General features: G+C 44.1%; 3 protein-coding genes across 9 annotated transcripts in view; 2 read left to right on the forward strand and 1 right to left on the reverse strand.

Annotated features, from left to right (window-relative positions):
* The first annotated feature begins 12,199 nt into the window (after nucleotides 1–12,199).
* On the forward strand, nucleotides 12,200–13,975 carry LOC113405329 (calicin-like). Its single transcript, XM_026646458.1, has one exon. It carries the CDS (start codon nucleotides 12,200–12,202, stop codon nucleotides 13,973–13,975), a length of 1,776 nt encoding a protein of 591 aa, XP_026502243.1.
* Nucleotides 13,976–20,129: 6,154 nt separating this feature from the next.
* On the forward strand, nucleotides 20,130–42,090 carry LOC113405361 (clathrin light chain A-like). 3 transcript variants are annotated; one of them, XM_026646513.2, is made up of 7 exons: nucleotides 20,130–20,439; nucleotides 31,149–31,186; nucleotides 33,432–33,549; nucleotides 35,610–35,721; nucleotides 39,026–39,079; nucleotides 40,531–40,566; nucleotides 41,616–42,090. In XM_026646513.2, the coding sequence occupies exons 1-7, from the start codon at nucleotides 20,214–20,216 to the stop codon at nucleotides 41,785–41,787; spliced, it is 756 nt and encodes a 251-aa protein (XP_026502298.1). In that variant the 5' UTR covers nucleotides 20,130–20,213; the 3' UTR covers nucleotides 41,788–42,090. The 3 variants fall into 3 exon arrangements, with proteins under 3 accessions (XP_026502298.1, XP_026502299.1, XP_026502300.1); XM_026646514.2 differs by lacking the exon at nucleotides 39,026–39,079; XM_026646515.2 differs by lacking the exons at nucleotides 39,026–39,079; nucleotides 40,531–40,566 and having other exon boundaries at nucleotides 20,132–20,439.
* Nucleotides 42,091–45,955: 3,865 nt separating this feature from the next.
* LOC112111179 (bifunctional UDP-N-acetylglucosamine 2-epimerase/N-acetylmannosamine kinase) overlaps nucleotides 45,956–71,372 on the reverse strand; it is a 74,359-nt gene continuing 48,942 nt past the window's right edge. For all 5 annotated transcript variants that reach the window (XM_029914346.1, XM_024206490.3, XM_026646462.2 and 2 more), the window contains exons 3-12: nucleotides 69,139–69,590; nucleotides 67,297–67,449; nucleotides 66,390–66,602; nucleotides 65,465–65,552; nucleotides 64,675–64,885; nucleotides 61,596–61,725; nucleotides 52,857–53,078; nucleotides 51,613–51,795; nucleotides 51,257–51,373; nucleotides 45,956–48,721 (exon numbers count right to left, since the gene is read on the reverse strand). In XM_029914346.1, the coding sequence (XP_029770206.1) occupies nucleotides 48,486–48,721; nucleotides 51,257–51,373; nucleotides 51,613–51,795; nucleotides 52,857–53,078; nucleotides 61,596–61,725; nucleotides 64,675–64,885; nucleotides 65,465–65,552; nucleotides 66,390–66,602; nucleotides 67,297–67,449; nucleotides 69,139–69,590 (2,005 nt within the window). In that variant the 3' untranslated portion in view covers nucleotides 45,956–48,485. The remainder of the gene's footprint in view (nucleotides 48,722–51,256; nucleotides 51,374–51,612; nucleotides 51,796–52,856; nucleotides 53,079–61,595; nucleotides 61,726–64,674; nucleotides 64,886–65,464; nucleotides 65,553–66,389; nucleotides 66,603–67,296; nucleotides 67,450–69,138; nucleotides 69,591–71,372) is intronic.

Genomic DNA, 71,372 nt, shown 5'->3' on the forward strand with positions numbered 1-71,372 from the left:
GAGAACATCTGGATGCTGAGCCACAGACAAGACACAAACTGCTAGTGAAGTGTAGCAGGGGGGTGATGAACCAGTGCAGGCAAGTGCAGTGAAATCTTGACTAACAAAAATTAAAAAGCTGACTAGAACGAAGTGAAAAATCCAATGATGTTCTGGGTGTGGCTGACAGGTGTGTGGGCGGAGGGAGTTGCTCCAGCAGAGACAGTAGCGGAGCTGGCTGGTGTACACTATTAAAACTATTAGTTACACTTGTCCACTTAAGCAATTAGCATCATTAAAGGTTGGCAAAGTACTAAGAGGTCCAGATGAATTAGGTCCCTACGTTCTAAAGCAGGGGTTTCAAACTCAATTTGCCTTAGAGCCAGTGCCAGTCCTCAAATCCTCCCAGCGGGCCAATAAATGTCACTGAAGATGGTGTTCAGAAAAGAAAATGTTTATATTGTATTTTTTATTTTGAATTTCTTAGAATTTAATAAAACGGTCATACAACTTTATACAATTCTTTGCCTGCCAGAGAGTTTTTAGTGTTTGCCAGACACCTGGCAACGCTTCAGTTCTGTCAGTTTGTTGATGTTTGGCCCATAGGTGTGCGCAGCACATTTCATTAGGGTGTGCACCCAGGGAGCCCCGCCCTAGCCCCCCCCCACACCCTACCCTAGCCCCGTCCCCGCGCTGCCCCCATCCACTCCCTCCTACTTCCCACCCCCTGACTGCCCCCCTCAGAACTCCCAACCCCCCCTGCTCCTTGTCCCCTGACTACCCCCTCCTGGGACCCCTGCCCCTAACTGCCCCCCAGGACCCCACCCCCTATCTAAGCCTCCCTGCTCCTTGTCCCCCGACTGCCCCCCTAGGACCCTACCCCTTACCTGTCCCCTGACTGCCACAATGCTTATCCACACCCCTGCCCCCAGACAGACCCCTGGGACTCCCACGCCTATCCAACCACACCCTGCCCCCTGACAGGACCCCCAGAACTCCCGACCCATACAACCCCCCCGTTCCCTGCCTGCCCCAACCTCTCTCCACACCCCTGCCTCCTGACAGGACCCCCCCAGAACTCCCGACTCATCCACCCCCCCCCAGCTCCTTGTCCCCTGACCACCCCCTCCAGAGACCCCCACACACCCTAACTGCCCCCCCAGGACCCTCCTTTCTCCCTGTCCCCTGACTCCCCAGACCCCTATCCACCCCCCGCCCCCTGACAAACCCCGGGACTCCCATGCCCCATCCAACCCCCCCTGCTCCCTGACTGCCCTCTCTAGAGACACGCCCCCCGGGGATCCCACCCCCATCCAACCCACCCTGCTCCCTGTCCCCTGACTGCCCCCACCCCTTATCCAACCTCCCCGGCCCCGGACCCCTTACCATGAGGCTCCTAGCAGCATGTTTGGCTCCGCGCAGAGTCAGACACGCTGCCCCGCGGGAGCGGGCAGCCCAGCCCCTCAGAATGCTGCGCGCGCGGCGGCATGGCTCCGGATGAGCGGGGAGCGTGTCTGCCTTCCAGCGGAGCCAAACACTGCCCCGCGGGAGTGCGCAGCCCTGGCCCCCAGAGCGCTGTGCGCGTGGCGGCATGGCTCCAGGGGAGGGGGGAAGGCAGGGGAGGAGATGGCGGCTTGCTGTGCTCGGCTGGGCGCTCCGTCCCAGGAGCGTGGACCCCGCGGCTTGCCGCGCTGGGAGAGTGGGGCCATTTGCCCACCCCTGCATTAGGGTGTGCCTGGGCACACCCCGTGCGCATGCCTATGGTTTGGCCTCCGTGACTGAGCAGTTGAAACCTTCAGCATTTTCTGCCCTGGGCAACAAAGCACCTAGGGCCCTGCATGGAGTAGGGATATAGGGAGACTGGGCCAAAGAACCGAGGTGGGGTAAGGGGAGACTGAACTTGGGACATGGAGTCAAGTGTAGGACGGGGGGAGGCTGGGACTGGAATAAGGACAAGCTAGAGGGGATAGGGCTGAAAGGGTCAGGCTTGTGGGGTGCAGTGGCAGAAGGGTCTGGAACCACTAGAGCCCACTCCACACACAACACGTGATGGAATTTCTGGTTTTTTTTTCAGATTGCTTTTTTTAAAACCTAGGGGAAAATATTGCCCCACTATTAAAAATGTACACCTTATTTCCTGGTTTTGAATGTTTTCCTCCTTGTTCCATTAGGTGGCGATATGCTAATTTTAAAAGGAAATAGATTTCCTGGACGAACTGAATTTGACACTCCATGAGTTGAGTCAGCTTGGTTTTCATGTTTAGCTTTTCCATGATAATGCTATAAAACGATATAGTTTTGCATTTTTGTCATGCTAATACGAAAATACACATTAAATCACATTAGATTGTTCAGCCCAGAAAGCTCCCGGGGCTGCAGGAAGCCTGTGGGCTTGAAGCTGGGGGAAAAGGAACATTATTTCACTGTAAAAATATCTTCATGGATCAGAGGCAAAGTGTTCATAGAGGTCTACAGTATGTTATTTGTGAGGACCAGAGTGTCTGTATTATCTGTATCCCATTCTGCGTTCCAATACACTTCACTGAAAGTCAACATACATGGGGACGTAAAATTAGCATCCTGTTCTGGTTAGCTCCTGGTATCAAGTCCCAAACAGGCCCATGCATGTGCCGCGAAAGCAGTATTGATGTGTGCCTTGTTCTGACCAACTCCCAAATAGAGCTTCTTTGTCAAACCTATTTCTACTAGGAGTAGGAATCAGCTGTGCACAGAGGGGCAAGGATTGCAGGCACATAAATATTGGTATCACATTCCAAAAGACTCCTTCACAACTTTTGTCAGTGTGGGCCAGTCTGTGAAGTTTTGAAGGGGTCAAAATAGGAGCAGTCAGCACCTCTTGTTAGTTGTGGCACATACCTCTGCAGAGTCTGGGCTTGGTTCACCAAGTTATTGTCTATACTCAAGTCTTTGTCACAAAAGCCCTTGTCTATACAGACACACCCTACTATGGACACACTTGTATTAGGGTACGTCTATACTTACCTCCGGGTCCGGCGGTAAGCAATCGATCTTCTGGGATCGATCCCGGAAGTGCTCGCCGTCGACGCCGGTACTCCTGCTCCGCGAGAGGAGTACGCGGAGTCGACGGGGGAGCCTGCCTGCCGCGTCTGGACCCGCGGTAAGTTTGAACTAAGGTACTTCGACTTCAGCTACGTTATTAACGTAGCTGAAGTTGCGTATCTTAGTTCGAAGTGGGGGGTTAGTGTGGACCAGGCCTTAGTCTAATGGTGCCTTATGCCAGTATAGCAGTACCCAGAGGGAAGGGGAATAACCTGTATTATCATATGGCACCTTTTTACCAGTATGACTGTAGTCACACTAGAAGATGTACTGGTATAATTATATCATTAGAGAAATCACATCCCTAACCAAAATAGTTCTACTGGTACAAAAGACTGTGTGTAGACAAGGCCTAAGAAATACTTTCGGTATGTTTTATAAACTGTGAATACCCTTGCCATAATGGAACACTGTGCTTCCGTTCCCCATCTGAAGATAATAATGGCTTCCTAATTTTGTAATGCACCAAGATCTATGGATGATGGAAAACAAGGTACAGATGCTAAGTATTATTATTATTTGATTTGTTTGTATAAGCCATGCAGAACAGATGGTTATTTCCATAAGCCTTCTATATTAGCTGTACCAGAGTATTGTCTTAAGGGTCGTGTTATTAGGCTAAAAGCCTCCAGGTTATAATCTCTTGAAACTGTGAATAATCAGTCACAAGACAAGGGGAAATTAAAAGATAAGTTTAGTGTTGTCTCTAGTACTTAACAATACATACTAAGTAAAGAAGCCTGCAAATGTATAAAAATAGGAATACTCAGGGCCGGCTCCAGCTTTTTTGCCACCCCAAGCGGCGAAAAAAAGAAAAAGAAAAACCTGATTGAGCTGCTGCCGAAGGGGATAACAGGGAGTGAAGGACCCGCCGTCGAAGTGCCGCTGAAGACTGAAGCGGACCGATTGAGCTGCTGCCGAAGTGCCGCCGCCGCCGACCAGGACGTGCCACCCCAACAACGGATGGACTGCCCCCCTTTCTAGTGGCCGCCCCAGGCACCTGCTTCCTTCGCTAGTGCCTGGAGCCAGCCCTGGGAATACTTCTGTACATACACCCATTATAGAAGAGACACTTTCTGGATCTAATTTGTTAGTGATTTGGGCATGCTGTTTTGTGCCCATGACAATTCCTGGGTAATTAGCCACATACTACTTGTTTTTGCTGATAAGTCAAGTAGTTAGACATCAAAGCTACCATTAGTTGTGCCTGCAAAAGAGTGTGAGAACAAAAGAAGACATCATTATTTGTGGGTGCAGAACTGCCACTTCAGAAAGAGAGGCTGAGTTAACATCTGCTTGAGAATCTGGCCCTTTTGTATATAGGAGGAATGGTTACACTGTATATTAAGGTTACATTTATAAATAGTTCACAGAGGGTTAGTAAAATATGTTCTAAGCATGTTACAGATGTGAGTAATATGTATTATAAATGGTTATAAGCCCATCATTTGAAAGGATGATAGACAGTTATAAGCAACCTATTGATGTGTTCGACTCTATAACAATTGATTAACCATTTATTAAAACATCTTTTAATCATTTAATTCTAGATAAATCATTTACAAATGTAAACTTAATACAAAGTATGCTTGGAACTATGTAAATAATTACAGTGAGGGGCTCAACACAGTTTAATTGATTAACAGAGCAACTAATTAAAGCACCTTTATTAAACACCATTTAATAAAGATGGAGCAGAACTGTGCTCCAAACATTGTGATATTTGGAGCGGTTTCTTAAGGAAGTTGTCTGATACGGTTAGTCTCTTGTTCAGGTTCCGTCATATAAAAACTACCCACTGGTCCTCACTGCAGCTAATCTACATGTATTGACCTTCATAGTTTTAATACACCATGAAGTCCTTCTCCACTGTGTCTTGACAGATGCACAGCTATCAGCCTTCAAGGACGTTGACTTGACTGCGTGTGCTACTGCATTACAGGCTGGCGATGCCGTGCCTCCTTTCCTAGAGGATCATTAGACACGCCAAGTTCTTCCCACCTCCACAGAACTAGCGCACACCCTGTGCTTGAGGCAAGTTTCCTGCCCAACCCTGTCAGTTAAGTAAGTAGGTAAAAGATGCCTCGAGAACATGAATTCCCGATTTCTATGAATTACAGAGCTCCAGAACCAGTAGTTTTCAACTCTTCCAAGTTGTAGAATTCCTAATAAGTACTTTGCAATAGCAATTCTGCAATTGCTTTTTAATGAACACTATATGCAATGGGTGAAATCCTGACCTCGTTGAAGTCAATGGAAATTTTGCCTTTGACTTCAGGTGGGCTGGGTTTTCACTCAATATGTATTGCCAATATATATATATATATGTTTTTGTGTACAATCAGAACACACATATACCTTTAAGCCTTTACCTTTAGTGATAACAGTGCAAGAATCGCAGGCAATATTGTCCCTTCATGTTACAGCTGGAAATTGTCCCTGTCATTAGATCCCACCCAAATTCTGCCAATGTGTGACCTGAGGCTATGAGAAAGTCGTGTCCATGTTTCACTCTGTGCACTTTTATCAGTACAGTTTGACTGCAAGTCAAATACTGGAGTTCTTTTAAAGCTTTAATACTTTCTAGCAATTCAAAGATTCCTAAAGCCTTTGATGGATGCACATGGTTAGGTGCAGGCTTTTGCAGTCTCATGGGAGTTGTGAAATCTTTTCTAACTGCTTAGAGGAGAAAGTGTGAGGCTGAGTTTGATTTTTTCCCCCCATTGCAAAAGCCTGTTTGAACATTGCCTCTGAAGATCATTGCCTAGGATCAAGGCGGCTGTCTCGGATGTAGCCCCCTACCTGATAGCACTAGCAGAGCAGCAGTAGCTGGGACTCATTTCCCCCATCTTCTTTTTCCCCTTATATTCGGTTCAGGTCTGACATCCGTAGGTGTTTCCCTTAAGTCCATCAGACTGCAGCCTTGCAAGCTCGTACCTCAGAGAAGAGGACTTCCTCGATTGTGGCAGTCAGGCCAAGAATCCGGAGTTTTGATTAGGTTCCATACATCCTTTCTTCCCTCTTGTTAGAGGCTGGAGGTGGTTTCACTCACCAGGATAGTCTGTATGAAATTCTTTAAGCAACAGCCTAAGACTTAATGGAAAACAAGACATTCTAAGGTACTTATATAGCCTCCATTGCCATAGAATCTGAGTGCCTCACATGCTATCATGTATTTATCTTTACAAAGCCCTGTGCCTAGGCAGGTGCTATGTTACAGATGGGTAACTGAGGCAGACACACAAAGTGATTTGACCAAGGTCACATAAAGGAGCCTGTGGACTTGACCCCATTTCTCCTGAATCCTAGGACCCCTGGACCTTCCCTTCTCCCATTAGAAATTATAGGTGCTATTAAGCTTCTCTGCCACTTCCCATTCAAAGACTCTGTTTTTAGGTGCTTATAACTTTACCAAACTTCAACCATTTGGGCAAAATTTTCCATGCTGGGTGTCTGCCTCAGGCTGAATTTTTGTGGAAAATTTTAGCCAAAATAGTTCAGCTGTTTCTGAGACTGAGGCTAGGGGAAAATATAATGTTTAGCTCATGTTAAAAGGTTTTGGGGACTTTTCCTTTGAAATGATCTAGTGCCACCATGTTTTGGAGCAGGAACTTGAAATTTGACAGGGAGGTGGCCTTTGTGTCTGGAATGTAACTTTTGCTTCCCCTGTGAAAATCTGCTCAAATGTGGCCTTTGAAAAATCACAGTTTGCACATGCTCTTTACAGACTTAGATTTTAGAAGCTAAATTCTCTGAAAATTCCATCCACACTCAGCATGCTCCAGCCGGTGGTTGAGCTGGACTTTCCCTGCAATTGCTGCTCTGGACTGTGCCAGGCCATGCTGGGTCTGGAACTGTAATAGAAAACAGGGAGCCTTTCTCTCCTGTGCTCTCAGTGACCTACCAGAAAGCATGAAGGAGGAAGCTGCCTGATTCAAATGCAGAAGGGACAAGCGAGGAGATTGAGCCTGGATGCTGGTTGGGGAGGGAGAGGGAAACTGGGAGTAGGGGTGGGGGAGACTGGGACTGTCTGGGCAAGGAGACTGGGACTGAGAGCGAGGCAGGATATGGGAATGGACTGGGAGCCAGTGGGCAGCAGAGAGACAGATTAGGCAAGAAGCCAGGGGTGGGAGACTGGGACTGGCTAAGCAGTATGCACATATGCATTATGATAAAGTCTTCAATTACGTGATCACATGCTATTTTTTCCATTGGATCCATTCCTCAATCTGTGGTTAAACAGGTTTGCATCCTGTTTGTCTGTTCCACCTTTACATCTAATCACCCCAATAAGCTTCTTCACCGCCACAGCTGTCTGCCTCTTGTGCTGGTCTGAATGACTGTGCTTTGGTCTGTTGATTGTCCTGACTAGTGGTGTCACCCGGCACAGTCTGATTTCAGAGATGTGGGACTTCTATAATTCGGTAATTCATTCTGAGCATTAATGCTACCCCATATCAAAAAGGAATCATGGGCAGATTAACAATCTGTGAATACACCTTGAGGATGATCTGTCATGCAATCTTTTTCCATGTTCCATTATAACATAGTTATAACAATGTTCTTAATCTGAATCATCACCTGAAGGAGAAAATGTTTTTATCTGCAATTTCCACTGGTCGCACAAACTGGCATGCCCTGTTTATTGTGTGTTCCGTTATGGATCTGTTTTGTATATTTCTCTCTGCAGCAAACTATGTCTCCTCTGATCTGATTTGGACAAGTAGAAGGTAAATCAATTTGTATATTTATGCAGAGATACGTGGGCATCAAAAAGGGTGGAGCAAAGATTTGGGACCCAATCCTGCAATGGGGTGTGTATATCCCAGGCTGGCATGGCAACCAAGAGGTTAATGCAGGTACTGTTTGTGACGGGTTGCCTACGGGGTGCCATCTGGAACGGGGGTACCACTGAGTCCTCTGACCCACCAGTCTGGGCTCCCTCTGATACAGTGTTGCTGTGACAAGCTGCAAAACCCTCCAAGCTTACACTTTCACCAGCATTCACACAGATAGGGACACACCCAGCTGCAGTTACATGCAGGCTCTCTAACCACCAGCCTAGGACCCCAGAGCAGTACCGTCCTGCCCTGGTCAAATCTGGATAGTAGATGAGTTTAATACCCGGTCCGCCTCTCCCTCAATGTGAAGAGGACCATGCACACTTGTGATAACCAAGCTGAGATTTTCCCCAGACACCTTAGTCAAACGCACACTGGTTTGGATTAAAACATAAAATAAGTTTATTAACTACAAAAGGATAGATTTTAAGTGATTATAAGTGATAGCAAACAGATAAAAGCAGATTACCTATTAAATAAACAAAACCATAAACTGAGCTTAATATACTAGATCGTGATGTCATTTCCCCCTTTGATATCTTCTCCCCACTTGCTGGAAAGCTCTTTTGCTGTGACCTGGGGGTTGGACTAGATGACCTCCTGAGGTCCCTTCCAACCCTGATATTCTATGATTCTATGACCTGGATCAAACAGTTCCCATTGTGTAGTGCTATCTCTGAGAGGTTTCTATTGTACACAGCTCCTGGGGTAATCCTTTTGCTTGTGTGCATTTTCTCAATGAGCCATTAACATTGTTTGGCCTTTTTGCTGGTGTACCTGAAAGGCTTGTGGGTGTTTTCAACCTCACATGTTTCAGTAACACATACATAGCCAAACCTCATAACTTCACATATGATGATAGCACGTACAATCCAATGAGATATTAATGTCTAGCAGAGCAAGACTTTTAGAATGATACCTCACAAGGCATACTTTGTACAAAACATATCCTAATTACATGACAGTGGTGAATAAGGGGGTGCCAGGGTGTCAAACTGCTGGCCAGTGCTGATGGGCAGCCTCCCAGAAACTCGGAGAACAAAAGAGCTGGGAAGCAGAAAGGCGGCTACCAGAGGAACAAACAGGCCAGAGAAAGACACTGGTAACCAGCTGCCGTACAGTGACAAAGACCCAGAGAAGAGCCGACCAGAGCCACAGGCTGCAGAAGCCTACAGAACCAACAGAGGGAGGAAGGAGCTCAGGGGAAAGCAGGAGAATTGTGGAGGACTGATTCTGCCTGCCTGGATTAGGGGCCCTGAGCTGAAACCCAGTGGAGTGTGTGTGTGGGGGGGGAGGGAGGGCTGGGTTCCCCTACTTACTCCTTAACAGAGAGTTAAGAGCAAAAGGGGTTCCAGGCCCTTCGAGGGTCAGGGCAAGATAAACCCCAGATAAACAGAAGGGAAGTCTGCCCCCCCCTCCCCCCACCCAGTGGGACAGGAATTAACATCCTTGCCTTCAGAACAGGCCTGCAGAGACTCAGACAAGAATGGTGAACTGACCTCCTACTCTGTTCTGAGCAGACTCTGCACAACGCCCTGTCTGTCCAAAGGGGGGCCCTGACACACTGGGGGGCGCCAGCCCACAGACCCTTACTCAGGTGATTATTCCTTACTGCTCTGAGGCCAAGGAGACGGCTCTTGTGAACAAGGGTTGCAGGGCAAGGCCTTTGTTTTGTAAAGAAAGGTTAAATGTGAGACAGTTGGATTGAAGTGTGCAAAGGACCAGAAGACACTATGAATAGGAGGAGAAGAGAAGGAATAGAGATCCGGGTGATGATTGGATGTCTTGCCTCAATATTACAACATTGTTATCTGACTTGTTTCTGATGTCAGAATCCCACAGGGGAGGCAGCAATTTGGGAAGAGAGAAGAAGAAGGGGAATGTGATGATTGGCTGATTTATTTCTGATGTTGCAATCTCCAAAAATGCTGAGGTTTTCATAGTGTGGCAGGAGGGGGAAGAGACATGAAGTTGGGAGACTAGGTGAAGGGTCAAGAGAGAACAATACTGCTGATTTGTCTATCCTGAGAAGGGCTAGCACACAAGCTAATGTACATATTGAACAAATCATATTAAAAGAGATCACCATAAATCTTCAGTTACTTGAAGAACTGAGATTTCAAAACTGTAGACATTTTATCATGGAAGAAGAGCCTTAATATTTGGGGCAAAAACAGAGAAAGAAGAGAGAGTGATCACGTGTGAAAGAGACCAGATCCTGGAAAAAGAAAAAGAAAGCAGAGGGGAATTTTAAATTATCTATCTATCCATCTATTTTGTAAATCCACTAATCTATAAATCTCTTATTTTAAAAATAGCCACTATTTTGTAGAGACACAGAAATGAATCGTTTGAGCTTCTCCAGCAGGTATGAAGCCTCATGACAGAGAGTGGGCCACGTCCTGCTCACCGTACTCATGTAAGTAGACTCTTTGATTCCAAATGTGAATGGACAAAATTAGGGCCCAGTCCTGCAACTACTTACTCCGAGGCCTAGTGCTTACTATGGAGTGTAATCCTACTGAAGTTAATAGAACTATGTCGGGATAGCAAGCATTCTGGACCACGGTAACACTAGAAACTCTGAAAGACTTCCAGAAATCATATCCCTACTCATCATGGCTGGTGAAATCCAGCAAAAACTAGCTAAGTCAAAATTTTTAACAGGGAAGGCCATCTGCCCACATTCCTGTAGCATCTAATAGTCCATCCAGTTTTCCAGAAACCAGCTTTGGACAACAACAGTCTCACAGATCACCACCTGCCCTACCTAAGTAAAATCATACAAACATTATCAATGATGTAACTCCAATAGAATGTACATTTGCCAGCATCCAAGAACCTTCACAAGCAGGGTTCAGACCAGGTCACAATACAGAAATGGGTTTCATTGCACTTATGGTCTCCTTGTTGTTGTGGCCGGAGCTGAAACCTCCATGCTCATACTTCTTGACTGATTCACAGGCGTCAGCTGCAAGGTCTTACTGACCTGCTTTCATCACCTGTCTGGGTGAGCAGTATAATTCAAATCTAGATCCAGTCGCTTCTCTCCAACAGATCAGAGAGTAGTGATGGGCAACAGCTCCTTGTCTCCAAGCCATCATGCAGGGATCAGTCCTGCCCTCTCCTTTTCAACAACCTTAGGAAAAATCATTAGGCATCATAGGCTCCAGTGCTATCAATGTGCTGATGTCAACAACAGGCTTTACAGCTCATTCTCAGCAGTGCTGGTGTCACAAAGCCTATGTGAGATAAGCCCACAGATGAGACACAGACATCACAATGCCTACAGGAGACAAGCCCCTGACTGAAGCTCAATCCAGGTGAGACAGAAGTGATAGCTGGTAGGAAGAGGTAAACAATCTGAGGATCTTAAAAAAACATGACCACCAAAGGCACCTGTCAAGATTACCCAGGTAACTTGGAGCACTGCAAGACTCATCCCTGCTTCTTGGGAACCAGGTAACAACAATACCAGGAATGCCTTCTTCCACCTCTGCAGATACAGGAGACTTCACCTCTTTGATCAGACAAAGATCTCACAGTCCATGTTGTCACCTCTAGATCGTGTGACTGTAATTCCCTCCACTTGGGGTGATGGATGAGGGCCAACCCAAAACTCCAGCTTTTTCACTTGGCAGCAGCCGGTTACTGAGTTGCAAGGAACACATGACACCAGAGTTCCACATTCCCTTTCTGGGAATGGGCCCACTTCAATATCCGGTCCTAACCTCAAAGTCTTTAATGGGCTGGAGCCAGGTTACCTACTTATAAGACCACAGTGCTTCTTGGGGACACAGATGCTCCTAGAGTAAGAATATTGGCAGCTGAAGGCAAGGTGAATTGGGTACTGGACCCTACACAGTGAAATAATCTACCAGGGGAGACCAGAATGCATTCCAGATCCACCACCTTGAAAGCTCAGTGCAAAATGCATATTCCTGCAAACGCCTAACCTAGCCATAGTGATGGGGCAAAAATGATTTTATATAAATGCATATATAGCTCTTACCCCAGGTAGGTGAGAGAAGAGCCCAGTCTGGTTTGTCTTGTGCCTCTCTTATTTTACTATTTCCATGCCTTGATACTACAGCAATTCATACTCTCTCTATATCACAGCTAGCCAGATTGTTAAAAGACTCTTTTTCTACATGTCACAGGTGTTGAATTGTGACCTGGCCGCTATACTTGATGACATCACTCCTCTGTCACCAAGTGGGGCTTTCATAACACCTGACAAGTAGTCCTCCTACAGCTTGCACTCTCATCCCTGTTTCTTGCCCAACCATACTAATAACATGAAGATGCAGTTCACAGAAAAGAACCACAACAGCTTGGTCCTGCAGGCCCTCAACAAGCAGAGAAAGAATAGGGAGTTCTGCGACATGGTACTCAGTGTGGACCAGCAGGTCTTCTTTGCCCACCTCAATGTCTTGGCAGCTGTGTCTACCCACGTGAAGAATCTGATCTCAAGCAATGACATGAAGATAGGTGATGAGCTCTTTATCATCATCGATGCTAATTTCCTGAATCCTACCTTGGTGGAGCAGCTGCTAGACTATTTCTACACTGGTAAGGTGTTGGTGTCTGAGAAGAATGTGGAGGAGTTGCTGAAAGGGGCTAACTACTTCAGCTTGGAGTCTCTAAGAGCCCACTGCTCTGACTTCCTCCTTAGGTCCCTCAAGAAGAACAACTGCCTGTGCTACCTGTTCCTAGCCAACACTTATGAGCTGAAAGAGGTGGCAAACAGTGCCTACACTGGTATCCGTGACAACTTCCACTACTGGTCGGGCCCAGAGGGAATTTCAGACCTCCTGCAGTGCCCCCACCAGATCTTTGGCAAACTGCTAAAGGACGAGAACCTTCACGTGCAGAACGAGGATCAAGCACTCCTTGCCCTGCTCCAGTGGGTGAAACACAAACGGGGAGAAAGAGATAAGTATTTCAAAAAGTTCTTCCCCTACATTCATTTAACTGGTATCTCGACCAAGACGCTGCTGGCTGCCAGCCGCGAAGTGCTGCTGTTTGAGAGTCACTCTGGCCCCCTGGCCCAGATGGAGACCATTTTGAGTGACAGAAAGCAAGAAATTCCTCAAAGTCTGCTGCTTTTCCAAAGAAAGGGGGCCTTAATGGACTCAGTGGTGATTTTAGGAGGCCAGAAAGAGCATGGTAGATTCAATGATGGGGTTTTTGCTTACATTATTGAGGAGAACATGTGGCTAAAACTAACGGAGATGCCATATAAAGCAGCCGCTCTCAGTGCAGCTGCAGTAGGAAGGTACATCTACGTTTCTGGAGGAACAACAGAGCAGATATCTGGCTTAAAGACTGCCTGGAGGTATGATATAGATAACAACTCCTGGACTAAACTGCCTGATCTGCCCATAGGTTTGGTCTTCCATACCATGGTGACGTGTGGGGGAGTGGTGTACTCTGTAGGAGGCAGCACAGCCCCAAGAAAATATGTCTCTAACATCTACAAGTATGACGAGAGGAAAGAGAAGTGGACACTGGCTGGGAAGATGAGCATTCCTATGGATGCAACTGCATTGATCACAAAGGAAGACAAGTCTATTTATATTGTGACGGGAAGATGCCTGGTCAATGGGCGTTTCTCCCGAGTAGGGATGGTGGATTGTTTTGACACTCAGACAGGAGAAGTGGTACAGTACCTCACCTTTCCCATTGAATTCAATCACAAACCTCTGTTGTCTTTTCAACAGGACAACATCCTGAGCATACAGAGCCACAAACAAAGTCTGAACATAAACCTGCAGAAGATTAAAACCAACAAGTCCACGAACACTGTGCCTCTCTTGCCAAATAACTATACTTTGGATTTGTCTCATGCAGTATGCTCTATTGGTGACAACAAGGTGTTCGTGTGTGGAGGCATCATTTGTGCAGGTGACAAGCGTCCTGAAGATTATTCTGTCAATCCAAATGCCTACCTGTTAGACCAAAAGACAGGGGAATGGAAAGTTTTGTCCGATCCTCCGGAAGCTCTGGATTGCCCAGCTTGCTGTACAGTTAAACTACCTTGCAAGATTCTCCGAAAAATTGTAATAAGTTAATTTGGAAAAAACAAATACAATTCCTAGCAATAAAGAATGATTGAATCGCTGATACAAACAAATGATACATTATTAATTCACTTTGTTTCTTTATGTCATAGCAGATTCCAGTGGATGTTACTATTTAGCATGCCCATCAGTGGTCCCTCATTCCAAGGAACAGTCACTTATTTGTATCCCAAAATTACAAATTTGATGTTCCTTCACTTTGCAGATTCTTTATTTCAGCAATAGAGAATCATGGGCCTGAGATTATAGAAAGAGTTCTTAAACTGAAAGGAGTCTGACGGTGTTTTAAATTTCATGCATGAATATTTTTTGGGTGCCCCTCATTTTGGGTCTCGGTCACACGTTGCATTCCATATTTGGGTCTGGCCAGGTTCAAAAGAATGCTGTGCAACAAAGGATATCTACATCTATTTACAAATCAAAGGCCTGCTCTTGTTCCCATGGAAGTCAATAGTTACTTAAAAAAAAACCTAGATACATTCATGGAGGATAGGTCCATCAATGGCTATTAGCCAGAATGGGCAGGGATGGTGTCCCTAGCCTCTGTTTGCCAGAAGCTGGGAATGGGCGACCAGGAATGGATCACTAGATGATTACTTGTTCTGTTCATTCCCTCTGGAGCATTGGCCGCTGTTGGAAGACAGGATACTGGGCTAGATGGACTGACCCAATATGGCCATTCTTATGTTCTTATGCTTAGCCATTGACTTACATGGAAGTAGGATCAGGTCGGGGGTTAGAAGATATGTTAATATTCAAAGGAGGTATATTTAGTTGATATGGTTGGGTAGTCAGGGAAAACTCAGAGTTTAAAAAATACAGAGGTGGCCAGAGAGTGGTACAGGGATATGGAGTGTGTCATTAGCTTGACCCAGGGTCCTGAAGTGACTCAAGAGCCTCGTCTATGCTACAAAGTGATGATGGCTGCCAGCAATGGATCTTCCCAAACGAATGTTGAGAATGCTTTCATGGCTAGTGTCGATGGTACAGAACTGTTTTCCTCACAGTTACGGAAAGTGTGATTGAGACTTACCAAGAATATTTGAGGCTTTGATGGACTCAGGAATGATTTTAGAGACCTAGAAGGAGTATGGTAGGTGGATTGATGAGGATTTTTGCTTACATTATTGAGGGAGACGTAAGGCTGAAAGTAAGGGCACGTCTACCGTAGAGCTGGAAGATGTAATTTCCAGCTTGAGGAGACATACCTGCGCTAGGTGTGATCAAGCTAATGCGCTAAAAATGGAAGTGTAGCAGTCCCACGTACAATCCCATCTGAGACCCTAGGTATGCAAGGTGGCGAGTTCCTCCTGCTGCTGTGGCTACACTTCTGTTTTAGCTGGTATGTCTTCTCATGTTGGAAATTACACCTCCAGATCCCGTGAAGGCATACCCTAAAAGAGATGGAAATAAAACAGTTATTTGCAGTGGTGCTGAAATTGCTGAAATTGCTCTTATCCTACCTACACTAGAAGTAAAACCCTTTTCATCACCAGTTCAGAGGGTTCCATTGCGGACAAGTGTTGGCAGGAACGGGCCAGTTTCCCAATGTAGATGGAGTTTTATTCTTTACTCTCTGCCGGCTGGGCATTGGATTACGTGACATGAGTTGAGGTATCAGTCCTGTAGATAGGTACTTACATCAGAAACCACCAGCACTGTCCTTAGCAGCTTCAGCAGAGACCCCAAGAACTGAATGCTATGGAGAATGACTCTCCCACTCAGGTCAAGGTTGAAGCAAGTTGGCAGGCCAGCCTTTAGCTGGAGAACTTCAGTCTTCACTGTTGTTACTCAGGCCACTGATATCAATAGGACTACTCACATGTGTAAAGATAAGCATGTATGTAAGTGCTTTGCTGAATGGGGCCTCAGTGTTATCTTTTCCGGATTTAATTCACTAACTCCTCAGTAAGGAAGTATTTCCATGTCACTGTCAATATTTAGATTCACTGGTGTTGTGCATTCTTTCCTATTGTGGGGTTGGGGGTAAAGTAAGTCTATTTAGATGGGAATTTGAAGTTGCTTACATTCCCCAGTTAGTACTTTTATTCTTTATAATTCAGCCTTTCCCCTGAGGAAGAGATCATTTGCTTTACTTGAAAAAGTGCTTCAGGTATGGCTGCAAACAGGTAACTTGCTCTTGTTTCTTAGTAGATATTTATTTCAAGCTGATAGCGTTTTATATAGAGTTACTGTAACTCGCTCTGCACGCCCAAACACTCACATTGGCCTCTTCCAGTCCAGTCACAGAATAGCTGTTAAGATTGTGAAACTATCGGGCAAGGAAACAATGTCACTCCCTCTGTGACTCACCCACTAGCTTCCCTGCCTCCATTCCATTACTTCAAGCTTGTTGTCCTTGCCTTCAAAACCCTCTTTACTTATTCTTCCTGGCCTCTTTTCACATCACCCTCCTTCCCTCCCTGTTGCTGCTGGTGCCACTTGACTGCTTATCTCTGTGCTTTTCTCCACACCACCCCTCATGCATGGAATGCCCTTTCTGAGCTGGTCCACAGATCCACTTCTTTCTCCTCATTCACATACCTCCTGAAAACCCACTGTTATTGTTACCACTACCAAACCCTAACCAGTTTATAACAACAGCAAGGGTACAGAGTTATTTGGGATAGTCTACATGGCTATGCCAAAAAGAAAGACCATACCCCCACTCTGGATCACTTAGTACTATCAAAATGTTGCTTAGGACCATAAAGCTCTTTTACTTATTTGTATGTTATCCTTCTTTTTCCACCTTCCATCCATGTGAGTTCTTTTGAGTAGGAACTGTGCCTTTTATCTTTGGAAAGTGATTAGCACATTGTAGGCACTGTGAGAAACAGAGAATAGTGACTGAGAGGTTTAGACACACCCTTCTCTCCACTCCACCTTAGTCATCTACATTTAATTAACTCTCAAGATGACAAATCTATCTGAAAAGTTGAGTCATATCCAGGTCCACTGGAGCGGGAAGAGGAATTGTAGTGGAAAGAAACGGATATAAAAGAATTGGGTGGTAAGTAAAATATGGACTGTCCTTGTAAAGGAAAAGCTTTCACAACAAGTACATACGTAAGAGATGTGCCAAAAAGAGGATAGGTATTTAGAAATTGGATCACTCTTTTAAGCGTACTCAGAGAATCTAGAATCTTTAGCCAGATTCATTGAATATTAACTTGATTCTGAATAAGTAATAAGGATTATATGCTATAGTATGTTAACATGTCTCATCTTTTTCAAAGTATGTATCAAATGGCTCTAGCTAAACTAGGGAATATATGCAAATTAGTTATCAGAGGGGTAGTCGTGTTAGTCTGAATCTGTAAAAAGCAACAGAGGGTCCTGTGGCACCTTTAAGACTAACAGAAGTATTGGAGCATAAGCTTTCGTGGGTGAATACCCACTTCATCAGATGCAAGGCAGGGGGCATTCACCCACGAAAGCTTATGCTCCAATACTTCTGTTAGTCTTAAAGGTGCCACAGGACCCTCTGTTGCAAATTAGTTGTCACAGATTTTAAAAAAGATGAGGATTAGGAGTATAATCTATAGTCCATGGAAGACAGTAGGAATCTTTCCATTGACTTCAATAGGCTTTGGATCAGACCCTAGTCACCCATGCCCACTTAATGTTAACTGTCATCAGTTTTTGATTTCTGTACCCCCCCAGCTCTTGTGCATTACAGTTCTGCGAATGCTAGTCATTTTCTAGATAAATGCCAGTTGTAGGCAGGGGTGAAAGTAAGAAAAATTAGTTACCAGTACGGGGGCCCAGCTCTGGGCTCCCAGAAGGGGCGGGGCCTCAGGTGGAAGGGCTGGGACCGGGGGGATCAGCCTCCCCCTGACAGCCCTTCCACGCTGCCCGGCCTGCACCACCCGGGGCTCTGGTGGCGATTTAAAGGGCCCGGGGCTCTGGCTGCTGCCAGAAACATTAAGTAAAGACTTCATCGACACAATGTCTTTCTAGTGAGAGTGGGCACATGTTTACAAATCCCACATTCTCAGAGATGCCTGAAGAATATAGTTGCTCAATTACGATTTATATTATTGAGAGTTACTCATTTAACCTCCCTGTACAAAGCTTTACCTGCGAGTGTGAAATATCAGTAGATGTAAGAAGAAGGGGGGCCCAACTTTCAGCAATGGAGATGGAGTGCACCTCCCAAATCACTTATCTTTGGGACAGCAAAAGCAGAAGTTGGTTGTTAGAATGATGCAAAAAATATTTCAAGATGCGTCTGAATTCGAGATGTTTCCACTTGCATCCTTCAGCCCTGGGTCATGTCAAATCATTTATGGAGGGGATTCTTCATCACCCCCTCACAGAGCATCAATTTTTAAACCACAGATTAATTTAAGCCATTCTGATGTAGATGAGATAGCAATTATCCTGTGCTCTAAATGTGAAAACTATTCAAAGATTCACTGACATCTTATGCAAAACGTATTTAGAGACAGTTCTGGTTGTTATATATTTCCATCTTCCCTATTCCATCTTCCCTATTCTTTGTTGTTAGAAGCATTTGCAAGAAATCAGGACCTTCTTAAGAATTCTTCTTTTCCTGATCTTGACTCCTCACAATCATGTTGTTTGTGAGAATGCAATCATTTCCAAAGAAATACACAGTGGTGTAGAGTCAGCAGTTTCTCTCAGAGACATAGGACATCAGGAGAAAGAGAGAGAGGAAGGCTGAACACTCTAGCTCAGGGGTAGGCAACCTATGGCACGTGTGCCGAAGGCGGCACGCGAGCTGATTTTCGGCGGCACTCTCACTGCCCGGGTCCTGGCCACCGCTCTGGGCGGTTCTGCATTTTAATTTAATTTTAAATGAAGCTTCTTAAGCATTTTAAAAACCTTATTTACTTTACATACAACACTAGTTTAGTTATATATTATAGACTTATAGAAAGAGACCTTCTAAAAATGTTAAAATGTATTACTGGCACGTGAAACCTTAAATCAGAGTGAATAAATGAAGACTCGGCACATCACTTCTGAAAGGTTGCTGACCCCTGCTCTAGCTGATTAAGGGAAGGTATTAGGAATGAAAGAACGGTGGATGAGGCCTTAAAAGGGTGGAATTGTGAAGAGAGAACAAACTATATGGTAGGGTCACTTAGGACTCCAAGAGGAACATGGAATACACTCCACTGAACTTTGTTACCTCCTTTGTATCGTGCGTTGAGTTCTATAGATGAAAAGTGTTATATATAAGAAATGGGAATTATTATTTTTATTGTATTGTCTTCACAAGATTATTTTTTAAAAGAAATGCATCCTTGTTCTGACTTCACGTTGGAGTTGAATTGCAAAACCTCTAGCAAATTTAGCATCTTGCATTGTTGTCTCTAACTTTCCACAGCAGGCAGCAGAACGTGTAATACTCATTTATTACACTTTTGGGGAAAACTCTTCTGCCGTACTGGCCCGGTGTTTACTGACTTATTTCCTAGTAAAACACATCTGAAGCAGGAGGGAATGGTCGGTCTGCATTTCCTTTGGGCGGGTGATGACATTTTGATGGTATGTGATGACATCACAACATACTAGTTGTCCCATAAACAAACTCACAAGGGAGGCAGGCACCCTACTTCCACAGTTTTGTTTTTAGCTGACTGTGTGGCTGTCCCTACACGGGGAGTCTGGAACAGCATCGGAGCCGTGCACAGCTGGAGAACCGGCCCTCCCACGCCTCTGTCTCTAATGCACAATGTAACAGACACACCGCGATTCACACGCGCGTGCAAGCAGAGTGCACACGCCCACACTGTCACACCCGCCCACACGGAATACAGACAATGTAACCCCCACAGAGGACACGTGTATACACAAGACAGTTGTGCAATGCCCCTGGGGGCGCACGAACACACACAGCGCCGTACAGTGGAGCACCTCACCCGCCCCTACTCCTAGCGGGAGAGGGGAGGGGGGAATGGAATGGAGTGGGGGATGCTGATTGGTCCCAGCGCCACTCACGTCCCTGCCTCACCCGTCTCAGGGCGCTGCTGGAGTCACGTGCGGGTTTGCCGTCCCCTGCTCCTGCCTCTCGCTGATTGGCTGAGTGTTTCCTCTGTGCTCTCAGCTCATTGGTGAGTGGCGCCCTCAGTCCCCGCCGGGCCCTCCCCGGCGTTAGATTTCCGGGGGAGCGAAGGGGAAGTGTCGGTCTCGGACCGGAAGTTGTCCTCGCTCGCGCCCCAGCCGTTGCCCGTCGCGCTCCGTGTCCGTTGCTGCCATGGCCGAGTTCGATCTGTTCGGCGCGCCGCCCGCCCAGCCGCCGGCCGGGGACAGCCCCGGCGTGGGGAACGGGGCGCTGAGCGGCGGCGAGGAGGACCCGGCCGCCGCCTTCCTGGCCCAGCAGGAGAGCGAGATCGCGGGCATCGAGAACGACGAGGGCTTCAGCATCCTGGAGAGCGGCGAGGTGCCGGCGGGGCTGCAGGGCCACGGCGGGCCCGCGCCGGGTAGGGCCCCTCTTCCGGCTCCGCGGGGGGGGGGGGCTGGTCTCGGGGTCGATTCCCGCGGTGCTGGGCGGCTCGTGGGTCTCCGGCGCGCCTGGCCCGAGCCGCGTCCGGCCCTTCCCTGGCGCCCGGGCCAGGGGCGCCCTGTCTGGCAAGGCGCGGCGGCTCCGCCGCAGTAGCTGTTCCCGCTCCACAGCCCTCAGACGGGCCGCTCTCGAGCTGCTCTGTAGCGCAGCTTGAGACGTGGCACGCCGGGCCGTAGCCACCGCTGCCACCCCGGGAGCCGGGACCTGCCCAAGCCAACCCAGCCACAGCGGCGCAGGGCCATGTGGCTTTGGCTTCTCGGGGGGGCTCTGATATCTTCCGTTCTCTGGGCCTCTTCATCTCTTCCGTGGTAGCCCTTGGTTGCGTTTGGGTAGCTGAGTGCCGAAGGAGGGTAACCACTGTTAAATCTTGCTAGCTACTGCGGGAGCGTCCTAATTGCCCCTACAATTCTCTAGCTGAACGGATAAAACTTGTTTTGGCTAATAACATCACTCCCCTTATTAGAGTGGCAGTCGTTGCAACGTGTCTGGCTTCGTGTAGTGGCTGTACACGACATGAATAGGCATCTTTTATAAAAAAGCAGAATTTCACAGGGAAAAGTAGTCTGGAGGCAGATGCCCTGTCCTGAAAAAAATGTCTGTTTAGCCCTTCACTTCAGTATGTTGCACTATTTTTCATATTCTCCTTTCTCCTGCAAGTGTTGAAAATAGTACCTTTTTAAAATTACTAAATCAATAAAGTTTAGCAATTACAAATTAAACTTAATATTGTAAATTTCTGGTTTGCTAGTATTGCTTTAAAATGAATAGTGAATTCTGTTTAATATTTTAAGACTATCTTAACTTTCCTTATATCTTGCAAAACAAATTCTTCAGTGCTATACCTATAGCTTAATAACAGTACTTTCTCCATCTATTTGTGATTTAGGTTGAAAGAACCATTATTAGCCTCAGTTTATGGACTTGCAAACCAAAATATTTGCTGCTTAAAACAGCATGATGCTCCTGTATTGTATTTAACGCTTCAGTCTTAATTTTGTGAATCTTTAGCTTTACTCTGAACTGGTCAGGATTCTTGACACACAAATAGACAGACCAATGTACCATGGATCTTGGAACCCTGAGATTAGCTGAAGGATGCATAGAAGTTGCAGGCTTGATGTCACTAAATTAATACCTTCTATAAAGTTGAAAAGATTTAACGGCGGAAGCTCTGATACTATGACAAGCTCCAGTATTACCTCCAATACTGGAGTTGCACCCCCAGGTTTAGTTATACATTCTTCTTTAAATGAGAAGTGGAGGCTTTGAACCAGATGTAGAAAAGAGCAGTTCCTGTTGAGCACTTATGAAAATCTGGCCATTTCATTTAGGTGCACAAACAGAAGCTGATGAGCTTGTCTGAAAAATGTAGATGAGACTGACTGATCCAGTATATACTATATCCTTTCCACCAAGGACAAGCTAAGCTCTGAAGCATTTGTGAGCGCCTCTTTCAGTATGGGGTTTTTTAGCCACTGGGCTAATATTTAATTTATGTAGCCTTCAGTCATTGTTTCTTAGTAACCTTTGTACCTCTTTCTAACTTAGAAAAATTGCCTTTGCATAATACATGCTGCTTTTTCTTCAAGGAAAGGTGCTCTTTGTATTTCTTAGCAAGCTAAAATTTGTTGAAATATTAGTTATATTGAGTATGTTGGTCTTACACATTTCTCCATGTATGTATGCAGTGTAGCTCTGTGTCAGTCTCAGGATAGTAGAGAAACAAGGTGGGAGAGGTTATAGTGAGAGAGACAAGCTTTTGAGCCACACAGAGTTCTTCAGGTGACCACCTTCTCACCAACAGATGTTGGTCCAATAAAAGATATTACCTTGCCCACCTTGTATCTATTTTTCTCCATTACACTTTTATGGATACTCCAACTCTGCTAGACTTGCTACTTGTTTCCATATTTTAAGTTGAATAATGTAATTCTTTTTTTTAAAGTACTTGATGGATTAAAACATCTCAAATATACAGAAATAGGATTATTTTATAGCTTTGAAGTTGGAGATTTACTGAATGATCAAATTTGCTTTTTTCCTATCTCGTATAGTCCCTTAACTGAACACTTCTACTCTGAAGACACTGTAGAGTCTAGCTGACTAGGTGGACTGGAAGAGCATGAGACTTCCAAACGTAAAGCTTCTTTGGTGCTTACTAGTCCATTAAGGGCTACTTCTAAGCTAGTCACAGATGCAGCCCTTCTTTGTCAGTATTCATGGAGCATAAACTCTTCTGTGTAGAGTATTCTAACAACTTTCTACTAGGGATGTTTACATGGGAGTAACTTCCTGCGCTCTGGTGTTTGGTCCTGTTTTCTATTTCCTGCCCCAAGTCCATCCTGCTCTGATAGCAGTTAGTGCATGTATAGATGAGCGACTTCACAGAGCACTCCGACTTCAACCAGGAATAAGCAGCAGATGAATTTATAAGGAGCATGCACTTTGTTTTTATCATGAAGTCTTTGGTAACCTAATTGATGTTGACAGATTTTAATGTCTTAGAATGAGTAGATCTCTAAATGACATACAGCTGTAACTTCTTCCCAGCCTAAGTGACTTCTTTAAAAAGCAAGAAACAATTTCTTTATTTTTACAGAAAAGTACTTCCTCTATGGGAAGCTTCCTCATGTCCCCTACAATCTTTCCTGTCTCCAGCAGAGCAACTCTGAAATAAATAGATCTAAAGTCAGCCTCTGCTCCACATCCATAGTGTGGCCATCTCACTGTTATGATTCCTTCTCTAATACAGAGAACCTGCTGAACCTTCCAAAATTAATTTGGCTTGACATGGAAAAACTCTAATTTTTTAGTAAGCTTCTCTTTTTAAATGACAAATTCACATTTCTGACCTCCATATAGAAAAGACAAAATTCTGTTGCTAATAGATTCTAGAGCAAATGAGTAGACGAGAATTATAAAATAGAACTTCATATTTTAGTTGGGAATATCGGTCATTCAGTTCCACTTGAATTAAATGTAATAGGTGTTCTTTCCCCAAAATCCAGTACAGAAGGCTGACTTTCAGTTTGAGCTGCTGTAATTAGTTCTGATGATGCCAAGAATTTGAACCTTCCTACTGACCTGCTTCTCTGAGAGGTGAGGTTACTCGGAATCCTTAGTTCCACCTCTGACTATAAAATTGCATAAAGGTTGCAACAAAAGGTGTATCAGGACAGCTGTCAAATTCTTCTTGGTGAGATGTAATAGTTTTGTACAATACACAATAGAAGTAATTAACTGCAAGCAAACTGCTTTTTGCACTGTGTTAATTTTAAATGCTTAAGCGCAGCAGCAGGGGATTTGTGGATTTACTTTTTTTAACTTTAACCATTTGAACTGCCTTATTTACAGATCATACCAAATAGGATGAGTTATATGTAAGACTCTGTATTACCGGAGTAAAATCTGACTTTATATAATAGTCATGAAATGAAGTTCTAGGTACCTCCATTGGAAATAACAAACTACAATGTAAGAAATGAAATTAGGCAGTGAAAAGTAATTACCAGCTTCAGCTTGGGTGTTTGTGAAAGGATATGCTGGAGCAGCTTGTAAGTGTGCTTTTAAATAATAGCGCAGTGTTCAGCTGTCTGCTCAGGCATGTGAAAGAAATTCCACTTTAGTGTTATGTTCAGTCTTGCTCAGTTAAAAATCAAACCAATGGAAAGGTGGAACATTACAAGATTTCTCAAGACACGGGACAAGTGTAAAAATGGAGCCATATCAAACTTCTGACCAATTTTGACCCTCGTTATGTCTCTTGTTAGGCACCCCTTCCCCAGTTACAGGCCTGTGCCTATTTTTCTGTGTGGAATCGTACAATCCACACCACTATCTCCCTGGTTCCCCAGATCACAGCATCCCCATCTACTAGTTGTTCCCACAGCTAGGCCAACTGGGTGTTGCTCCCTGCTTTAGACTAGGGTGACCAGACAGCAAGTGTGAAAAATCAGGACGGGGGTGGGGGGTAATAGGAGCCTATATTTAAAAAAAAGACCCAAAAATTGGGACTGTCCCTATAAAATCAGGACATCTGGTCACCCTACTTTAGACTTCCTCTGCCATAGGAACATAACAGGGAAAGGGTTAAAGCAACAAAAGGATTCACTGTTATCCGCTTGAGCACTAGCAGCTGAACTGCAGTAACTGCCTGGTTATCTGTGGAGAGCTCCAGCTAGAATTAACCTTTAGTTTTCCATAGAGCAAGCTACTATTCATAAGTTGATATCTCCTGTCTTCCAAGGTTGCAAAGACCTTCCAGTAGAACAAAGGGTAAAGACTTGCTTTTTTTGGGAGTACAGTTCAGGTTATGAAAATAAACTGCCTGGATATTGATCTTTTCTTGCTATAGAAGTTAACTGCATCAACATGTCAGCATGTTTTTTTTCTTTCCATAAGAAACACGCTGGAAACCAGGCTAAGCTATATTGGTGGGTCATGCATAAGGTTGCGATTTAGTTATGGAATCCATGACTTCCAAAGGCCTCTGTGACTTCAGCCAGCCTCAGCTGGGAGCTGCAGGGTCCCCTGCTGCCTGTGGAGGCAGGGAGCTGTGGGGTACCCCAGGTGGCAGGAGCCCCTGGATGACAGGGGCCCTGCAGCTGGGAGCTGCTGTAGGAGGGGGACCCTGTAGTTCTGGGCTCTCATGTCTGTTGGGGGGCCCCTGTAGCTCCCAGCCCATGGCAGATGCCCAGGCTCCCCATTTTGTCATGAATATTTTTCGTAAAAGTCAGGGGCAGGTCATGGGCATCTGTGAATTTTTCATTATTGCCCATAACCTGTCCATCACTTACTAAAAATATCCATGACCAAAATCTTAGCCTTACTCATGTACAGTGCATTCCAAAACCGTTGTTACTCAGTTAATGGGAGAATAGTAAATAGAACATGATTACTTGCAGAGTTGGGCAAACTGCTTACTGGTGTACCCTACTGTGGATGTCAGTGGTGTCTAAAGAAGGCTGTGGGCACTCTCTGGTTGCTAATCTTCTTTCCAGTCACTTTCACAGTTTTCACAGGGAGTTGGACTACCCCATTACTGTTCTTTGAGTGTGAAGTGACTATTCTGGAACTGTTGCATAATGATGTGGCTTGAAGTTGGTGGAATGCGTAATTTAGGCAGTAAATTGTATGTTTATCTTTGGGCTGCAAGGCAATGTAAGGTGGCTGTTCCTGTATGATAGGTTGTAATTCTGATATAGCTTGCAGGGTGCTTAAGGGGACAATAGCCACTTAACACACACCCCTTTTTTTTTTTTTTGGTCTACAGTTGCTTCTGCAAATAACGCTTTCGACTTAGGTCTAAGTTCAGAAAAACCATCTTTTGCAATTGTAAAGTTAAACTACAGTGTGCACTATACTACTGTAGGGGTGTGTGTGTGTGTGTGTATATATATATTACACACACACTCCTGCTATTTGGGAGTGTCTGCGTAACCTCCCTCCACGGCCTCTGTAAACATTTGGAAGAGGAGGGGGCCAGCAGTAGACTTCCAGCTGCCCTCTTATGAGTTAGGGGTTGTATTTGAAAACCTGGTAAGAGTTAATGGGATCTGAAGGGTAACTCACTGTTCTCTGGGGAGAGAGCAGGGTCTGGAATCTACTTTGTAGACCCTCTGCTTGCAGTTATCTTCAGTAGCAGGAAAAAAAGGCCTAACTGAAATTGGAAGTTTGTGGGGTCAGAAAGCAGAAGGTTTCAGGTGGGCTCCCTCCTAAATGACTGACTGTGTGGCTGGGATACTTCAGTCTTCACTTCATTACCTCTTCCACAGGCGAGAATCTTGTGGAGCAGGTATTAAGTAGCAGCCTACCAAGAATAAAGCTTCTAAAAAAACTTAAAAAAAAAAAAGTGGGGGGGGGGGAAGGAGAAGAAATGGGGGCACTAATGGAAGCTTGTGTAGGGGGTGAGGTGGGATAGTCTTGATTTGGGCTGTTGTCTGGCTTTGCTCTTCTGTTACTGCAACTCGTCAATGCTGGCTGAGATGAAGAAAGCTGGGAGAGAGGCGTGGAATAAAACAAAAATCAAGTCTTCCTAAGAGCATATCCCAAATGCACTATTTTGCAAGTGCATTTACCAATTCCCTCCTCCCCCCTTCCCCCCCGCATGACGATGAAGCTGATCTGGGGTTAATGCAAAGGTGTCACTGTTAGAGTGCAAGAGTCTGAGGGTGTTTGCTGAGCTGACCTTTTCTAGAATCTCTTTAAAATTTCTGGTGCTTGCAGGTTTACCGGGCATTGGGTTACAGCTTAATGTCCATCACACTTGAGTAAACTTGTATGTTCTATTAACTAGTGTAATTTTCAAGGAAGTAAAAACAATTCAACCATGTTAATTAGATAATACTTTTAAATGGGACATTGACAAAGTGGAAAGGCCCATCTCCAAAAGCTACTGTTCAGTGTTGTCTGTCCTTTAACTAGTCAGCCTTTGCTTTGACTTGCTGTAGTGAGGATAATATCCGAACTGCAGATAGTTTACCCAGGAATGCGCACTCCTAGGAAGGAGCCAGCCAGTTAATACTGTAAACAGAGTAGTCTGACAGCATGACTGCAAAGAGAACTGTCTAACATTAGGTGTATCAGCTGGGTATGTTCCATTGTAGCCCTTCAGAGGAATTCCGGTCCTATAAATAGTGTCAAGTTTCACAATCAAACTAATAATCTCAGAAGGGGAAATGAGATGTCATTAAACAGAGCTTCTGAGCTCTCTATGTGGCATAGTGCCCCTCTGTAGGGGAGATGAGCTCTAGCTCTTTCATACAGCTTGAGTAGGAAAGCAGGTCTTGTGTTCCTACCACTGTTGCTAAATTCTGCCAATTACTTAGGGTAACATGGTGGTGACTTCTCTTGGCTTTTTTAAAACATTTAAACAACTATTTCAGCTTTCTTAAGGAATTTGTCAGAAAACGAAACCCTTGTTGTGCTACTTTTGTTTAAATTAATAATTTAGCATTAGGCAAGAAGTGTCTTCAATTTCCTAATTCCACTAGGTTTTTCTTTTCTGATGATGCACATAGAGACCACTCCTACGAGATGGTAGTGTCACCTGCAAAATCTAGTTAGGGGGACTCTTTTAGAAGTACACTAGAAAGGAAGGTTCAGATAACTGTAAAGATGTTTTACTCAGAAAAACTGGGTAGCAGACTAACTTGTTTAAAGGACAGGAAACTTGAAGTTGCCACCTAGTCTCCTCACCTGCCCCGTTCTTGAGTGGGTTGCCTCAGTACTGGTGGGGTTTCAAATCCCTAAACTTGTAGAAATCTTGGGTTCTATGCAAATCTTGTGAACACCTGTTATGTTCCATGCCATGGCCATCTGCAGAATTACTGTATGTCATCCTGGGTTCCTGGCTGCACTGCCATGGTCCCTGCGGGGACTGCATTCCTAAATTGGCAGCAAGCCCTGGGGATGTGAAGAATAGGATGGTTTGCTGATGTAGGTAACCCCTGTCCCTTTTTCAGAAGGACAGTGAGTGGCTGTAGTACCCTTCCCTTCCTGAATGTGTAGAGACCCAGTTGAGCAGCTTTCATATGAAAGGACTTCATCATCCTCTTGCTAGGAGAGCATGCCACAGAATCACTTCCATGTGCTGTGGGGCTTTTCTGTGTAATGAAGGGGAACACTTAGTTTAATTAAGAGATTGGAGTGGGGATTAGAACAGGTATTCAAAAGAGTAACTTCTCAAGGAAAGGAGTATTCAAGGCAGCTGCAATTAAGAGTAACGGAACAAAAGTTGGAAAAATGTTAAATCTGAGCTGTATGTGTGAAGTCTTGAGTATAGTGTTTGACACATTGGACAGGGCTGTGGAAAGCCATCCTGGTTAGTCAGGGCTGGGCTAAATTAAGAGCACTGCACTGAACACTTTGGAAGTAATTGGATTAAATACTAATTGTCACTAGGGCATGACAAAGCGGAGTGGGAGTTGATAGCACTAACTGGCATGGACTTTCATGTCAACAGTATGTGGTTTTGTGTCAGTAATTGAGCAGCGTGTCAAACTAAAGAGAAACACGATGAAATTTGGTTCTGAACTGTTGTCCATGAAGAGATTCTTGATCTACCAATTAGGCCTTACCTTGGGGTATCTGGTGCCCTATGTAAAGAGCCTTTGGCTCTTTTAAACTGCCCCATGTGAAGACCTAGCCTTAACTCTCAAATGTACAAATCAGATTTGAGAGCTGCCCCAGAGGCTGGGCTGGGATAGCAAACATTACAGAGACATTTCCTTGCTTTGCTTGTGCTCTTCTAGATGTCTGTTTATTGCAATCTAAATTAAAATACACCTCTGCCTCAATATAACGCTGTCCTCGGGAGCCAAAACATCTTACTGCGTTTATAGGTGAAACCACGTTATATTGAACTTGCTTTGATCCACCGGAGTGTGCAGCCCTGCCCTGCCCCACCCCACCCCCGGAGCGCTGCTTTACCACGTTATATCCAAATTTGTGTTATATCGGAGTAGAGGTATTTTCTCACTAAGTCTCTCTTTCAGGACCTGTTTCCTCTCCTCTTTAAGCTAGCCCTATATTTTCATTTGGCCTTTGTCTCTTTCCTAGCATATGCTGCTGACCTCTGAAATGTGCAGAAGAAATTCTTCAGGGCTCTTAAGACTCATTTCCTGCACTCTCTTCTTTCTCCCCCAACCACGTAGTGGGACATCTAAGAAAGTTCTCTCCCTCCCTAACTCCAGCCTCTCAGAGCTTCGAGTGTTTTTTCTTCAGGCTTTGCCACTGTCTTCTACAGCCCAGATCCAGTACCATTTAATTGACTCGGGTTCATTTGTTACATCTCAAAATGCATTGCATACCGGAGTGTCAGATCTCCATCTTGCTGTAACAGTCTCAGCTTGGAGAGATTAGGTCCCTCAAAGTGCCAGTATGCCCAACAGGATTGGTTACTGGAGGTTCTTCAGGATGCAATGGCACAGGCAGTTCTTGTAGCCTGTCTGTCTAAATCTGCCACTGGCTCCAAAGCCACTGAGCGGCTTTGGTATTGTTCTTGGCTGATGGAAAGGCTCCCAGGCAGGATATATTTAAGCTTTTCTCCTAAGGAAAGCAGACAGCCTTTGCTCCGGAAACATGAAAAGGCTGTCTGCTGCACAACTCAGCATTATTTGTACTGGGCCCAAGGCTGGCAAGCAGACACTTATTCCAAACCGCTGATACTGAATTATGCAAACACTCTACCTGACTAAAGTTGCAATAAGAGAACGCTTGGCTTCTAGTACTGCTTCTATTTTAGTGCTTTTGTGTTGGCTTGTGGTGAATATTGGTACCGTATACAGAAGAGGTAATGGTGGTATGCACGGATGAGATAGGGGTCAGTATGCTGACTTTGTATTCCAGTTGCAAATTTTGAGAAGCTCAAAGAACTAACATGCAGAAAGTAACTTACTACCATTTTCACTGCTTTCTTCTGTCCGTACTGCTTTCTAATGCTAAGAGGATTGCTTTACAATGTCTAGGCACAAAAATAGTTCTAAAATGCAAAGGTGCACGTACATCCTTCTTGGGCACATTCTGGTCATAGTTCTAGTCAGCAATATTAACTAATATAGTATTGAAATTCATCTGCAGAGGCAGTCTGTTTCTGTAATTATACATGAAAACTTCAGTTTTCAGTATATGCACTCAAAATGCTCCTCCCCATAGTACAGTAAGTGCTGTAGTGACCTTTAAAGTTTCTCTCTAATATACAATGGCATCTTAAAAAGCTACATTAAAAATGCTAAAATTGCAAAGTTGAGCAACTCCTTACCTGCTTTGTAAATATCTAAGAACATAAGAATGGCTGTGCTGGGTCTCACCCATTGTCCATCTAGCCCAGTATACTGTCTTCGGACAGTGGTTGGTGCCAGATGCTTGAGAGGGAATGGACAGGGCAATTTATCAATGGATCCATTTCCTGTCATCCAATCCCAGGATCTGGCAGTCAGAGGTTTAGGGACAACCAGAGCATGGGGTTGTGTCCCTGACCATCTTGGCTAATAGCCATTGATTGGACCGATCCTCCATGAATTATTTAGTTTGGCTTTCACACCATTCCCTGGCACAGAGTTCCACAGGTTAACTGTGTTTGTGTGAAAAAATACTTTTTTTTTTTTTTTTTTAAATCTGCCTGTTAAATTAATTTCAGGAATCAATTCCAATGGAATTATGTGGAGGGATAAATAACACTTCCTTATTCAATTTCTCCACACCAGTCATGATTTTATAGACCTCTCTCCTATCCCCCTCACTAGTCGTGTGTGGTTTTTTTTTTTTTTTTTTTTTTACTGTTACTGCACATTGAGCAAATGTTTACAGAGAACTATCGACAATCACTCCAAAATACCTTTCCTGAGTGGCAACGGCTAATTTAGACCCTGTCATTTTGTATGTATAGTTGGGAGTACATTTTGCAGTCTACATTACTTTGCATTCATCCGCACTGAATTTCATCTGCCGTTTTGCAAGATCCCATGGTAACTCATCCTAGTCCGCTTTGGACTTTACAAAATTACTCAAGACAGTTTTGTCTGCAAATGTTACAACTAATGAGCTTAATCATATTAAGGCTTAGGTATTGTGATTTTAATTTTTGCTCCAAGACCTGTCTAACCTATAGTCGCCATTACCTTACAGATGCTGTTGATGGGGTGATGAATGGAGAGCTCTATCAGGTAATGAAAAGATATCTATCTTGAACAATAAAAACCTGTTGAGTGACATTAGAATACAGTCTGTCTCATCTTATGCGGGGGTTCCGTTCCGTGGTTAGCGCATAAAGCGAAAACCGCATATAGTCAAAATTACATTGAGTTCAATGGCGGGCGGAATCGCCCGCACTATACGTACAGTATTAAAATTGTTGTTTTTCTCTTTTTGTTTTTTTGCTGACTGCATAAAGCTGAAATTGCGCATGTTAAATGTGCATAAGATGCGACAGACCTGTACCTCCTAAATGTTAAGTGAGTTCTCAAAAGCTGTTTCTAGCCTCTTACAGTAGGGTTACTCATAGGTTAAACTAGCTTTCTTAATCTAAATAGAAATGTTCCCCACTATTTGCCTTTTTACTAGACTTAAATCTCCTGACTTATTAATGAAGGGAAAAACTAATCCAGTCTCTAATCTTGTAATACTGTGAGATTCCATAGCCGCCAGGCAATTAGAGTACACTCCTATCTTTGGGTGGAAGACAAATTACAGCAAAAATCCACGTTGACATCGTATTTTAATTGGTAACATGCCTTCCTCTGGGAAGACTGCCATGTACTCAGGTCCCATGTTAGGACTTGAGTTGATACTTAGGGCTGGCACTGCATTACTAGAGGTGATGTGTTTCAACTAACAAGTTTAATCATGGTCAGCATTGACTAGGCACAAGCTAAAGATTCTGTGGTGTTCCATAAAGAGCAGGGGAGAATTCATTTGGGCAGAATTCAGTGTTTTGTTTTTTATAACTTTAAAAATGCTTAAACAATTAAACTTTCACAGTTGTGGGGACTTATGGGGGTGTGTGTCAGACAATTATTTAATGACCGTAGATGTTGAGATTCAACAAGTTAAAGCTTTCACCATTAAAACACTGACATCACATGTCAAAATATGCAAAGTAAATATCCTTAAAAAATGTTACTTGACAACTTAGTTCTTCTTTGTCCATCTATTAACTTCAGTTATCAATGGAAACATTTGTCAATTTGTGTGTATATCTGTTTACCAATATTTGCTTATTACAAATCCAGTCCTTCTAAGCCTAGAGAACACTTGACAAGACACAAGTATCTTAACATTAAACAGTTCCTTATAACATAAAACCCAGTCTGTATCCTATGCTCACTGCATTATCCAATCCAAACTCCTTGTGTTTACTATGCTTTAAAATAGCTTGGGTGAAAGCCGTGAGCAGAGTTCTGAACCACTAGCCAAATAGTTCATTACTGTCCACTATGAGAGAATTATAATGGACACTGCTTTATCAAGTGGCAAAGCAGAACAGATGTTGCTAAGACTCTCCTAAATAGGGACAGACGTGTCTATGGCTGGCTAAACCGCTTTAAAAAGTCTCTGGTACAGGTTTGATAAGAATGTTCTAAGTCTACTTAAATTTCATTGTAACCTAAAATTGTCTTGGTGGTTAACTTCAAATGTCCAAGTTGTTGATGCTGTTGCTTCATGGGGCAAAGGATTTGTGAGATGACCCTGTTCAGATGAGTGGTTGGCCTTTGGTCTAGCCAGTTCAGTTTCTGCCACTTCCGTCCTAGGTGAACACTCCATTTCTCAGTGTTGCTTGAGGCTCCAAAGCGAATGTAGAACTGATCTCTGGACTTTTTATTGTGCCTGGCAGTGGGAAAGCTAAAATACTAACCGGCCTTTATGTGCAACGTGGCTGAGATGCAAAATGAGATCTCTTGAGTCCTAATTCTAGCACTCTCGCTCACTGTACCCTTGGAAGGAATTTTTCCCCCTTGTGTACAATGGGAACAACACCCAGGTATAGAGGATGAATGGTATTTGCGGAGCTTTGAACATGTTCATTAACTTCTCTTAGCAAGAAAAGCAGCCAAGGAAACTTCACTAATTGCTTTAGTCGTGCCCCCCCCACCCCCCGCCATGCCCAACCCCTTGTCCAAACTCCATTTTGATCAAAGCAGTCAATAGATCCTTGTCCACCGTAATTTTGTAATTGACTGTACAAATATCTTCTCCCTAGCCTAAGATTCTAGCTGCTTTCTCCAGTAAAGCACTAATCCTACTGCAAACCTCTCCTTGCTAGTTACCCTTGTTCATAATCCGCTAGCAGCATCTGTTGCTGGCATGCCCTGTTAGAAACACCCAAGAATAGCCTTCTCAAGTGCTAAGGCACACGTTCCATTTGTGTTTAGGGTATTTAAAATAGTGTTCATATTGTTTCCTCTTTTTAAGGAGAGCAATGGGCCAACAGACTGCTATGCCGCTATTTCACATGTGGATCGACTGCAGTCAGAACCAGAGAGTATCCGTAAATGGAGAGAGGAGCAAAAGGAACGCCTAGAAGTCCTTGGTAAGGAAAAGCGTGAGGTTTCTGTCTCTCTGCAGGGCTTGCTGTTCAAATTCTACCTTGATTCCTTCATACAAGAGTTGAATTTTTAAATTTCACTTGCCTATCTGCCATCTTAAATTCTTAACCTTCAGTTCTTCTTGTTGACAAACACGCCCCCCAATCAGACTCCCTGTTAATGGGGAGCTGGCTTGATGCTGCCCACTGGAGGGGAAAATCTCCCAGTTGCTTGGGCATCTGAGATTTCCAGCTCTGTTTTAAAGCTGGAAAACCTGGCCACTACAAAATTGCTCCTTCTTAACCAATAGTGACCTTCATATTGGCGCCTGGAGACTTGAATGGTGTCTTGCCCACAGCAGCACCCTTCTGCCTGAAACCTGTCATGGAGAGAGCCCTACTGAAAGGAAAGTGAAGAGCAGAGGGACCTCTGCTCAGCCTCTTTCTCCAGCCTGCCTGGAAGGGGTTTCAGCACTGCTACATGCCAGAACCTCTGGGGTGACAGGTGGAAGGATCTGCTTTAAGACTTCAACCCTGCCCGGCAGCAATGGGAAGACAAAGGCCTTGCCTCTAAATACTGAGTATGGTGTAAGTGTGGCTTATATAGGTTAGCTAAACATGGACCACCCCCTTGCTATCTCTCTTTTGGGGTCTGTTGCTGAATCAAATTTCATAAGGAGTTCAACTGAAGCTAACACATCTTAGTGACCTGCCTCGTGTTTTAACGGGTGTCAAAAGGAAAACAAATCCAGCCTCCCTTCTGCCAGCAAGAAATGGTGGTGAGCATAGTGCCAGTCCACGTGTAAGCCTGTTGCCTCTCATTACCATTTACTCTATTTGCCCAGTCTTTAATAGAGCACTGAAGTCATTTATTACCAAAAGGATCTTAGCGGTTGGTTTAAATCGAGTTAAACAAAATGATGTATCAACTAGTGACCTGTCAACTGACTGAGGAATTCCTTCCAAGTGATGTGAATGCTATCACCTAGGCATGTAAAGAGTCTACAAGCAGGTCAACCTGGCCAGCTTATCACTTCAAGCGGGGGAGAATGTGTTGTACTTCATGAGATACCAGGAAAGCTACTGAAGTCAGTGTTGTAGCAAGCCTTGCCTTCAGTGGGATATCATTGCTTTTTCTGCACTACTTGTTGGAATGGATGGAGTTGGCCTTATCTGAAAGATAAGTGTGTACCTCTTTTAGGCCTTTCTGCAAGTACCAGGGCCCCAGAGTTTGCTTCACTAGGCATTGAAGAGGTATTTGACTTAAGGAATGCTGTTAGCAGCATAGAGAGATAAAAGGGGATCACCCCTTCACTGCCTGGCTGGCACTGTCCTCCTCTGCTGTGGCTGCTTGCCAGAAGTATGGCTAGCAACCAGGTATTTTGAGAACCTAGTTTAGGAAAGTAACAAGTACCATCTTGGTTTTTAAAGTGGCCTGCTAATGGAATTGCTCTCTTCAGTAGATACCGACCAGATGAAAGCCCCTGGCACGTTCACTGAACGTGCTCTTCTAAATTCTAAGCCCCACAAGGATCTATAGTGGCCAGCTTCACTGATGCCCAATAAATACCATTCTGGTGCTGGTACAGCTGATGCAGGAGAAGTTGGGGAAATGCATTAGGCAAGGCAACTGCATTACTTTATACCCTTTGGGGAAATACTTTAGCAAAAAAAGTAAATGCAGTAATCAGCCAAACTGCATCCAGCTTCAGATTAGCTGTGTATGAGTAGACTTGTTGGGAGCATGGGGAATAGAGTTTAGCTAGTCTGCAAATAGGATTAACACAAGGCTATCGCATGTGGCCACTTTTGCAGCATGCCTTCACTAGCCCGGCTCAGTAGCACAAGGTACTCCTTCCTTGAAGGGTTCTGTGGTGTGGAGATGTCCAGGGAGATGCCTAACAGCTTTACACTTCCCTTGTCTGATCAGATTTGGTCACAGTACCGTTTAACTTGTGCATCATTTTAATCCTCACATGAGGTTCCTGGGTCTCAAACACTGTAAGAGCCCCAAAATGCATGACGTTGGCTTACAAGCCATGTTATGGTGTCTCTTAAATCTTCAGATGCTAACTCTCGAAAGCAGGAAGCAGAATGGAAAGAGAAGGCGATAAAGGAGTTGGAAGAATGGTATGCAAGGCAAGATGAACAGCTACAGAAAACGAAAGTCAACAACAGGTAAGGATTTTCTGTAGCTCTTTGGAATGGTTGAGGTTTGTGGAAGGAATCGAAATGTAGCCAGAGTGCTATTGGCATCTTGTATACTTGTCTATATCCATTGTCAGACTAAAGATACACCGGTGCTTTTGGACCACCAGTGAAACTGTCTTAGGTATTCAGTAAGAGATCAATTTGTGAAAGTGGTTCTTAGTTGTAAGTGGGTTTCTTCATCTTATCAGAGATCTTATGGTAAGTTCCAGGAGGATGTTCTTTGTACCTGGAGACATGACCTTGCTTAATGTGGCCTAGTGCATCAGTGTAGTTAGAGCCAGCATAATTAGCAAAGGTAGGATTTTTAACTTGTGCTGAATGGTCTGCTCAACCTCGCTGGCAAGAACATCTCTTTTGGCTTTCCCACAATAACCTCTCAATACCTCGGCACCCCACAGGATAGGTTAAACAAATCCCAACAATTAATCCTCTTGTTCTTGCCAACTGGGTGGGTAGAGACTTGATTTTTTTGATAATGGAAGGTGTCAGTACCCAAGTGAGGGGTGACCACCTATCCTAGATAACATTCTAGTGACCGGATTCATGGTGGTGTGGCAGACTTTGACCCAAAATCTGACTCGCTGATTATAATTCTGACCTCTTGAATTTGTAGCCATGTTCTAAAGGCTGGAGCAGGGAGATGAGTCTTAAAGCTGGGAGCAGAACCCAGCACTGATTTGCTGTAAACTTGGCCAATAATTCTTAACCTCTCTGTTTCTCTCTGCGTATGTGTAGTGTGCCTCAGGGGGCATGTGACCAGGATTCATCAATGAATCTGGTCCATCATTAGCTTCCCTGGCTTGGGCCAGGTACTGACCGGGAATGAGATGTGAACGCTGATCCATAACCCCTTCTTGGCTGCTGAACAATGCTAAATAAAGTCGTTACTATGGTCTTAACAACCTGACTTCTATATCCATTTTAAAAATTAAGAATAAACATCTCATACCAGCCAATGGTTTGCCCACTAGATAGCAAAACTATGTTGGAAGTACAGGGACTTGTCAAATGGTCCACTTGGTCTCTTTAAACTTGGGAGTTTCCTGGGGCAACTCCCTCATTGGAAGGGGTCAGTCTAACTCCTTATCTCTCCCTCACCTAACCATTGCCTCTGCATAATGGGAGCAAGAGAGGCAGGCCTGGTCCTTTGAGGTGGAAGAGGAGCTGACGCTCCCATGGGGTTGGGAAGAGTAATATTTTTGTACTAATCAAATGGTGGGCTTGGGACTTCCCCCCCGAACTCTGGCAACACCCCTACTCTTCATTTCTCATGCAAATGAATTTTCCATACTGCTCACATCTTGCGGCTGAGGGTAGGAGTAACACATTTCTGGGTAGACTGACAGTGAAGTTCAGAATGTCATCAAAAGTCTCTCCTTTAGCCGAGTCCTGGAGTTCAGGTACTGTTAAACCCTCAGATAACTGATGTGAATTGCTTGTAACTGGGGCTGAGCTCACAGTGTAGGAAGAGGCGTTCATTCCCCTCCTCCATTGTGGTAATGGTGAACTTGGAAGAGCACTGGCCGAAATGGGTGTGATTGACAGTCTTTACAGCCTTGGGATGGCTCTTCTGTAAGACTTCCAAGTGGAAAAGTAGTAACTTTCAATGATCCCAGACAGGTCTCCAAGATGATGGACGTACATGCTGAAGCGTGGAGTGGTTTAAAAAAAAATTTAAATCAGATTTTTAAGTGCAAGCTTTCTTTATTTTTTAAATGAACTAAGCTTAGGCCCTAACATAGATCTATTAAAAGTAATTTAAATACAAAAATCTAGAACATATTTGCCAGGTTTTAAAGAGTCAAATCACTGAGCTGGTGAAGTCACTGGCTGAGCACTTGAAACCAGAATCTGTTGAAGTGCTGCATCAGCAGTTGTCTTTTACACCTGCAAAAGACACTCTTTCTTTCTTTTCAGTTTATTCTATTAGTTCAGTGCAATGACTAGTTCATTCAAAATTAAGAAACCAATTGAGAGTTGAAAAGGCAGGGAAGTTTGTTTTCATCTTCTGATCTATGAATAAAAACTAGATGTGCAAGGGTCTACTAGCTCTAAAATCTCAAAGGGCATGGCGACTAGAAATAGTTCACAAACTACAAATACCTCCTGTTTAATAAAGGCGTTTGAAATGCAAATGTTTTGATTAGGCTTTTTGATGTTTTTCTTCTGTTAGCAAACTTCAGGTAGTTTTATTTATTAAAAATGCTGTTTTTGTGCACTTCTAACTATTTATTTTTGAATTTCCATCTAGATAGAGCTTGACACGTCACAAGTAATTTTCTTAATCTAGTATATTATCGGTGATACATTTTTAAAAAAATGTATCATGTTAAACTATATAGTTGCTTACCTAAAGATGTATAGATGCATTATATTCTCGGTACTTGCCAAAGAAAGCACCAAATCTAGTGTAAAGGCTATAATTTAGCCATAGAAATGTTTTAATGGCCACCAACCAATGAGAATCAACCTTTGGGAATCACAGAGAGCAGCAAAAAAATAAAAGCTTTAGAAAGCCTGACCTGTGAGGGAAGGGCATGTTTAGTCTTGAAGACTTTTTGGGTGGGAGAGAATCTAGTAGCAGTTCTCGGATGTTAAGGACTGTTAAAGAGGATGGTGATCAGTTCTCCATGTTTACCAAAGGTAGGACAAAAAGTAATACGTGTAATCCGCTGCAAGGGAGATTTAAGTTAACTACCCTTACAGTTCAAAAGTAACTAAGTATTGGAATTGGCTCCAAGGGAATCCCCATCCCCATCATTGGAGGTTTTAAGAACAGATTGGACAAACATCTGTCAGGGATGGTCTGTGTTTACTTGGTCTTTCCTCAGTGCAGGGGGCTGGACTAGATGACCCCTCAAGGTCACTTCCAGCCCTACATGTCCATGATTCTATGAAAATAATTAAAGTACAAATGAAAACAATTAAATTCACTTAAATCAAAGTTTCCTCCTGATTTAAACAGCTTTGATTTAAATGAGTCCACCCAGATGATCTAACTCCCTGAACTAGTTGAGTCTACAGCTAGGTATCTCAAAGCTTGTCGAGCTGTTCCTCCATGGGGAAACCTTGATGCAGAACGTGCAACTGAATATTAATCACTTTCCAGCTCAGCATATTGCCTCTAACTACAGATTCAGTCTGATTTGGAATATAGCTTAATACCGTTCTCTTGTTTTACCTAACCTGTCTTCCGCTATAGTCTCTGCTTCTCATCCTTCTCTCTTTTCTCCTGCCTGCTTGCCTTCCTCTTGGACTACTTGCTGCCTAGGGTGGCAGATGAAGCTTTCTACAAACAACCCTTCGCTGACATGATTGGTTATGTGTATGTTGCTTAACTACTAATTATCTGTCTGTCTGATCCTCTTTGTATCCTTTAGAGACGGTTAACATTCTATTTGGTGACTACATTAAACTGAGTATTTGGAGTCCAGCTTCAAAGGCTGATGGGTGTAGATATAGTAGTTCTTCCTACAATACAGTGTGGTATTTGAGCTGCAATACTGAAGAGTGAAATGTCACCTTGATCTGTAGAGGGTCACCTGAGACCTACTGGATGCCACTTGTACTAACCCATGCAGCATGCATACCACCAATAATACACTGCTGGTAAAGCGTAATACCAGCTAAATAACAGCAAAACTAAACTCTGCTTCCAGGCCAGTGGAAGCTTGGTTGCACACTAAGGTGTATTATGAGCATGGAGGTAACAAACCTCTCTGGTGTTGGTGCTTTCTCACCCAGATGCTGCTTTTGGCCCTAACCACCTCTACAGACAAGATGTTAAATAGGAAAGTTGCTTTTCTATGAACTAACACTTGAGGCTGGAAGGCTTGATTTGGGGGAGGTATAAAAGGATTTAATTTGAGTGTCCAAGGTGCCAAGCACTTAGAGCTCCTGTCGAAGTCAGCGAGAACATCAGATACTCAGCACCTCTGAAAATCAGGCCAGTTCTTTAGTGCTTAACTCTGTGCACTCAACTGTGGAAAAAGTAGGCCTTAATATGCAATCGGGGTGGTGGGGAGGAAGTTAGGATTGTTTGCCCAGTTTCATCTGTGTATTCCCATTTGGGTAATCTCCCAAAGGATAGCGTGGCGAAAGCTCCATTACATGCAACATGTGAAACCAGACAGCCAGAACATTGGAGAACAATGCTGTGTGTGCAGACAGACAAGTAAGCCCATGGGCCTTTCAATCTCTAGCTCTGCTTTTCTAAGTGAAAGCCCTGGTCTCCAACCCCCAAGGAATGATGGGTATTTTCGCTAATGGATTTAAGGATTACAATGTGGCTTTTTTGGCTTGTTCATGTGCTTTAATTTCTTCCTTTACGTTTATAGACTTGAATTCAAAGATGACCGTTTTCAGATACTAAAGCCCCTTTTAAAGGTGTACTGGTGAGAACAGTAGAATGGCTTTGTCTGAGTGAATTCAGATTGAAGTTCCAGTGTGGAATTGATGGCTTAACTGTAGGTGGATGTAAGCCGAGACTTGTGAAATGCTGGATTTACAGGTGGTGGTTGATCTTGTTCCGAAGTTTCCACTGAAAGCCGTGGAATTAAAACACTTGTTTCCTGTACCAGTCTCCGTGTAGCCAATGCAAAAGGAAACGTGCCGTGTAACGGCTGCAGACTAAAACTGGCAGCATGTTTCCTGAATGTAGACTGAGCTTACTAGTGCATGTCCAGCTAGCTTATCATCTGCATTAAGCTCATTCTCATTTTCTATATCTGACTTAAACTTTCTCTTCTTGTTTCTTTTCTTCTCTTCACCTTTAAGCACAAACATAAACCATCCTTGCTACAGCCTAGAACAGTTAAGTAAAAATCTTCACTGCCCCCCTTAAGTGTCTTGTCACATGAAGTAGCAGTGTTGTAGTGACCCTTGTCTTCAGTGGTGTTTGTACTCAAATCATCCCTGGACCCAGTGCTGCCCCTTCCCTTCCATAGGATGATCACGGTCATTGCTTTCTCTGTACTGCTTGTTGGAGTAGATGGATTTGGTTTGATTTCTCTCAAAGTGCTTACTGCTCTTGCCCTTATGCGGCTACCAGGGACCCACAATTTGCTTAATCCAGGCATCGAAGGGTTACACGTGCCTTGGAGCAATGCTGCTGGCAGCACAGGGATGCCAAAAGGATAACACTGATGCTTATGGTTTGCTAACCTACATGTTGGAAAGAATTCCCTGAGTACATCTGGGATAAAAGCAGGGGAAGTGTTCTCCTTTTAGCGGAACTCGGTGTAACCCTCCCCTTTGCCAAAACATGCCTCGTAAGTCTATAGCAGATGCAAGCATGGCAGCTATGACTTAAATTCCTCTTCGATCCACGCTGCTTCTCTACACCATTGGGAACCATCAGCACACAGTTTTACGATGGCCTGCACGCCTTGGAGTATCTGTAAACCAAATGGAAGTTAGTCCTCAATCTTGCACTTCAGTAGATGGTAAACTTCCAGTTGGCAAATATCCAAAGCAAACTGGTAAGAGTTGAAGGCTTAAAAACAATAGTTAATGTACCAAGGCATTGCTTTAAATTAAATGCCTACGTCAGAGTGCCTGAAACTTTTACTTGTGTGCGTACTTAGGCCACAATTGATTGACTACTCTTAAACCAAACACCTGTATTCCAACATTTTACACAGCAATTTTCTGCACTGCTTGTGCATAGCAGATTACTGCAACCTGTTCATCTCCAAGGTTGGGGTAGGGGAGCTTAACAAGCCTTAATGTTCTCAAGCAGCTGTCAGGTTACATTCTCCTATGAAACATGTAAAATTGAACCATAGTCTATGGAGGGAAAGGAGTGGCTTCCGGGGGGTGTACAGATCCGACATTAACATGTAGTATTGCATTGCTTCTAGGGCAGCTGAAGAAGCCTTTGTGAATGATGTGGAAGAAACTTCCCCAGGCACAGAGTGGGAACGTGTGGCTCGGCTCTGTGACTTTAATCCCAAGTCTAGTAAGCAGGCAAAAGATGTGTCCCGCATGCGCTCCATCCTTATTTCACTCAAGCAGGCTCCACTGGTTCGCTGAAGGAAAAGCACAATGGAAACACTACAAATGCAATATCTTAACCTTACTCAGAGAAGCTGTGTTTGCAGTAATTGGATTAATTATGTTTAAATGTGTGGTGTTTTTTTTTTTTGTTTTTTTTGGACCAAACCTCATGAAGTATCTAGAGTTGATCATTGTTTGTGATTGCATGTTCTTCCTCATGTTTCCTTCCTCTGTCCCAAATGGGAAGAGAGAACCTCCAGAACTGTAGTCTCTCTGTACTCTTGTGCACTGAGATGTCACTCTCAACTGTACTGATATTAAAGGTCTGTTAAACAGTTACGTGTGTCCTCTTTCATAGACAGAGGTAGCTTCCCCACATTTTCAATCCAGATAGTGTCCAGGAGCAAACTTCTAGCCTCGTTAGAGTGGCAGCTGAAGAAGATCTAAAGCACTAGCCTCACCCAGTGTGGGTGGAATTAGTGATGTGACAGACAGCTGTGCAGGAGGACATCCACCTTGCTGCCTGATGGCAATGACTGCACCTTTAAAGCCCCCTATGGCTCTAATCTCAAGAAGTTAAGAACCTCCCTGCAACCACCAGTTGAAACTGATTTGGGAACATTAGTTCCATCCTGGCTCATGGCTAACTAGCATGCCAGATGGAAGCTCTGGGGGAAAGGTACAGCTATAGGGCCATGCTGCCCACAGACAATCTGCTGATCTAACATTGAAGCCCCTGCTTATTTTCCCTTCCTGCCCCTTCAGAGACAGCTGCTTGCCAGCAATAGGGAAGGGGCAGGCTGGTAGGCTTGCTCTTCATGCTTCTCTGTCCTGTAGGCACAGCTGGGGTGGCTGAGGAAAGGGAGTGACCTTACTAGGGTGGTGGTAGGATAAAGGCATTAAACATTAAAGTGTGCAGATACTGTGGGGGTGGGGACAATAGTGATCTATGGAAAAGCACTTGTCAGTTGTGTTGAGTGCCCCTAGTTTGTGTGATAGGTAGAGCAAGAGCTTATCACTGCATCAAGTCCCTCTTGTTTGCCTTTTGGAGGAAAATTCCCAATATTTTCAATTGCTCCCTAAGAGTGCCCAAATGTAGATGATAAAAGGGCCAGCGTGGAGAATCTGTCGTTCACTTTAAGCATATACACTTGATTCATTCATACTGTTCTGTCTCTGCCAGGATGTATGGATCTACCGCAACTGCCAACCACGTTCGCTTCCTTATGTAGAAGCAATTACTGAGAGCCCAAGCTAGTGCTGGTTCTTTCCACTACCTTGTAGAACAGCTGGAAGGCAAGTGAACTAGGTGGTGGTGGTGGTGGTGGCTGAGTACAGGTGCGTTCAACCAACTCCCTTCTGTTAGGAGAAGGGAGGTTCAAGGGACAAACAGAAAAAGTGAGATACAAGAAAGGATAACGCTTAATCTCTTTATTAAGCAATTAAAAAAAAAAACTTTAAAAAGTCCATGTGTGTTTATTTAAAACTTCATTTTGAATATCCAGGCAGTCTGTCTGTTACAAAGTACAGCTCTGGCAGGGTGCCAGTTCATGCAACTTTGCAATTGAAATGTGTGAACTATCCAGCCAACAACTAAAAGTTTAACAAGTACCCAGAAACCCTAAAGTATAATTACAATAAGCAGTAGGATGATAACTGGTGTGAATGAGTAAATCCACTCATCTTGCTCAGTATGAGTGAGCAAGCCTCCTAAACCAGTTTTCAATGGAGATGCTATATAGAAACAGTGTGGTGTAAAAGTACCATATTCTGCAAGGATCAGTACACGCTTTTACCATTTGTAGGAGGTGCCTTAATGAGAATAAATTAGATTCTCATTACCAATTAAGTTACAGATGGCTTACCTGTTAAAAATGTCTCTAAATAGACAAGGACCATGTTTGTCTTCAGTGTTTTCACTGGCGCTCCTAGCGCATTACTACATAATGCTGGTGCTGGTCTAAAAAAGGAACGTTCCTTGTAGAAGTTCAGTGTAGCATCAATAGTTTTCCATAACATTGTTGACTAAGGACTTTACCTGCAACTGCTTGAAAATTCTATGAAGATACACAATCAATACATGCAGCTAGTCTGTCACACTGCACAGACTACTCCACAGCATCCCACACAACAGACATGACATACAGCTCTCATTTCACAAGAGAACACTTGTCCCCATGTTACTTGCTGAGGGTTGTGAGCTTTATACCTTTTTTTTGTTTTTTATTCAAGTGCAACAATACCCTCTAACGTGCTGTAATTCCAGCATACTAGATTAGCAAGTCATTGGAAAGTGCTTTAACACCATTCAAAAGCTGAACCATCTTGTTATAGCAAAGCCCCCACCCAATTATTTACTTGAAGAGACTCTTTTTGTGCAACATCACTGATTTCTAAAGGGAAAATCCCAGGAGAATGTTTGTAGCAGCTGCACTGACAGAATAGATCCTGCTCAGTGGAGGTGCTAGGGACCCAATCATCACAGAGAGTAACAGTTTCAAAGGCATCTAAGTCCCATTTTTGAATGTGCCCAAGTCACTGGGGGCCAGATTTTTAAAGGTATTTAGGTTCCTGATGAGCCAGATAGCAGGTGGGATTTTCTAAAGCACCTAGGCCCCTCACTAGTATTGAAATCAATGGGATTTAGGCACTTTTGAGATGTTGGATCTTTACTAGCATGCCACTGTGTGTATCCCCTAGTGCTGCCCAGCAATACCCCTTCAGTAGGTTCACCAAAAGGGAAGAAACTTTGTGTGGGGGGCAGAGGGTGTCAAGAAATCCCAGGTCTGATCAAACCTTTCTTCAGCCCTTATCCCCCCCCTTTTTATGAAATATCTTCTCCTTTGCCTTTTGTCATCATAACTACCCCTTAGGTAGGAGCCCTTTGGCTGCTATTCCTGGCCCAGCAGCAGGTGGCACTATGGAGCACCATTGGGCTCTCTCCCCCACTGCTGGGGCTACCAACACTGCAGCCTCGTATAGTACAACTGGACCCAGAAATTACACTCAAGCTAACACAGACTGAACGCTTAAAGCAGTCTTGCAACTCCTACCTCCCACGCCTGAGAGTTGGACAGGAACAGATGGTCCTGGCAGCTTCCCCATTCCTAAGCACTGGGCAGAGGGCAGGCAAGGCCATTTTGTGCCTTGGACCATGTGTTTGCAGGGTGCTTTTGCAAGGCTGGTTTAAGGATGATAGGGTGGCCTGTGCTCCAGGTTGAGGGCCCATCTTGCATTAAGTGCTGTCTTTCCAACTGGCTTCCATGGCCTGGCAGGCTCATAAATCAGCAACTCCTTGGAGCCATGAGCCCAGACATGGGCTGGGTGTGGCTCACTGAGTCCCAACACTTCCCCCTCTGTGGCTCCTCCTGCTGAGGTTCTGGCTTCACATCTCCCCACCTCTCCTTATCTGTGCACACCATGCTGCAGGCACAAGGCCTCCCTGTCACCTTCCTGCCACTGGCCCAGCTGGCATCCCCCACCATAGGAGGAGGGAGCTCACAGGGCTCAGTAGCGTAGCTAGTGGGGTGCAGGGGAAGCGGCCACTTCCCCCATCACATTTTTCAAAAGCGGTGCCTGAGCAGGGCTGGCCGCACCTAAAAGGGCCCCACAGCTGTCCACTCCTCCCCTAGCTCACTTCCCCCTCCTCTGAACGCTCTGCCCCCCCCCCTGCGCCTCCCCCTCCACTGCTTCCCGCGAATCACATGTTCACAGGAAGTCTGAAAACACGCAGGGGCAGGCCAGCAGGTAAGCTGGGGCGGGGGGGGGGGGAACGCGAGGAGGAGGGCTCTGGGGAGGCGCGGCATGGCCCAGTCTGGCCCCGGCCGGCCCCAGCAGTGCCGGCTCGGCTTGGGACCAGGGGCGCCGGCCCCAGCCCCAGCAGCTCCGGCCGAGCGCGCCGGCCCGGTCCCGGCGGTTCCGGCCTGGCTCAAGCCCCAGGGCGCCATTCCCGGAACGCGGCCGGAGCCGTACGGCTCTCCCCCCACCTCTGCCATGAGGAGCCCTCCGGCCTCCCCAAAGGCTGTGCCTGCTGCTCTGCTGGGGGGAGCCGCTAGCCCTCGCCGCCAGCCCGCCCCCGGCCCCCTCCTCCCGGACCGAGCCCCTCCGAGGAGGGGGGGGGCGCAGCATGGCCGCAGCGTGGCTGGAGGAGCCAAGGGGGGGGGGGGGGCGGGGCGGGTGGGGGGGGCGGGGGGGGGGGGGGCGCGCGGAGCGGCCAGAGGAGGAGCCAAGGGGGGGCCACCTTTTTTAGATTTGCTCCCCCTGCACTTAGGACCTAGCTCCGCCACTGCCAAGGATGTTCTCTGTGAGTGGAGCCTGCCTATCCCACAGCTCAGTGCAATGTCCCCTGCCACTTTAGACTCCTTTGCAGTGGTGGGTGCTACGCAAGCTTCTCTGCTCAGTATCCTCAACCCATGCTCTTGTTTTGACCCTATCATCCACCCTCCCTCCCCTTCCAGTTTTTTCTTTGTTTGGTCCCATACAATCACTAAACTCCATGGCTCCTTCCTTGGCTTTAGTTCTGATGTGCTCTAGCTATGCCTTACCCAGCTCGATATGCAGCAAGCCTGAGTAATGGCAGTGAAACCACCCCTGTTGGGAGGGACCTTACTCTGAACAAGTTCTTCATTGAGGTTCTGGTCTGCAACAGCCTGGGCTACCCAGGTCTCAGTGGAAGCCAAGCCCTCTCGCTTGTAGCTCTGAGTGACACTGAGCCCCCTGTGCCCATCAAACTGCAGCTGAGAGGGGACTTTGGTGAACAGCAGGCAGGATCTCACATGCAGCCATTTGTCCCCCGTTCACAGCACCACTGTTTGTCGAGGGGATGCTACAAGGGAATAGCTCCCCCCTCCATCCTCTGCTAAGTGTCCTCTTGCTATTAAAAAAAAAGGGGGGGGGGAGAACCCCCCCACCAGGTTTGGAGGCCACACTGGGCCCTGCAAGGACCTTGGTCTCATTGGAAGGTGTAGAATCTTGATGGTTTCCTTCACAGAGAACAGTGCCCATCATTGGGCAAGTCTGGTGCGGTCAGTGTCATTCTGGGATAGATACGGGTGGTCAGAGAGAGAACAGAACTCAGCACCTGAGCCTTGGGTTGGAGTCTAAAGGCTCAGTGCCGTATTCTTGTGGGCAGAGACTGTTCTCTTTGCTCTGGTGTTCAGCGCCCACGTCACATGCCTGGCTCCTAGGGGCTTGACTGCACACCTTCCAGCAGTGCATTAAGCCAGGGGACTAACCTCTGTCACATGGCGGTTTTCTCACCCCCCTCGATGCAGAGAAGTGTGTTTTGTTCTGGAAGTTTTATACTAGCATACACACAGATATACTGGAAAAGGTGGGGGGGGGTGCATATTTATGTTAGAGAAGACATGGTCCAAGAAATGCCTCTGATGCTTGGAGCGGAAGGTGGGGAGGTTTGTGATAGTCTCAGTTCTTGTAGAGTCTGTTCCAGTCTCTGGCCGGCTCGTGCGAAGGCTGTGTCTCCTGCTCAGAGAAGCTTGATATGTAGGGTTGAAAGTTTCACTGTGCCAGAAGAGCACAGTTGTCAATCATGATCTTCATACCAGAACTTTAGGCAGTCTTTTAGACACCTTGGGCTCAAGCCACGGAGCACTTTGAAGATAAGGGCCACGACCTTGAACATGATTGAGTATTCCATACCAGGAAGCTGGTTTAGGAAGCAGAGGGCAGGGCTGATGTGCTTGTGGGTAGCCTGGGTTTCCCAGGAGATGTGCTGCAGTGTTCTGTACCAGCTGGAGTTTCCTGAGTGCTGATGGCTTCATGCCCAGGGCTATTGCACTGCTGTAGTCCAGCCGAAAGGCGTGAATAATCCTGGCATGCTAACATGGGACAGACTCATGCTGTGGCAGACCAGCAACCCGGAGAAACTGAAATCCGCCCCAACCTACATCCAAATTAGTGGAACAGGTCAAATTCAAATAACTCACTGCTGGTCATTGCCAAAAGCAATTGCTGAGGAGGCACAGATGACACTCTGCTACCTTGCTCCCACACTCCCCCGTTTGTCTGGCCACATGTTGCATCGTGTAAGCTTATATGGACAGGGACAGGCTTTGCTTTTGCACAAACAGGGCCCCGATCCCTGACTGGGACCCCTCGGCACCAACAATACAAATAAATAACAACAAAAAGAATCCTTCTCTGAGAGGAGCTCTGGCTGCCAGGGTTGTCTCCTGAGAGGCAACCTCTGTGTTGTTTCCACCCAGCGGGATGACGCCCTATGGGTTAGGATTGCAGCACATCCACTTGTGCGTGAGGGCGAGGGAATTCAAAGCTGAGTCAGACAAACCAGCCCTTGTCTGCAGGCTTTTCTAGTTTCACATAGTTACGAGACAGGACCAAGGTTCCCAAGTGTTGTCTAGAACTTGGCACACCTCACCAAATATATCCCGGGAGAACACTGGAATGTGCTTATGGATAAGTCTTTCTAGCATCGCTTAAGCAACACCTGAGCTCCCAAGCTACAGAGGTGAACAAAAAAATGGAAATGCACATTACGTCATCTGAACTTGGCTAAAATGTAGAAAAAAATACAAAGAGGTATTACTACAATAAGGAAATACTGAAGTAGTAACTAACTACCTAAAACACTAGTCTGCTTTACTACAGAAGATAAAGCTGATGGTCAGCAGGAAATACTTTGGGCACAGTATTTCCCCCACCCTCCAGAACAGTTATACAGCTGGACTGTCCATTTCTGGAACTTCCCCAGGTACCTAGTATATTCGGCGTGTACTGTAATCTAGCACCAGGCTAGCAGCTCCAAGCAGAGCAGGGTCCGCCAGATTTGAGACAACTACATCCACTGTCTCAGCAGAGAACAAAGCCTGCCGACGGATCACGTCTTTGACGATGTTAACGTAATGGCCTGCTAAAACTCCAGAAAGGATCACTAGAGAGGGGTTCATGGTGTGCAGGATATTCACTACGCCAAGGCCTAGAGCTGTCCCAGCTGTGAAAACAAAGGAAAGAGCCATTACAGCAAAAAGACAATATCACAGAAGAATCTGAACATTAGGGTCTGACCTAGTGTCTCTAAACACATTAATTACTCCTGGGGGAATTCTGCGCCACTGCATGTGCACAGAATTTATGTCCCCCACAGATTTCTTTGCTTCCCTGCAGAAAAATGACTTTCTGACAGGGAAGCAAAGGGAAACTGCACGAGCAGTCACGCACCTCTCTCCAGCAGTGCGGGCATGTTGTTTCGGGAGCCCAGAGCAGCCGGTGGAAAGGTAAATCGCTGTGGGGGAGGGAGTGGGGACAGGGGCAGGGCTAGGGACACCTCGGCCGGTGGCTCCTATGCTGGGCCAGTCTCAACTCCTCTTTTCCTGCAAGGACCCACCCCCAGAAACCTCTCCAGGCTGCAGGAAGCTCCACACACACACACACCCCGCTTCCCGCCACCATCGCTTCTCAGCCACAGTGGGAGGGGTCACTGTATGGGGAGCTGCTCCCTGGTCCGCCCAACCCTGGTGCATCCAGACCCCCCTGTACCCAGACCTTCCTGACGAGCATCACCCCCTCTGCACCAAGACACCCCTCATGAGTCCCCTACATAAGATGACCAGATGTCCCGATTTTATAGGGACAGTCCCGATATTCGGGGCTTTTTCTTATATAGGTGCCTATTACCCCCCACCCCCTGTCCCGATTTTTCACACTTGCTATCTGGTCACCGTACACCTGAACCCTCATCCCACCAAGCCTCACCCCTTGCATCAGGACCCCCACCCCTGCACCCAGACCACCCCACACACCCTGATGAGCCCCCTGAACCCAACCCCCCACCACACTGAGCCCCAAACAGCGGTACCTGGACCCAAACCCCACTAAGCCCTACTCCCCCAGCACCCAACCCCCCCACTGAGCCCCTTACACCCAGACCCCACCTTCTGAGCCCCATCCCCCCACACCTAGACCAAACCTGTTGAGCCCCAACCACCTTCATCTGGACCCCACTGCAGCATCCCATTGCCCCTGCACCTGGAACACCCCAATGAGCCCCTGTGCATTGAGATTGGGCCACACAGAATCCTCTCACCCCACACCTGGATCTCCCCACACTAAGCCCCTCCACACTTGGATCCTGGTGTGCCAGGCACGGAGGGGCAGGGCTCCGGGGTGTTTCTGGGGCAGGCCCGGCCCTTGCGCTGTCTCAGAGTCAGGTGCAACCTCACTGCCAAGTCCATGTTCCAAGGAGGTGGGGGGGGGGGGCCCTGCAGGGTGATCTCCCACCTCTGTGCAGCCAGTGGCCTGTGCTCCTCCCTGCCATGCTGGAGCCTCCACATTTATTTATTGACAAAATGAAATTTGCAGAATTTAAAAAATATTGTGAACAGAATTTTTAACTTTTTTGGTGCAGAATTCCCTCGGGAGTAATTAATATTGTGGTCAGGAAAGCTTTTAATTCCATATGGCAGACGTTTATGATTTTCTGCCCAGAACACTAGAATTACAACAGAATGTATTCCTTTTCTTGAGAGAAAGTATTAGTGTATAATACTAGGACAGCTAGCTGGGACACTTGGGCTCATCATTCTCTTTTCTTTCGAGAGTAAAAGAAAAATTCAATGGTTTATAGCCAGGTAACGTTATTCCATGATATAGATGAGAGAGGTAAGTCAACACATATTGCTGTGCTTGGGGAAACAAAGGAAAGAAAATGCTATTCTACCTCCTTCTGCTATATTGGTTACACGTAAGGAAACTTCTTAAATATCTTCTTGCTGTATGTTCCAGTCTATGCATCCGATGAAGTGGGCTGTAGCCCACGAAAGCTTATGCTCAAATAAATTTGTTAGTCTCTAAGGTGTCACAAGTACTCCTGTTCTTTTTGCGGATACAGACTAACACGGCTGCTACTCTGAAACCTGTAAGGAAACTGGTTATATTTAATGCTTCTTTTGAAAACTCAGAAAAACTGTGCATTGTAAAGTATTGTATAAACTGGAACAACGCTTCATAGAAACCATTTCATTTTGGCTGCCTAGCATATATATTTATTGGCCCATCACTGAAGTGTCCCATAATTTCTCATACCAATACTGAATTATCAGAACCTGACCTTTTTTTCAGTGTGAAGCCAGAGCTATTTTGCTTGCCACAAGAAAAGGAAAAGCATGATGTTTTAATATTCTAATCCCCTGGAGCAGGAAATCCCAAAAGAAATAGCGAAGGGTCCCATGACCATGCAATCTGTAATCTGTTTAACCAAGTCTCTAACACGGTCCTAGAATACAGTTTGTTGGAGACAGGACAGGATCACTAGCCCATTCTCTTCACAATTCCCCACTAGTCATTGGTACCGCTCCTATCCATGATTGCCAGGCCTAAAGGGCCAGATCCCTCACTCACGTGTAGTTCTGTAGAAACCATCACAGCTGCGCTGAGGATTTGGCCTGCTGTGGTGAAATACCAATTCTACAGCTCTGGGAATTTCTCTCTCGTTCTAAGTGGGCTTCCCACCCTAGGTCTAGGTTCTTACCTGTTCTGAGAATGCTGTCAGCCTTTGCATTCCCAAGTTTAGCTGCCTGAATGAGATGCACAGCACTAATGGTCTCTTCCGTCTTCACTGACATTCCGCCCACTAACAACAGATCCTCTGTTTGGGGTGAAGAGAAAGCCCGGAGGGAAACATTAATAACAAATCTGCAGTTGGAATAACGATACAACAGGGTGTGTGAATCTATGTTACTGAACTGTAAAAAGGAAGGTAACTTTTAAGGCTGCCCCAGTGGCATGCCTAAAATGCCATTTTAGGCCGGACGCTCTTTGCATTTAATTGCTGCATTATAGAAGATTGAACAATTACATTAAAAAGAGGGTAAAAAATACACCTACCATCATGTAGTTTTTTAGCTTCTCTCTGCAAGGCTATTCCAGAGGCATATGCTTCTATACATCCATGGCTCCCACATAGGCACTCTGGTCCTTCTAGAGACACCACAATGTGTCCAAGTTCAGCAGCACAAAAGGAACTTCCATGGATCAATTCATGTTGATGAATGATTCCACCTCCAATTCCTATAAGCATATACAAATTTCTGATAGTAAAAGAACAGTAACATAATGGTCTTGATTCAGCAGGGCACTTACATGTCCTTATCTTAAAAGGGAAGGAGTTAAATACATGTATCTGTGCATCACTGTATTAGGACCAAATAAAGGTGTAGTCATTACAAATCTCTTCTCTGCTTAATGCACTTGGTGCAAGTAAATGCATAAGTCTCCCCAGCCCCTGGATGGTAAGGTGAACTTACACCTATAATGCATAGTTCATTGGTCATGTCATGGTATAATTTATTCATGAGATATTTAGTCAAAGAGGGTTATTGAGGGGCACATGTAGACATTATGTCTCAGCCTGCAAGTTAATAATTGCTGTCATAGTAGTCCTAAATTCTTTATGCATGAAACAAATATTTAATTCATGCTTAAGAAGCAAAATCTTATCAAAACTTGTAAATACTAAAAGTAAATCACATCCTTCAGATGTGGTGCATCTAGAATTCTTGTCCTAGATCTAGTATAAAATTGTGGTTTGCATTACAAACTATTGTTTATTATTCATTAGCATTCTTCCCTCGCTATTTCGGATGGCAGTGGGCAGGCCTGGATGTCGCAATGCAGCGGTGGTGATATTGGATGTGTGAAGTCAGGTTCCTTAGCTCAAGATCAGCCCAGATTATGTCTTTTAACATCTAGTCTACACTAGCAGAGACATACTAGCCATGCATATGCAAGTATGGTTTGGATTGGGTTTTTTGTTGTTGTTGTTGTTTTTAACAAGTGAGGATTCTTCACCTGAGGTGACTGACACCCGTGTAAATGGTCCATATCTTTTTAATCAAACAAGTATGTCAGACCCACCATCAAAGTGCCACAATGTGCTACTAGGATGATGTGTCAAGCTGAGCTCCTCATTTAGCTACTACATACAGCTCCAGATCGGACCTACATTTTCTGCAGCTGGAAGGGAATTATATTACAGTGTTGGAACTGGAGGACGGCTCCCACTAATGCAGCTGTTTTGTGACATAAAGACAGCAGGAATTCAGGGCTTTGATTTCTGTGTTCACATTTACCTGTACCAGTGATTAGCGTTACAAAATTTTCCACTCCTTTTCCATGCCCAAATTTTCTCTCTGCCAGAGCAGCACAGTTGCCATCATTGTCCACCCAGACTGGCAAGTGCAGAGCATCAGATATCGGGGTCCTCAGATCAACAGAACTCCACTCCTGAATGAGCTTTGTGGAATGAAGCACGATTCCTTCTCGGGGATTCACCCGTCCACCTGTAGAAATACCTGAGCCCCAAAACACACGAGAGAAAAATCAAGGCTAAGGCTAAATAACTCTGGAACTACAATTGATTTGCTCCTTGTGTGAGGAAAAGGATTTTTATTTTTAACCCTACATGATATATTTCTGAATCTAAACAAAAACAGTCCTACGCCTCACTTGCAATATATTACATCAGTTATGATATGAAACAAGAACTAACAGAATTCTAGCATCCTTATCAATATGTGCTCAGTGTCCCAGCTAACCAGCTGAAAATTCAATCTCTTATTTTAGGCGGTGTTGGGTAAATTGCTTCTGTGCCTCTTCTTAGCCATATATAAAAAAAAACCTGTATAATACCAAGGACTTGTCCATCTTAAATAAGTGTCAAGCAACCCAGACTTGTTGAAAGTATCTGGGTAAGGATAAAAGGGGTAAAAAACAAGGGTGATGTCATTGTAGGGGGTCTACTACAGACCATCTAACCAGGAAGAAGAGGTGGATGAGTCTTTTTTTAAACAACTAACAAAATAATCCAAAGCACGGGACTTGGTGGTGATGGGGGACTTCAACTACTCAGACATCTGTTGGAAACACAGCAATTCAGGGCACAGATTATCCAACAAGTTCTTGGAATGTATTGTAGAGAATTTTTTATTTCAGAAGGTGGAGAAAGTTACTAGGGGAGAAGCTGTTCTAGATTTGATTTTGACAAACAGGAAGGAAATGGCTGAGAATTTGGAAGTGGAAGGCAGCTTAGGTGAAAGACTATGAAATGGTTGAGTTCATGATTCTAAGGAATGGTAGGAGGGAAAACAGCACAATAAAGATAATGGATTTCAAGAAGTCAGACTTTAGCAAACTCAGGGAGTTGGTAGGAAAGATCCCATGGGAAGCATGTCTAGGGGGAAAAAACAATTCCAGAGAGTTGGCAGTTTTTCAAAGAGACATTATTAAGAGCACACTATCCCACTGCGAAGGAAAGAACGGCAAGAGACCACCCTGGCTTAACCAGGAGATCGTCAATAATCTGAAACTAAAAAGAGACCTACAAAAAGTGGAAACGAGGTCAAATTTCAAAGGATGAATATAAACAAATAACACAAGTATGTAGAGACAAAATTAGAAAGGCCAAGGCACAAAACAAGATTCAACTAGCTAGAGACATAAAGGGTAACAAGAAAACATTCCATAAATACATGAGAAGCAAGAGGAAGACCAAGGAGAGGGTAGGCCCGTTACTCAATTGGGGGGGGGGGGGAACAGTAACAGAAAATGTGGAAATGGCAGAAGTGCTAAATGACTTTTTTAGTTTCAGTTTTCACCAAAAAGGTTAGTAGCGACTGGACGTCTAATGTAGTGAATGCCAGTGAAAATGAGGTAGGATCAGAGACTAAAATAGGGAAAGAACAAGTTAAAAATTATTTAGGCTATGTGTATATTATGGACCTTGCAGCAGCACAGCTTTACCACTACAGCTAGGCCGTTGTTACGGTCTCCCATGTAACAGCTCTCCTGCCAGCATAATTAAATCACCCCCAATGAGCAGTGTTAGCTATATCGGCAGGAAAGCCTCTCCTGCCGACATAGCGCTGTCCACACCAGCACTTGTGCTGGTGAAACTTATATAAGTCAGGGGTATGTTTTTTTCACGATCCTGACAGACAGAAGTTTTACCAACAAAAGTGGTAATGCAGACAAAGTCTTAGACAAGTTAGATGTCTTCAAGTCACCAGGGCCTGATGAAATTCAAGGAGGTGACTGAGGAGATATCTGAGCCATTAGCAATTATCTTCGAAAAGTCATGGAAGACGGGAGAGATTCCAGAGGACTGGAAAAGGGCAAATCTATAAAAAGGGAAATAAGGACAACCCGGGGAATTACAGATCAGTCAGCTTAACTTCTGTACCTGCAAAGATAATGGAGCAAATAATTAAGCAATCAATTTGCAAACACCTAGAAGATAATAAGGTGATAAGTAACAGTCAACATGGATTTGTCAAGAACAAATTGTGTCAAAGCAACCTGATAGCTTTCTTTGACAGGGTAACAAGCCTTGTGGATAGGGGAGAAGTGGTAGCTGTGGTATATCTTGACTTTAGTAAAGCTTTTGATACTTCTCACATGACCTTCTCATAAACAAACTAGAGAAATACAACCTTGATGGAACTACTATAAGGTGGGTGCAAAACTGGTTGGAAAAACCGTTCCCAGAGAGTAGTTATCAGTGGTTCACAGTCAAGCTGGAAGGACATAATAAGTGGGGTCCCGCAGGGATCAGTTCTGGTTCTGTTCAATATCTTCATCAATGATTTAGATAATGGCATACAGAGTACACTTATTAAGTGTGCGGACGATACCAAACTGGGAGGGCTTGCAAGTGCTTTGGAGGATAGTATTAAAATTCAAAATGATCTAGACAAACTGGAGAAATGGTCTGAAGTCAATAGGATGAAATTCAATAAGGACAAATGCAAAGTACTCCATCCAGGAAGGAACAATCTGTTGCACACATACAAAATTGGAAATGACTGCCTAGGAAGGAGTACTGCAGAAAGGAATCTGGGGGTCAGAGTGGATCACAAGCTAAATATGAATCAAGAGTATAACACTACTGCAAAAAAAAGCAAACATAGTTTTGGGATGTACTATCGAGAGTGTTGTAAGCAAGACATGACAAAAAATTATTCCACTCTACTCTGCGCTGATTAGGCCTCAACTGGAGTATTATGTCCAGTTCTGGTCACTACATTCAGGAAAGATGTGAACAAACTGGAGAAAGTCCAGAGAAGAGCAACAAAAATTATTAAAAGTCTAGAAAACATGACCTATGAGGGAAGACTGAAAAAATTAGGTTTGTTTAGTCTGGAGAAGAGAAGACAGAGAGGACGTGATAACTGTTTTCAAGTATATAAAAGGTTGTTACAAGGAGGAGGGAGAAAAATTGTTCTCCTTAACCTCTGAGGATAGGACCAGAAATAATGGGCTTAAATTGCAGCAAGGGAGGTTTAGGTTGGACATAAGGAAAAATTTCCTAATTGTCAGGGTGGTTAAGCACTGGAAAAAATTCCCTAGGGAGGTTGTGGAATCTCCATCATAGGAGACTTTTAAGAGCAGGTTAGACAAACCCCTGTCAGGGATGGTTTAGATAGTACTTAATCCTGCCATGAGTGCAGGGGACTGGACTAGATAATCTCTTGAGGTCCCTTCCAGTCCTACGATTCTACGATCAGTAAAATCTGCTGAAAGTGGATAAATAAACATTTAGGATGAATGAAAGAGAAACAGTGGAACTTGGATAGTAAAGTATCGAAGTACGTGTCTGAATGGGACTTGTCCTGGAGAACAATACACAGAGTAAAGAGTTATTAGGCAAGTTTATATTGAGAAGACAATGGTTATACTCAGATGAAAACTCCTGACATTAGTGGGAACGTGAGTGCAAAGCACCTCAGAAAGTGGGTCCACTTAATGAGGTGTCTAAATAAATACTAGGGTGGCTAGTTTAAGATACGCAAGTATAAACATTTTGGTCACTGCTTTTATACAGAGAACGCATGAGGGTGTGGCATGATATAAAGGTGATATCAGCATGAGTTTGGAATAGCTGCATTCCTCATGAGTGGCAATGACAAGAGTGAGTTGTACAGGTCAGCCTTAATGAGTGCAAATAAACGTTTATACCACTAATCATGGGTTTGGAATATGCCACACGTTTTACAGAAAATTATTTTCGAAGTGCTTGATGGTTAATTTTTTTTAAATTATTCCTCTTATTTCACACCCCAGACTTTGGATGGACAGGATAATTATAATTAAGACAGAAAGCTCTAAAATTACTTAAATTTGCATTTTTACTTCCATAGATCACAGTATCTGGATTTCAACATCTGACATCTTACTGGAAAATGGAGTTTGTTTTTTTTAATCTTCCTAATGAAATAAAGCTCCCACTGTTAGCTCTGATACGTTACAAAGTACTGGATCATGAACCTATCACTGGTGCACAGCTGAATACTTCCTGATGACCCCGGTCCTTAGACTAGTGTAACTGAGGGAGAAATTCAACATTTTTGTCAAGGGAAGGAGGAAACATTTCTCTGCAAAGGTATTCTGTTATACTAAAAAAAGAAGTTGCTTGGAGCTGCTCAGAGGTTTGGAAGGTATGGCACCTCATTCAATGGGGCCCTAACACTGATTAGGCAGGCTAGTTGGGACTGTAATGTAATTAAATAATAAAATAGTCCTGCCAGTGTTGGAATAGTGGGCAGAGTGCAGGTGAGGCAGTCAAATGGGTAGGGAAAAGAATCATGCATCCATTTATCAGAGGTTCCCACCACTATATATATATATGGTGTGTGGGTTTTTTAAATCAAATCCAACTGGTTGAAACTTGGACATAAGGCCAAATATAAATGATCCCCATTATGCATGAAAGAGGGCTTTAGCTGAGAGAAGGCATACTTTATGGCCAAGGTTATTATTGATTTCCAACATATCCAGCAGAGACAGACTGGCGCTGGGTGTAGTAGAAAGCCAACAAAAATGCTTATCTAAAACTACCCAATTAGAGGGAACATGTCTTGTTACAGCATGGAGATATGCAGAAGAAATTGCTTGAAAGCTACAAAAATTTTCAAACTACTACTTACATTTTCTTCACCACAGTACAATGCATACAGCAGAATGTGTAACCATACTCCCAAAACAGCCAAGTGTTATACGCAATGAATTCAACAGCTAGTAACATTTTAAGTAGCTGCAGTATGCAAAATTTTTATATTGTTAAATTGTAATGATGTTTAGCACCTGCATTAATTTATGATGTCTTGTTTTGTAAACCCACACTAAGACTAGTATTTTGCTGGGGTTATGTTAGCCAGTTAACTTGGTTACCCTGGAATGCAGCTTCAGAAAACAGATTTGCTTGGCACAGAAAATCCATTATTTAATCAGTGCAGAATCCATTCACACACGTAACATAGCAGGAACCACTGGATACAAGGATTAAGAGTTAAGTCACGGGTATAAATTCATGCATTGTACAGGAAAGTAACGTTCAGCAGAAAATCATTAGTCAGATATTGAGCAAAGATAACTCACTATGATAGTTAATTTGTGCAAGGACAATAGGGTCTTTGGTAGCTAATAATATTTAAGTCGCCAATTAAAAGTTTAATGGGCCTGATTTTGATCTCTCACCAATGTAAATCAGGAGTGACCCACAGAAATCAATGGAGTTACATCAGAATCAGGCCCAACAGGTTTGTTTAAATAGTTCCTACTTGGGGAAAATATCCAAAGGTTTTGTTAAACGCTGGAGTGCTCACTTCCATCAGCGTCCACATTACCCTTTGCAACAGTCCCTCTACTGAGAGTTGTAGGATGAAAGGGGAAAGGACAGCTTTCTATTATTATAAGGGTTTATTTAATTTTGATTAATTAGAACACTCCAAAAATGGTATCGCCCAGAAATCCACAGACCAGGATTACAAATTCACATGTGGTTTGATTGTTGAGCACCTCTGAAAAATCAGTCCAATAATGATAAAAAAAAGTTACGAAAAGTCACATGACAAGTCAACTAAACTCAGCATTACAGCTATGATTCTGCGTCCAATTCAGCAGTGACATAAGCAGCTGTGCAAGTCTCATCACAAAAAATAGGTGTACATAGTGCAGCTTGCACTGGGTTAATATTCAGTAGCTGTGCAAAATGAGTACAACTTGCACAAGGAGGAGGAAAGGGAAATGTGACAGGAAATGCAACTAAGAGGAGGAGATAAAATAAAACAGCCTCTCACACACACAGAGCCAACAACAAGTGGAAGAGAAGGATCAGGCCCACACTCTTTGGGTCTGATTTTCCACTGCCCTGCACCTTGGGTCATCATTTGCACCTGAATGAAGTGGATGTACCACAATACCACTCTGATCTGGTAGCATCTGACACACACACTGCACAGGTGTGCAGGGTGACAAGGCACACAGCACTGGAGAAATTAACCCTTTTATCTTATAAGATGCTATTTCTAACATCTCTCCTCCCTTTCAGCATGTAAATTACACGTCGCTTGCACACCCACTGAATGCCACACCCATGCAAGTCACACCATTTGGTTACTAACACCTAATATCTGACCACCTTACACTCAACGTCGGAAGTTTGCCACTGTTTAAGTCACTGCTGAATTTGGCCAGGAGACTTCCAGAGGTGCTGGACCTATTTACACCTGGTCTCTGTTTGTCCTGCTGGACCAAATTCATCCTTAATGTCGAACATCAGTAAGATAACAGCAGGGCTGAATCTGGCTGTGTCTTGGATAGTCTCACTTAATGTGTGATCTTTTGCACTGCAGTATTTAAGTACAAAATAAGGAGTTATAGATACAGGGGTAAATTCTACATGGACTTACATCCACATGAACTCCCAGTACACGGGGAGTAAGTCAGCCCAGAATTTGGTTCACAGTGTCTGCCAGAAAGATGATTCACAAATATGTTCTGAAAAAAGTTACGATTCCCTTTAGGGCATTTCAACAAGTTACCATTTTTCATGTTCGCAAATGGCCAGCCATCTTGGCGTGATGGCCCGGCAGGCATTGTGCTGGTGACATCACATCGACCATAAATAGCGCTGGAGGATACTTTTCAGGTAAGTCCTGTTTTTCCAACATAGCAAAGAATTCTGCTCTCAGTTACCATCTATGCAACCCAAGTTAAGTTCAGTGAAGGATACACAGCTGTAACTGCGCAGGAATTAGCCCACTGTGCATTTATTTTTTTAAGTGACTGATGATATTTATATTGTGTAGGTTATAAGAGAAGATCTAATAAGAACTTTGAAAACACTTTGCAATACCAGAAGCAGAAGAGGCCTTGCCTTGTAGCTTACTGCTGTGGGTGGCATGTATTATTACTTGAATAGCTGAGGTGAACTCAGAAGTGTGCACTCCATAACATGAAAAATAACCCTAATGTCCCTTTGCCATTTGTTTAAATGGAAGTCAGAATATCCCAAAAACATCATTGCAGGTGTTCTATAATTCTTTCGATTTCACGTCACATCTAACAAGTTATTTGAATTTCTTTTATTTCCAATTTTATTTTAATAATGACAAAACAACAAAAATCATCATTAAGATTACAACAGCTCCAAAGTTACATCAAGGCTCATTTGAACTTGATGACTGAGAACAAAGTACTGAACTGAAGTACAAAATACATCTCTTTCTTTGGGATTGTCATGTGTAGAAAAATAGCATTTTATTTTCTTAAGAATGATGACTTCTCAATGACTCCTCACAACTGTTTTATATTAAAGTGAATTCTTCAGCACAAACTAATTCTTTGAGGCCAAGTACAGAAAACTTTTAGTCCAAATGAAACATCAGATGTCAAACAGGACCTTTTGTTCACTGACATTATTCTGAAAGATTCCGTTATTTAACGTAGTAGTATAATAATTTAAGATTGAATTTTCTCAAAAAAGTTCTCTCTGGCAATAAAGAATTTATAAATTGCCTTTTTGTAATCCTTCAGTTCAGGGATCTGGATCACACACGTGTACATTGCTTCTTTTGCTTTTATGTACTCACCACTGAAGTTTTTCCAGGCTCATTATGGCAAATAAGAATTTTCAAGAGTTGACAGTAATATTTTTCTACCATGTGATTTAATCAGAATTTTGGTTTTAGAGCAAAACTTGTCTTTGGCCAAAATGGAACGAGGTTCTAATATTCTGGTTAAACAGAATCCTTTCCACTAAAATAAATGTTTCAGAACAAAGCTTTTAGTCAGTCATTAAGCAGAATGAAGCTGGGACCGGTTACAGTATAAACAAAATAATTTAAAATGGGTTTCTGCTACAGTGTAATTGAAATAGCAAATGAAAAACTATCTTGCCTTCCAGCTCTGTGGACATAAGCATCCCTTCTGGACTGTGTTTTGGCCTCTTTATGCTGCTCTGGTGAGTCAAGGGGCTTGGCACCCAAGTTATTCGCCACAGACAGCTGTAGGAAGTGTCTGTCAGCGGTGGCAGTTTCAGGGGCTGCTCTAACTTATGCTTTCCAAATTCTGGGGCTGGGCCCCTACGTCAAGGTAGGTTAAAAAACCACCTTTGCCACCCACCACCCTCAGGGCTGTATCTCCTCAGCAACACCAGCCAGGCAGTGCTATTCAGAATCATGGCCCTAGAATCAAATGCCACAGAAATCAGCATGAATGAGAAGTTCTTCTTAGGAAATGACCAGTTCTGGGAATACTGTGGGGTTGTAGGTTGGGACTGAGGTGCATTGGCATAGCTTCGTGGATAGCTTTCACAGTTTCTACTCAGAGAGGGCTGACTCTAGTCTGTGTTTTCAGCCCCTCATTTTCACATGCATTTAAAAAGCATCCCTTATCATATGCACTAAATAAAGGAATAAAACTGTCAATATAAAAGCTGTGAAAATGCCCGGGATCCATTTTTTAACACAACTGGAACAATCTCGTTTAGTGTTTAAAGTCTTGGAAGAAAAATTCAATATTCATTAACTTACCCACTCCCAAAATTCTGCAGTTCAGATTTACAGCTTCTGATGCAGCCTCCATACACATCTTGAGAATCAATCCTATTCTGTCCTCATAGGTTTTAGGATTGAGCTGGGTATATTTCTTCACTATTTCACCCTAAGAGGGAAAAACGGTCAGGCCTGTCCACTTATTTAAATGCCCTGCAAAATGAATGACTTCTCTTCTGTTTAAATTACAGACCCGTCAGCTTTAAAGACAATTTTATATTTGCAAAGGGCCACAGCCCTACCTCCAACTGGGAAGAAAAAAAAAAGATACAAGCCTTGGCCCTGACCCTGCAAGATTATCTGTGTGGGCAGGCCCCTTGCACCCATGTGGGGCCCTACACTGGTTTCTGCAATCAAGCCCTACAAGCTGAAATACAACATACATCTAAGACAAGGACCTTGAAGCTGGCAACAGAATATGCCACAGGCTGTCATAAAGTTGCTGCAAACAGCAACCCATAATGTGATATGCTGAAGGTTTTGCTCTGTCCCAGCATTGAAGGGGAGGAAGGGACAACTCAAACAGCTTCATGATCAGTGGCTGGATTAAAAAGGAAGTGTTTTTTAGTTTTAAATACAATTAAACAAAAGTTTGTTTGGTGTCATAAATATTGCTATTTTACTGGCAACAGGAAACTTAAGTAGACACACATGCTTGGAATTCAGATGCAGGAATTAGTCTTATCAAGCTTGTTAAGAGAATTTAAAGGTCATCTGTTATAAATATTGTTTCTTACACAGCAACGTTGACTCTGAATATCAGTCTTTGAAACATTTTTTTTGCAGTAATGTAATCTCTGATGTCTGTTTGTGTGGGGGATGAAGGAGGGGAGGATTTTTATAACCTAACACTCATAAAACAATGGAAGCATTCATTATGTGTGGATGCGGGGGGAAAACGAAAGTTAATGCAATGTTAAGCTTGCAAGATCAAACACTAAGAAGTGAATACATTTCAAAGTGAAGGTATGCCCTGGTGATGTTATCTCTGTCACAAAGCACATCCTGTGTATTTTCTGGTTGCAGTATATTGCACTGTGGTTTACATTTAACAGGGGGGAAAGGAATAGACCATGCTGCATATATACCATATGACTGACTTAACGTTACCAAAGCAACTTCAGCTTTGGGAATTTCCTGACATTTGAGTGCTGGTTCTCACTCAAAGGTCAGCATTACATCAATGATGGCATTTTATTTTCCTTTAATCTTCATTTAGTTTCCTCCACCAGTTTTTGTTTTTTCAGGAACAAATAAAAAAAGTAACTAGAGAAGTTTTTAAAGGTAATCTCTTTGTTCTGGCTTTGCCAGAAGAGCTTGAAAGCTCTTTGAAAGCAGTGGTTTCCAAACTTTCAGAAACTGAGTCCCACCCTTCAGGGAAACTAAACCAACTGCACCTTCAGCTCTGCCATCTGTTGTTAAATGCATATTCAAAAACAGGGAGTCACTCAGGTCTGGTCTACATTTAGGGCTAGATCGACATAACTACATCTGCCAGGCATGCGAAAAAACCCAAAACCAAACCAAACACTCCTGAGCACTGTAGCGATGCCAACCTAACCCCAAGGTAAATGTGCTACGTTGATAGCGGAGTTGACGTAGTTGCCATCGCTCAGGGCGGTGGTGTTCCGACACTAATGGAAAAACTCATTGTGTCCGTGTAGGCTGCATCCACAATATAGGGTTATGCCGTTGTAGCTACAGGGACCTAGCTATGCTAGTGTGGTCTCCTTAGCTTAGACATACCCTTACAGTAGATCAGAGTAGATTGTGTACATCTTCGCATTATAACACTCTCTCTCCTGTCTTAGATGCTTTGAGTGGTGAAATCGTTAACAATAGTGACCAAATTTAAAGGATCATTATTGGTGCCTGAGTTGTACCCAGTCAAGTGAATGAGGCAGTTAACACCTCCAAGCTCTTGTTTCAGGCTTTTTGCAAACATCTCTTCATCAGTTACGCCTGGATCACATTTTCAAGGTTTTCTTCACAATCAGAACAGCTAGACACTTTTTTTTTTTTTTTTTATTAATGCTAACGTTTCTGGGAAACAACTGAGAGGCCTATTTGTGCTTCCCCGGCTAGTTCTTCATGCCAGCCCCAGGGGCATACCGCCCACTCTGGGAAACTTCACTTAAATGAGCTAGCTGTGTATAAGCCACGCAAGTCTAGGCCAAAGAAAAATGTTCTACGCTCCATGAATTCTTTGGTGGTGAAAGATGATGGGCTGACAGCCCTGGAGACTGAAGTCTTTTATTCACAGAACATCTACCACGCAGGCTGTGATGGTGCACGTTTCCCCACACTACCCCACAACATGCCTCAATGTGTTCTGGAACAATCACTTTTAGCAGAGAAAGGGGTTGGTTAGTCTCATGCAGTCCTGGGTTTCTCTGAGAATTCCAGCCTGGGTGCCAATTGCCTTCTATTCAGATGATGGTTTAGAGTGCTGGGCTCCTGTTCTCAGGTATCAAATGGAGAACAACTATCACCTGCTGTTGGTCCAACAGCCATCAGAAAGTAACAACTTTTGGCCTAGCTGTGTTTTCATTGGTGACAGAGGTGAAAAACTCCCTATCACATGACCTGAACTATCCGTTCCTTCTTCAGTGAATTATCCTTGGAGTCTAGTTTCTTTCTTTTTTTCAGATATTCTGCATGTCCATTACTAAGGTATATGAGGGGGTGGTGTGGGAAGTGAGGAAAATGGCACCAGGAGTCTCTCCCCTTGTGTGTGGTCTATATAAAGGCACAAGCTGAATTGTAGTCCCTGTGCTCAGGGAAGCGCAGGAACTGCTCCCCGCCTATTCCCCTGTGGGTGCATGGCCCCTCAGACAGAAGGAGCCAGTGGGATCATGGCTTTGCCTTGCTCCACGTTGGCCGGCAGACCTGGCCAGCTGGACAGTCCATAAAGGAGCACAGCAGCAGGCACATGTCATCAGCGCACCTAGGATCTCCCCCTGGGACAGTACTGCATTGCACTATCCCCAATGCAGTACTTTCCCATCGAATACCGTGGTGTCTACAGACATTATTAAAGGCGTGGAATAGTACTTACCTTCATACTGACTATCGCTACCCGGAGATTTGTTCCACCTAGATCCACAGCCAAGGCACTCTGAGTTTCTAGGATATGGTCAATATCTTGTGAGATGTTCTCCTTTACAGGAGGGAAGCAGAACTTCTTCTGCAGTGGCTCTTTGAGGTCAATCGATTTGAGGAACTTCAGAATTCTTGGGACAGCATTACCATCCCCATATATTTTTGAGCTGTAATACAAAAAAGCACCAATTATAGTGTAAGTAAAACAGCAAGTCTGTAAAGCACTTATAAAATAGAAGGCCACCATATTTCACATCTCAAAGGTTATTAATAACTATAACATGTTATCTGCCATGATAATGCATTTCAAGTCTCTGTGAGTGTGCCACGGGATGTGTTGGATGCTTTAGCAATCTGGAGGGGGTTAAGGGCTATCCAGCTACAGGTCGCACAAGTGTGGAATTACCATCATTTTTTTGCCCTGGGCTCTCATTTAACCATGTTCCGTGAGGTTACAGCATTATTTGTTTTTTTTCTTAAAGAATGCTCGACGTTGACACTGAATCCTAGACATCAAGCAGCAGAGCTTTGCTGTATGAGTTCCAAGCTGCCAACATTGTACAATGATTCTAAGATTCACAGACCGCTTTCCTTTGTATGTAGTAAGACATCTAAGATGATTATTTCTTCCTAGAGTGGGGAGCTAACCTTGGATAAATGTGGTGAAGTCTATTCTCCACCCCAGTACTAACTAAGGGCCTTTTCTCTGGTCCCCTAAAGAGTAGTGGGCGGATATATGTACTTACCAAGGATACTGTTGTCCAAACTGGAGATGCAAAGCTTGTAGTATTTTGTCCTGTGTGTCAGCATCACGAACATGAAGAACATTTTCGCCTAGATAATCAAAAATGCAATGTCATTCTAGTGCATGCCAGCTACTTGATAAATAATGGGGGGTGGGAGGAGAAGAGAACAGAGAACAGAATTTGAAATGAACAAGCAATTACTTGTGTGTCCTGGCAAAATGTGTTAAGGCCTCACACCTACTCAAAAGGAACATGACCTATGTGCACATAGTGCCCCTACTTCTGTATGTGTCATCTTCTTACATGCAGATGCTACGCTGACATTGCTCTGTTAGGACCTGCTCCCACTGAAGTCAATAGCAACATTGTCATGATACAGTATCCTGCCTGCGAAGCACTTAGAGAACAGAATTCTTATTAACTCCAGTGTAATTCCCACATATAAGAACAACACAGAGAAGAACAGGAGGGTAAACTGTTATTCCTGTCTTATCTGAGGCACCTGTGTGATTGTGAAGAAAAACTATACATTTGCTTTTTATACCTGCTGCTGGTTGTGGTGTATGTGTATATTAAAATTGCAGGATCATTCCAGAGTGCATAGTTTTATGCCTGTCACATGTACCTACACCCATAAAGAAAACATGTGCAGTGGTTTATTCTGGCAGGTGGAAGCCACTGTATATATTTATTTTAGTTGGACTATGGATAAAAGCCTTTTCTACAAAAATCATCAGGACAGAAGGAACAGATCAATGAAGTTATTCGGATAGGTCAAAATGTCCCTGCTGTGATAATGTCCATTAAAAATAAAACTGACATGCTTGTTAAACTCTGACTTTACCTTCTGTAATGATGCAAGCACATGACCATACCCAACACCCAGGAAGTTAATTTAGCAGAGAACTTAGCAGCAAACACATACCTGTTTCTCTTCCTATTTGACGTGTTCCCAGATTGATGACAGGGGTTCCAAACGCTCCCACTTCTCGAACACCACAGCTGCTGTTACCAATCACACAGCCAGCATGTGCCACTAACTGAATGAACTGCTCAAACGGAACATGCTTTACTGCTCGAAAATTGGGATGATGCTCAATGCCCTTCTTCCTCATCACCCGAACCATCTCTTTGCTTCCTATGGAAAAAGCCAACAATTGAGAACAAAATGTTAACTGATAGTTGAATTTTCACTATGGCTACTGAAGGGGCCACTGTATACACTGTAATGACATGTTAGTTGCTGTCATTGATGCTAACACAGAAGTACTGTGAAAACAGCCGGACTGGTATTCCTAGGACTGCCCCCACCAGCTCTGTGTACGTGTTCCCAACCACTCTTTGCTCACCCGCCCTCCACAGGACTCTTCAAAGCTGTGTCATTGAGCATAGGGTTCCAGCTGTGAGTCTGAGATCCAACTATTCTTCATTACTATTATATTTTTAAACATTTTAGAGCCCGTGGGCAAGCAGAATAGCTTGTCTGTCACCCCAAAATTGCAATGCTTTCCCTTTATCTTCCTCAGAAGATTGAAGGGTGAAGGTGATCCTGCATTCAGCACACAGTTCCAGTGAGTTCAAACATTATACCTAGATCACTAAGCTACCTCCATGTGGGTAGATGAAGTAGCACAAGTGAAGATGCAGAGAGGAAAGAGGAAGTCAGATGGGAGGCCTGCAATGAACAAGGATGGAAGCAGGTGGATTAAGAGGTCTATGAGTGAGACAGAGGGTGAAGTGACTCATGGAGAGTTCTGAAAATCTGGAGGGCAATTCTTCACCAGTTTAAAATAAAAACCAAACCACTTATACAAAGTACCTGTTTCACTCACCTGCATCGATGTTTGGGAACAGAACTAGTGTCCTTTTGTTAAAGGAGATAAGTGCATCCAACGTTAGTTCAAACATCTTTATGGAATGTTTAATATCCGTGGTCACAGGGTGCTGCAGAGCGACTATATAATCTCTTGGTTTTACATCTTCACCTGTTTAAAGGGAGCCCAAAAGAGACTGTTTTATTAGCAGTGTGGTGGTTGTGGTGGGAGAATGATTCTGAAGCCACTGAAACAAAAACCTCCCCAAGTTCTAGACAGCAAATCTGATTTCTAGCACGAGCTCCAATACTACAAGAGATCATAAGGGAGTGACAGGAGAATATGGGTTTGAAGTTTACCACTGTAACTAAGACTCTGAACAATTGCTATTGTCTAAGGCTACAGCACAGAGTCAACTGCAGTACTGGGTCCTACAACTTTATAAGAGTACTTTGAGCGCAGACCGAGGCCCCTAGTTACACCAGCATAAAACTGGATTAACTCAGTTGAAGCCAATTAACGTATTCTGGATTTACACTATTGTAAATGAGAGCAGAATTTGACCCTGAGGCTGTGGCACAACAGCAAACAGGCAGATCTGATTGAGATTTTCATTGTGATCATGTATTCCTTTCAATCCATTAGTCTATTCAGGTTTCCTGAGAGTCTTCTGGGCCTTAAGGGATGGATTTTTCACCATTTGCTTAAAAGAAATGAGAGAGTGACCACCATAAATACTTCACTTGTTATAAAGAGTAGCCGGTTCATTTTACTTTATTCTGAAAATGACTAAACTATTGAACTAACAAGAACCCAGTTCCCAATTGACAGGGGCTGAAGAATTTTTCCAGTCAAACACCAACAAGATATGCTGATTTATATGGAATGATCCGAAAGTAAACGGATGACAAAGAGCACAAGTCTCTGAAATATATCATGCTACTGTATTGTACTGTGCAGGAAACAATGTACAGCATGTAAATTCCCTTGATTTTCTGCAAATTAGCTCCATGCACAATCTCTAACATTATTAGGTCAGACCTGCTCCCAGCTGTCTGGTTATAAAGGATTCTGAACCTCTGTGTATCAAAGAAATAGCTCTGAGTTCTAATTTATTTTTTAACAAAGAACTCAGCAAATTTGACTCTTGTTTTTTGACTCAGCAATAGGGTTTTAGATGTTAAAGACAATCTCTGACTACACTTTTTTTGGTCATGTAGGGTTACTTTCTCCTGACTACAAATACGAGAATGGAAATTATAGAAATGAAGGAGTTTCTTGAAGAAACCAACACAGTCAAAATGTGACATTTGGGTCTCTAGAGAGGAAGGGGCCCCTGAATATTTAAGCATTACATCTGATATTTGATGGGATGTAATTATGTTAAATAATATGTGAGGTTGGAGCCTCTATTTCTCAGTCTTCCAGGCTACAGACAAATTGGCCTTGTTATTAATCTTGCCCTGGAAACAGACTATTGTGGTATGATAACATTTGAAAGTTTTATGTTGTTTTTCCTCCTTTTGGTTTACCAAAAGCTTTTGTTCTCAAAATAATAGGCACATTTCCTTAAAGTGTGAAAGGCAGAGGACATGGATATTTTGCTTTCAAAAGAGCAGGGGAAAAGACATAGGGAATAACATTCTATTGAAAGACAGCATACTAAGGTTTTCAGTTACGTCTGTGTTTACTGGGTCTATATGTATTTCTGTGGTGGGAGATAGAGGATAGAAGAGCATTGTCAAAATGTGCTTATACCCTTCATAAAATCCTGTCTCAGCTTCATGAGAATGCCAACAAAAAGGCATGTCTGCCTGTTACAGAAATCTTATGAACTTTGAACAGAAGTGCAATACACACCTATCCACATACGTATAATACTCATGTAGTCTTTATTTTTGGAGGAGAGAAGTTTGTCATATGAGGGACAGCCAGCCAAGAGGATGCGATCATGATCTTCGCACATGGATATCAAATGCTGCTCTGCACTTCTTGTGCAACACACATGGAAATGAGCCAGTTTGGTTATGGCATGTCTGATTGAGTCATCTATGGTCCCACTGACTTCCCCGCCTTCAATATGAAGAATCCGAATATTCATTAAGGCTGCAGATGTGGCCAGTGCCAGAGCATCAAATCTGTCCCCATGAACGATCACTATGTCAGGTTTCAGACGGTTGAGGACATCCGGTAGCTTTACTAACGCAAGGCCTACCGACTCCACCATGGCTGCCTCATCCTCGCCTCTCACTATGGTGTGCAACCTCGTGTGAATGTCAAAGTCGTCTTGTTCAATCATACGGTAGGTGTTGCTGAAGAAAGAAGCAAAAGAAAAGAAATGCTCAAACTGCAATACTGCTTGCTTTCACACTGACATATCTTATGACAGCAGAACCGCACACAAGCATTTCATTACCAGTTTCATAGAATCATAGAATGTCAGGGTTGGAAGGGACCTCAGGAGGTCATCTAGTCCAACCCCCTGCTCAAAGCAGGACCAATCCCCAACTAAACATGCCCATTAACTAACTTTGAGGAAGCAGCTAGATTCTCTCTGTGGGAAACACCTTTTCAAATTTTTAATGATCCTTGTTCACTGAGGCCAACATTTTCCAACGAGGGTGCCGAAGACAGTACTTGATGCTATGCTTGGGCACCTGCGTAGACGTGCCTGATTTGCAGTGTGCTTGAGCACCCGTAGCCACCGCTGACTCCAGTGGGAACTGTGGCTACTTAGCACCTCTGACAACCAGGCCATTTTGATTTAGGGGCCTAACTTTAAACAGCCTAGTTTGAAAGCACTGACCTGCTTTCTACAGCATGCAATCAAAGGGTACGTCTTCACTACCCGCCGTATCAGCGGGTAGCAATTGATTTATCCGGGATCGATATATCGCGTCTCGTTAAGAGGCAATATATTGATCCCCGAACGCGCTCACCATCGACTCCGGAACTTCACCAGAGCGAGCGGTGGTAGCACAGTCGACGGGGGAGCCGCGGCCATCGATCCCACGCCGTTTGGACCCCAGGTAATTTGATCCAAGATACTTCGACTTCAGCTACGCTATTCGCGTAGCTGAAGTTGCATACCTTGGATCGATCCCCCCCCAGTGTAGACCAGCCCAAAGTAGCACCTTACAGATTACAAAAAACAAGTAATCCAAGTCCAGGCTGGGTTTTCAGCACAAAGAAACCAGATTTTTAAAAGGAGTCACACAAAGGCTGTAAGCACGTTTTTTTAAATAGTTACTAGACTTCACATATTTTAAAGCCTGTATTAAATATCACAAGCCCAGAAAAAGCAAAGACTCTTTAACCATAAGCTATTTACTTTAAACTGCAGAACATATTTTAATCACCACCAGACATTTAGTTAGCACAGCTCTACCAAAGTCTTTTTTCCAATATACTTGAACCAAGTTGTTATACAGGCTGGGTAGCAGAGGAAAATGTTGAGCTTCTTCCACGGAATAGAGTTCGTGGGTGTGGGGGACTTAAAAGCAAGTTTAGTTAGTAGACTTCTCCATCACATCTCTGTAGTTTAAATTACATGTAAAAGGCTTCAAGAGGGCTACCAAGCATCAGGACCAGCGATAGCTAGGATGCAAACCTGAGTACTGTATATACACTAGGGCCTTGGCTACACTTGCAGATGTACAGCGCTGTGAGTTAAACCTGACTTCGTGCAGCTGAGTAGGGAAAGCGCTGCAGTCTGTCCACACTGACAGCTGCCCAGCGCACTGTCGTGGCCACATTTGCGGCAACTGCAGCGCTATTGGGAGCGGTGCATTATGGGCAGCTATCCCACAGAGCACCTTTTTCCCATTCTGACACCGTGGGTTGTGGGAAGGGGGCGTGGGTGCAGGGAATTCTGGGTCCTGTCCCAACACCCCGTGATGCATCACTTTGCATCCCAGAAATCCCTTTGTTTCCGTCCACCTTTGGCGCCATCTTTCAACGGTTTCTGTGCAGTGCGATCTGTCTGCGGGAAATGGAGCCCGAACTGCTGAGGCGTATGCTGACGAGTCTCGCCAGCACGTCACGTTTGGCTGTCGAACTATTCCTTAAGATCCAAAGTGACAGTGAGAGTGAGG

Source organism: Terrapene carolina, unplaced genomic scaffold, assembly GCF_002925995.2.
Source record: "Terrapene carolina triunguis isolate 2854851 unplaced genomic scaffold, T_m_triunguis-2.0 Scaffold35098, whole genome shotgun sequence".
NCBI lineage: Eukaryota > Metazoa > Chordata > Testudines > Emydidae > Terrapene > Terrapene triunguis.

Excerpts from the sequence above, each read along its gene's own strand:
- LOC113405329 (XM_026646458.1), top strand. The coding sequence starts at position 12,200 with ATGAAGATGCAGTTCACAGAAAAGAACCACAACAGCTTGGTCCTGCAG.
- LOC113405361 (XM_026646513.2), top strand. The coding sequence starts at position 20,214 with ATGGCCGAGTTCGATCTGTTCGGCGCGCCGCCCGCCCAGCCGCCGGCC. Across the intron at positions 35,722-39,025 it reads AAAACGAAAGTCAACAACAG|GGTGGCAGATGAAGCTTTCT; the intron begins GTAAGGATTTTC and ends CTTGCTGCCTAG. Across the intron at positions 40,567-41,615 it reads CCTTGCTACAGCCTAGAACA|GGCAGCTGAAGAAGCCTTTG; the intron begins GTTAAGTAAAAA and ends CATTGCTTCTAG.